This window comes from Phragmites australis, chromosome 8 (assembly GCF_958298935.1).
Source record: "Phragmites australis chromosome 8, lpPhrAust1.1, whole genome shotgun sequence".
Lineage (NCBI taxonomy): Eukaryota > Viridiplantae > Streptophyta > Magnoliopsida > Poales > Poaceae > Phragmites > Phragmites australis.
Window position 1 is genome coordinate 27,695,359 of NC_084928.1, and position 72,089 is coordinate 27,767,447.

The window sequence follows — 72,089 nt, forward strand, 5'->3', positions numbered from 1 at the left end:
TACTTGATTTATGACCATGGCTAGGCACTAGCGGGAGACTATGGGGCTGTGTGCTTTTTGGCAAAAGCTTGCCTCCCCTGGCAATGCAAGGTTTGCCATTTGGTAGCGAGCAAAATCCTCGCTCTGGTGCCTAGCAAGCTCGCTCGCCCGAGCAAGGATTGAGATCTGCTCCCAGATCAAGCCATTCTCTGCCGGATCAGGCTTATCCCAGGGATTAGTCATTCCTGAGAAGAAGAGTTGAAAAGAGAAGTTGAGAGAACAAACGAATGAAACAGAAGGTCACTCGCTTTGCCAAGCGAGGCCAGGCAAGCCGAGCGAAAGTTTCAAACATGTCCTATATATGTACCCTGATCTCCTATTTAATTTGGATGGGTACTTGCTCTAGAACTCTTAGGATTTTGTTTATGAGATCTTTTATAACATTTACAAGATGCTTGAGGTACCTACCCTTAAAACGACGACCTTATCAGTTGATTAACAAAACGGCAGCTAAGGATAGAAAATATTGTCAACCAGGGTAATATTGTGATTTTATAACAGTACTCACTGCTACAGAAACCTCAATTTGTGACCAGCTATCAGTGTCATTTTGACTTAGAACCCGCAAAGATATCACTGTTGGTTCATAACCTTTAACTGCCAAAAATTAATGAGGCTATTGGACCCGCCAGTGCTACCCTTTATCAGTGCCGGTTTATTCCATGAACCAACAGTGATACCCAAGCTTTGAGTTCATAATAAGACACTATACTTTGAGGTCTTCTCTAGAGAAGACGTGTGTTGCCCAAGCTTGAAAGTGCATAATAAGACACTATGCTTGGAAGTACATAATTTAAATTAAGAAGGTGATTACAAAATAAGTTCCTAGTTACACTAAGAAAGATCATGATTACACTAAATAAGGTCCTAATTACAAAATAATTAAGGTTCTGATTACAAAAGAAACTCTGGATTAAAAAAACCCATCTGGATTGCAAAAGATCAACACTAAGCCTATGCTATCTAGTCTACACCTATGCTAGCATACGCCTCTTCGATAGGCGGGCCACATCTAGTGTGCGATCGTGGCTGATGATGAAGGTTCCGTTGGCACCGCTGTCATCATCATCATCATCCAATGACAATGACTCATTTGTCTCTTCATGAGATTCTCCCTGTCAATGCTGTCGCCATCATCATAATCATCGCTATCGATGATGATGAGGTCATCAGAACCTCCTCCTATAGTGGTTTCTCCTTCATCCTCCTCCTCCTCCTTTTCCTCCGCATCAGTCGAGCCCTTAAGGTTGATCTAGTCATCCTCCTTCTCCTCCTCCTCATCCTCTGAGGAAGAGGGGTCCTTGATGCCGGCATCCTCCTCCACTTACTCCTCGGAGGACGCATCCTCCTCCACCTCATCATCCAAGCTTGTCGGCGGAGTGCCTGCTTGGAAGTGCTTACAGTCATAATCGCATGAGGAGAGGTCATCAAAGATTGCAACATTGGAGGAGGCCATCATTGCCTCCTCCTCCGATGACGATGGTGGTGACAGAGGAGAGGTCGGAGCGACGGGTGGTAGCAGTGAAAGAGGAGCGATGATGGTGGCAGTGGAGGAGGAGAGGCTATGATGGGTGGTGTGGAGGCGGAGCGATGGGTGGATGGAGTGCAGAGGCGGACCTATATAACTTTCCTTCTCTGCCCTTCTTTAATGCATAGCCGCTCTTAAGCCACCACACCGATGTCTCAACTCCCGCCTCGCACCACGCCCTCCCTGGCCTCCTTCACACCGACGCCATTGTGCCCTCCTTGGCCTCCTCCACACTGACACCATCGTGCCCTCCCTAGCCTCCTCCACCGCTACGCCACCACCCCGGCACCGACCTCCACCACCACAAACCATCATAGCCTCCTCCATCGTGCAACCTCCTCTGCCACTAGCCATCGTGGCCTCCTCCATCACATGATCTATTCCACACCTCGGAGCCAATGCCACCTCCTTATCCACCCCCAACATCGGGTTCCTCCACACTCACACAACCTCACCCTCCCCAACCTCCTCCACTTCAATGTTGTTGCCCTGGCCCAAACCGCCTCCACACCTCAGAGCCAATGCCACCTCTTCATCAACCCAGACGTCGGCCACCATAACGATGCCAGTCTCCTCCTCCATCCTGATGCCTGAGGTATGAATGGATGGATGATGGCAATGTTAGGAGATGCATAGATGAATGAATCATTGCTAGATAATTTTAGGTGAATTTTAGATGATTTTAGGTCAATTATAGATTAGTTTTAGGTGATTTTTCAAATTTAGAGGTTACTTTTTTATAGAAATTTAGTTGAATTTCAGCTATGTTTATCTTGTCAATGATGAAATAAGCTAAAGATATGAAGCCATATATTGGAAAATGATAGTGTTGGATAGCTAGAGAGTTTTTCAGATATTGCCAATGATGATACCTTGTCTAATCAAGTTTGGATGTGATATTTTGTGGTATCAGGGTTTAGGTCGGGCAAATTACGTAAACCCTTCTACCCATTGAAGCATGTAGGCCCCTAGTTGGGTGTTAGTAAATAATGACAACACATAATTATGGACTAACGTGTTTAATTGAGTAATGTGAAAGGTTAGTCCTAGGGATGATGAAAGAGCTAGAAGATGGCTAGCTCAAGGCAAAGATATAAAATAGGATATTTCCATTTGCCGATCAAATGGTGATTAAAGAAGAGAATGATTGGATTGTTAAGAATAAATGACATACTATTAAAAGGGGTCAATATTCATTTAGGTAGTGTTTGGTTGCCTGTATGAAGCAATACATGCACCAGTCGGTGCTAGATCGAAGCATGTCTAGGTGTTTGGTTTGTTGGGTTGTAATAGTCTATCCATGATAAGGTTGTCCAGAATCTTGGAATATGCTGAGAAGATGTTGTACCAAGCTATTTGGCAAAATCGGCCGAACCACATGGTACAGGATCAAACCCTCCCCCCCACCTGAGCGGTTTTTGTCACCAGCTCTCACACCTGCACGTCACTCTCACCCTTGCGCCACCGCCCTCACCCCTTCACCACCACCTCATCGTTGTGCCACCGTCTACCTCGCACGGCAGGCTGTGCCACCACCCCCGTGAGGAGGAAGTCGCTGGTACCCGGAAGGACACCGTTGACACCCCAATAGACTCTGATGCTGAAGCACTTATCTGGAGTGAGGTGAGGAGTCCTGGGATCTTTGCCCCCCTCCTCCTCCCCCCATTCGTGAGCTATGCTGCACAAATAGGTAGATCCGTGACATATGTGTCAATTTGTTGCACAAATTGGTACTCCATGAGATATATATTTATTTGCAAAACCAGATTGGTAGTTCAATATTGGTTTTTCATTAGATGTGCCTGATTCAATGGTTAGGCTACATAAAAATGTGATATTGATATGTGAGTATATTGTAATCAAGTTGTTCTAGTCATTTGCACATAGATAATACCGTGGGCGTACTAATAATATGCTGACAAGTTGGATTTCAATTTTCATTGAAATTGTTTGAGTGAAAACGAATACGTGAGGCAGTTCAACTTGCTGAATGAATGAATTTGCAGTTGAACATGCTGAATACACATGTGATTAATTAAAAAACTTGTTGAATGCACTAGCTAATAGCTTTCTCTAGACCTTGATTAATGAGTAATACATAAGTGATCAATGAATAAACGTTATGAATGCAATAGCTATCAGCATATGAGAATACAATAATACTAAACTCTTCTAAGATCTAATCAAACAAATATGAAGTCTGGAGTTCTTTTCCACACATTTTATTCTGATTTTCCATAAAGAAACACTAGAAGACAATTTTCTGATGCATGTGAATTATGCAGAATGTTCTCATGTGTTAGATTTGTGTATTTAATACAAAACTCGTCTGTGTTTGCATTCCCGTGCATAAGGTAGATGTACCAGAGGAGGGTTAGAAGGAGAAAAACCAAGTTACTACCAGTTCGTGCTATGGATGGTTATTTCAGAATTAATGTTGAGAATTGATGCTTAGAACTACTAGTTCCTTCCTGAGTTTGTTTGTTAGACTGATATATTTGAGATATGAAATCACTTCATCTGAAATATCAGTCCGACAACAGAAATAGATGATGTATATATTTGGTTGTTTAGACTGGTCTGGAAAGCACTTGATTGTTTAGACTAATACATTTCTGCCTGGTGAGTTCCTGCTTGTATATGTTTGTATGCTTAAATCTTGTGATTCATGCTATGTTTGCATGTATATGTTTGTATGCTTATAACTTGTGACTCATGCTACCAGTACGACAACAGAAACTCCTCAACAGACTTCATGAAGTGCAGTCTCCTATATATGTGGTTGCATAGATGGCATTAGGATCAGCTATCTGAGCATCATGTAATGCCTATTAAGGACAATGTAGTAAAATATCAATCCTTGGCAAACACTTGTGTTCGTAGTTTTTGCTAGGTCCAACTACATTGGTGCGTACCTGATTTATGGGTGCATTTTAGCGTGATGATGTGTTACATATTTCTCTTGCTGCCTAACCTAGAAGCAGCAAAGTGCTTGTATAGAGGAGGTAAACTCACCCTAAGTAGTAGAGATGAGGTTATCTTATCTCCATAAATTTAGGAAACCAAACATAAGATTGTACGAGGTCGTCTCATTCTATACAACCAACCAAACAAAAACATGTATATCCTATATAGACAACCAAACAGAAACATGTATATCCTATATAGACAACCAAACATTGTACATATACCAGCCCATCCAGTATCAACCCATCTAGCTAAACCATCCCATATTGGACCATCTTCATGCGAGCAACCAAACACTACCTTACTTGAGGTATCCATAGTTGCCACCTTACTCATACTAGACTAAAAAAGAAGTTTGAGAAAGTGTGTAAATTGTTGCCCTAGAAAGTCTTAGTGTCTAGTGCTTGGCACTCTGATAATCACCTACACAGAGAGGGCAAAGTCACTGAAAGATTTCATGGAGTAACCGCCGGAGTGGTAGTCTGACTTCCTGGTACTTGAAAGAATCTGGTGGTCTAAGCACCAAAAGGTTTGTCTAACTGTTAGAGCAAACAGAGAGCTAGAACTCTCTGGAACGGCTCGCAGTCTGACCATGGGGGTTCATGGTCTGATCACCAGAGCATCTGAAAGTCAAAATTAGAAATTGGCTTGACAATGGTCTAACCGGCAGATGAACAATGGTCTGACCGCAAGGAATCAGAAGTCAAGAATTCCTATATAATGATTACAATTTGAATTGTAGCCTATAAATAGTCCTCAAACAAGTGTGAGGAAAGAACTCTTGACATCTCCATTGCATACTTAAACACCTTGAGTCCTTCTCTCCCTAACATTGCTTAGTTATTCATCCTTTGTAAAAGTGAGAGCATTCTAGTGCATAGTTTCATGTGTTTAAGCTTTGTGGCACTAGATATCCTTTAAGTAAGTCTCATCGATGGGTTACCTTTAGAGGTTGTCGACTCCTAGATGGATTAGAGTTGGTGAAATCGATGAGCCCTTCAAGAAGGTTGTGAAGGAGCTCTGGTGGTGATTGTGAGAGGTCTTATTCACACCTCACCGAAGTGGTCAAGTGCAACTCTAGTGAAATTGAGGTTGTGAGTAGTTCATTGGACTAATCTAGCTCAACATCAAGTCTATCTCTTGGTGAGAATCGGTGACTTGATAGAGGAGCGGTTGGAGACTTGAACTCACATCAACATTAATTAGGGGTGACCGGCAAGTCATCCATATCACAAGATAAAATCCATTGTCTCCTTGTACGGTATCTCTTAAAGCACAATTTATATTTATACAAGTTTACATTCTTGTTATTTACATTTCTAGAGATTAAATTTTTGTATGTCACCATGGGATTGAAAAACTACACCCATAATATCATATTCAAATTTTAGGAAACACAATTGAGGGACAAATGAAAAATAAATTGTTGCCATTCCTTGACACAATTTTAGTTAGTTAAGAATAAATGGATTAGAGTTGATGTGCATTCTAAATGATTTAGGTGAATTTTAGGATTTTAGTGGATTAGTTTTCTGTTATAGAAATTTTAGTTGAATTTTAGTTCTCATGGGCATGTGACAACTATGCACTTATATGGTTGAGGGTAGTAGCATGACTGTCATAGTTACGTATCTTCTTATTCAATCTCTCATACTCTATGAGGTGTGGAACAAGAAGGTGTGTAATTGTGATAATCCATGTGTTACTGCTTTTATGACATGTGCTATTGAGCCGAAGCCCTTTTTAAGTTTATGAGACTAATGATATTTTGAAGTTTGATTTGTCGGCCACCATTGAGAGATCATATCATGGTAGATTTCAAGTAGTTAGGGGTGAGGAAGGTTCATTATGTTTTATAGGGTGCTCATTGTAGGACTATTGGAGTCACCTTAATTTTGCATCGATAAAATTTCCTTTGCAATACATAAATATAATTAGCCGTCAAACTTTGAGAGATTATATGTGAGAATCATCCAAATCATATTTGAATTAATCAAATCGGCTGATCATCCAATAAGATGAGAGCTAGCACATGCCCATCTCTTGAAGTGCCATGTGCTAACCCACATCTCAAAGCGACCATCGCAGCCACTAATTGATAAAAATGAATCATATCCCGGTAGTTCCGGTATGTGTTTTCATGCCCAAGATTAGAACAAACATATTTACAAAAAGCTCATCATATCAAGACATAATAAAGAGCGAGTAAATTAAATAGATTACAAGTCTTTAAAGTCATTACAAATTTAACAATTTAAAGTATTACATGCAGAAATTTAAAGGATGAGCCAATTAAACAAGTTTGGGCTCTCAACATTACATCGATTAAGTGCTAGAATTAACAAAATACAACAAGTTCATATCCTAGCCAAATGATCATCACTACACAGTAGAAATATCTAAAACAACAAAAGAGGTGGTGCCATTTGCCCTAAGGCACCACCGAAGTCATCTCTAGTAGCACACCACTACTCTTGCCCATCGTCGACATCGGAAGAACGAAGTAGCCATAAACTAAGTTATCCTCACCTACAAAAACTCAATGATAGAATCATGAGTATAAAGGTACTCGCAACACTTACTCCTAGGGTATATATATTCCTAACTCGAAAGATGATGCATTTGGAACAATAGCAAGGAATAAGCCACAAGGTTAAATTGAATTTATTGGCAAAAACAATTTAATGACACAAGAGTGTGAGCATCTAACATAACTCAAATACCATTGTTATTCTATCATGAACATAAACATAGACATAGCCAACATATGAAGCTCGCGGGTAGGATGTACATCTATCCGGGCGTCTAGAAGTCCTTGGGTCACCTAGTCAAGATTTTAGACACATCCAGATAGCTATGCGAGCCTCTGAGTAGGTACCTAATCTAAGTAGGGATTCTAGGTCAATGGAGAAATGTCATCCCAACTTTTTGGGATCCCAAAAAGGATGGAGAGAAGTGACTCCTTGCTTGACGGTTTTTTGAAATTTGAACCATCGATGATAATTTTGCATACTAGCGAAGAGAATCTTTTCTGGCAAAAGATCACGATGATGTTTAGAAACTAAGTGCATTTGCTGGTGTCGTGTGCTAGCTCTCTTGGGATTTCGTACCAACAACCCCCGAATGCGCCAGAAGAGATCCCGAACATAAAATACGATAGGACCCTGGCACAAAAGATCATAGCTCCAAGTAGTACTGGGAACCGCCGTGGTGGCTAGTGCTACTCGCTTCCTCCTCCGGCTAGGGTAGGATGATTTTGTTACTAATCGAGGAGCTTAATCGGATTAGCCTTAGGTCCAACGTGAGTGGGATGCATCGTAGCCCTCAAGGACACGATAAGGAACCTTTGTCACATCCCGTGAGTTCGTAACTTAGAACATCATCTCAACACGAAAGAAGTTGTTTTGTCATATGTACAATATGTTGTCGTTAGCTCTTGGTATATTGTACTCATCCAATCCCGACTAGTTATCTAGGAAGAAAACTCAGATAGGTAATCAAAGATAATAAGATAAAAAACTATTATCCGACCATTATGAATCAGACGACTGGGGTAAGAGAAGAGAAATAAATGATCATACTTCCCCTCTTGTCATAGAAACTCTTGTTTCCTAAGGTCAATTCCCGTGTGACCTTATCCGGGCTTATCCAGGTGCACACAATTGGTAAAAGTACCCAGATTGCAACTTACTGCCGATGTACCCATCTTACGGGTGCCAGACATTTAGTTTTATAGAAGGCAAAAAAGAACGCAAAGAGATCAAAGCGACCATACAGGAAATATGAACCTTTACTAATGTAAACCTACTCTTAGTACTTATATATAACACTTTTAGAGTTGGTAGATATTCCAAAAATTATTGAAGACTCGTCCATCCTCCATTGTTAAGAGACCCAGGGTGAGTAGACTTAATCACTGTGTAGAGACCCTCCCACTTAGGGATAGCTTGTCGATGTTATGTTGGATCTGAACATGTCGTGGAACCAGGTTCCCAGCTTGGAGAGTTCATTATCGGACGTCTTGGTTGTAGTAGCTTCGGAGGGATTTGATATTTGTTTGATCATATCAACACTTGAGTCCTTTCTCAGTAGAGATATTGGAGGAGACAAAAAGGAACTTGAAGCCGACCCCCAGATGTTACCGGGAAGGGACCTAAAATATCCAGCCCCCAAGTAATGAATGGTCACGATAAGGGGATCATCTATAAGGCTTGGGCGGGTTGGTTCACATGCCCACTATGGAATTGGCAGCTTGTGCAAGTTCTAACCATCTCGCTCGCATCATGGAGAGCCATAGGCCAATAGAAACCTTATATGAATGCATTTTTTACTAGAGTTCAGAAGGAAGTATGAGCTTCACACACTCCTCCATGGATTTCCTCGAGTAATTCTCTACCTTGCTTCTGAAAGATGCACTTCATGAATACTCTACGGGAACCTCCGCTATAGAGGACACCATACACCAAGGTATATATCATGGATCTACGAGAAATCTGCTCAGATAGTGCATCGTCTTCGGGATAACTCGATCTTGAAGAAAGTTGCGGATTGGATCCATCCATGCATCCTCGTACTCGAGGGAGCTACGAGTTCCCTTGTGACTCCTTTTAGAGTGTTGATTGTTGATGAGCCTTGGAGTTGGTTATAGGTATTGTAGACCACCACTACATCAGCTATGTCATCTGCAGATTTCACGAATAGCTTCTGTTAGCTTGTTGCTTGTTTGATGGACTTGTCCTCCGTAAGGTCCCCTGCCTCCATATATATATGAGGGTTACCATGTTGCATCTGGACTCCTTTCCGAGTAGGGTTCGACCATCCTTAAACTTAGGGATAAGCTTCCTCGTTTAAAGGATATTCTGGAACTTGCAGGTAGTTTCCATACGTCCAGAAATTCATTTCCTGGATAAAATCGTATGCTTCGAGAATCTAGGAAACACTAGAGGATTCGTATAGGACGGTTGTATATGGTAATTTTATATCACTCGTCATCATACATATTAATGGTTACTTTTTTATTTTTGTATAAATGAATGATAAAACAATATATGAATGATGAACTATATGTGATATGTGAATGATGAATTTGTCAATATGTGAATGATGAGCTATTTTTGGTGTGAAATTATCACTACCCGTTTTAGCCAAGAACTAGCAGTGACAGCCCATTATCACTGCTGGTTAATATCATAAATCTGCAAGGATAACACCTGTCAGATTGAGCCACAAACCGGCAATGATAAGAGGTATCACTGCCAATTGTGCAGTGCCGGTTCAAAAGCTGGCATTGATTCTAGTTTATGTAGTAGTGAGTCCATCTCATCATCTTGTGTTCACAAACATGTTCCCAAACACCGTTAAACCTATCTTTGTTGAATATATGAAACTTGTATCAACTCCCTCTAGTTAGGCTCTACTAAAATAATTAAGCTACTGTAAGTTCACAGGGAACAGACAACTTTCTATTCCAGAAATTAATGCTTGGTCAGTGTTCGTTCAATGTCAGCAACTCAGCTGTCAAACTACAGTAAGGGGTGGATACAACAGGGGGCAGGGGAACGGTCGCCTCCTACCCTAGTGGCGCACTTTGTGTACCCTCGAGCCCCGCCTCCATTAGTGTATAATTGAAGGTCTCATGGTTTGAGGTAGAAGAAACAAGTGAGAATGGGCAGCTCAATTCCTCTAATTCTTCTTTGTTTCCATGTTAGGAATCTCTGAATGGAAGGAATATATCAAAGATGAGGTACTTCTCGTGATGATGTGCTCAATTTCTGAATTGTTATCAGTATAGAGTTCAGTCAATTGGTCTGTAGGATTAAACTTTGTGTTTCCCTGTCCTTAATTTCATTTTACAGTACACAAGTTGTCAATGTAGGTTTAAGTTTACTATAAATAAACTAGACATTTATGCTGTAAAAAGTGACAAAATCTAATTGCTCTATTATTAGTTTTTTTATCATTAGTTGTCCCTGTATTTTTATCCATACTGGAGCGAATTACCAGACATGGAACTTTCTTTTACACTGTGAAACATATTTTTCCACGCTTGTTATCCGTGTTACATTGAAGCCTATAGATAATTCTCAAGTTGTATTCCTTCCATCACTGCTGTTGACTTAGCTCCTATGTTCAATTTCTGGCTCTGCGTCTTGACTACTGTTATAAACACTATGTGAAAAACGAATAAAGAAGACACAATTTAGTGATGGATCATTACACGACCCGTCACTTATGTCTTCTCGGGTCGCTACAGGGTATAGACCCATCATAGATATCAGCTAAAAGGTGATGCGTCATAATATTACCCGTTACCTATAACATGAGTGACGGGTAATGATTACACTCGTCACTTATAACATAATCATAATTGATGGTTCTAACTGTACCAGTCATAAATGATAGGTTGTGTTATGACCCATCATTTATGATTTGGTATAGGTGACGGGTTTTCTTGGGCCAGTCATAAATGACGGGTGATATTATCACTCGTCACTTATTACATGGATCTATTTTAAGAGCTCGTCATCCACTGTGAGGGCGAACAGTTACTCAACAGTGCTGCCCACATAGTGCTTGCGATTTTTACCGGCTCCGCTAGAGATTTTCTAATATCTTGTTGATTTGAAGTTTGAATTGGTGCAAGGTCTTTGAAGGTTTGCATCTCCCTCTTTCCTCCTCGTCTAATCTCTATTTGGTAGATTTGTTATGCTTTGAGTTGCAATTGGCTATTTTGCATCTTTATCCAAAATCTTAGTACAAGTTAGTTGTATTTATGTTAGATTTCATATTAGGTTTGCCCGATATACCGCAAGATACCACAGATCTAGTGTATTTGTATGAAATTTTTAATCACATGCTTAACCAAAAAACTAATATAATTATTAATGAAGAATGAATGTTTTTACATTAATTGTAGATAACGGACAGAAGTTGGATGTACCTTGAGACCAAGACTTGTTCAAAATACCTGAGCGGAGTGAAGCATTTCATGAGTGCTATCTTGGGGATCTGAAAGATCGTGGTAAAACAGCAATGTATTATCCATATCACAAATATAAGAATGATAAGAAGTCCTCGAAATTAGATAATATCCATGCACTCTTGGTCATATGTGGATTTAAAGAGAATTATACATGTTGGAACAAACATGGCGAGAAAGGCCTTAACGAGGGAGAGATGGATCAGGCCCTCCATGCTGACATGTTGATCTAGGACTTACACCCAGTGAAATGGATCATGATCTCAGAGATGAGGACATATTAAGTTTCAATGATAATGATCTCGAGGATTTTGCGGAGAATGTGGACCAAATGGTGCAGGATGTCGAGCAGCACGACGAGTATAACAATGGTGAGTTTGCGTAATTCCAGGAATTTGTGCGGGATTGCAAGACACCCCTTTATCCCAACTGTAAGGAGAAGTACACGCAGATATTTGGGAACCTAAAGCTTCTACAACTGAAGGCAACCTATGGTTGGACTGACAAGAGTTTGAAGCATTGCTAAATCTGCTAACGGATATACTACTAGAGGGGAACTTGGTGCATGAAGGCGTCTACAACACGAAGAAGATAATTTATCCTTTAGGACTGGAATAGAAAAAAATACATGTATGTAAGTAGGATTGTATCTTGTTTCGTGAAGAGTATGCAGAGCTAGATCAATGCCCCGTTTGTGGAACCTATCGATATAAGCGTAGAAATGGCAGTGATGACGGGGATGGAGGCAAGAAAAGTAAAGGGCCTCCTAGGAAGGTGGTGTGGTATTTTCCTATAATTTTCCTTCTAAAGCATTTGTTTGCCAACAGAAATGAGGTCCAATTGGTGCGTTGGTATAAGGAGGGTCGTAAGAATGATGCAATGATATGGCACCCGACGGATTCTGCTCAATGGCGAATCATTGATTGCACATTTGGTTGGTTCGCTGAAGAATTGAGAAATATTAGGTTTGCTATGAGCACAGATGACATGAATCCAGTCGGTAGCATGAGTACCTCACATAGCACCTGGCCTATTGTATTGTCGATCTACAACCTTCCACTCTGGCTTTGTAACAAGCGGAAATACATTATGTTGTCTATCTTGATATCAGGACCTAAACAACCTAGTAACGATATCGATATGTACCTCAGGCCTTTAGTCAATGATCTTAAGAAACTATGGTCAAAATGAGGTTTGGGATTAGTACAAGCAAAAGTACTTTACATTGCATGCCATGTTGATCATCACCATCAATGATCTGCCAGCACTTCGTAACTTGTCAGGTCAAAGCAAGAGAAAAGGTGAAGCTTACCCCCATTGCTTAGATGACACATGCAGTTTGAGGTTGAACAACTCAAAAAAAATAGTGTACATGCAGCATCGACATTCCTTCCCAGGAAGCACCCGTACTGAAACATGGACAAGCACTTCGATGGCACAAGGGAGAAAACGTTACCTCCAAAGCATTTGAGTGGGAAAGATGTCCATAATCAGGTTAAGAATATTAATGTTTCCCTTGACAAGTGAAAACAATCCTCCAAAGATGATGAACAGTTAGGAATGTGGAACAAGAAATCAATATTGTTCGAGCTAGAGTATTGGAAAAAAATTAGATGTTCAACACTCTATCGACAACATGCATGTAAAGAAGAATATATGCGAGAGTCTGATCGGTATATTGCTCCAAATTAAGGGAAAAGGAAAGGATCATGACAACACATGAGCTGACCTTGAAGAAATGGGCTTAAGGCCAGAGCTCCATGCACGTGATACGGACAAAGGAAAACACTTACCCCTAGCAGCTATCACTCTCTCCAAGGAGAAAACAAATTCTGTGAGTTCTTGCACAGTGTGAAAGTTCTCTCCGGTTACTCATCCAACATCGCAAGACTTGTTTCGGTGAAAAAGCTGTTAATAAATTTCGCCTTAATGAAGTCCCATGATTGTCATGTGATGATGACGTCACTGCTTGCGGTAGCTATTAGGAACATCCTCCCAATTAAGGTTCGCGAGGCTATCCTGAGCTTGTGCTTTTTCTACAATACAATTGAACAAAAGGTGCTCAATCCAAACTCGCTGGAGGAGCTAGAAAAAAGACACTTTGATAATCTATGTATTCTTAAGGTATATTTCCCACCATCCTTTTTCGATATAATGGTACATCTCACTGCTCACCTTGTGAAGGATATACACTACCTTGGCCCCATATTCCTGCATCACATATTTCCATGAGAGAGATATATGGGAGTTCTCAAGTCGTACGTAAGGAATCAAGCCTTTCTTAAGAGATGCATCGTGCAGGGTTACACGACGGAGGAGGCATTGGAGTAGTCGGTTAATTACATTGACCCAAATAACCCAATTGGCATGCCCAAGTCTCTCTATAAGGGGAAGCTCGCAGGTGTAGGGGTCCTGGGGAAGATGGCAATAACTCCTAATCAGAAGGCATATGGCCAAGCTCATTTCCTCATGCTGCAACAAATGAGCAAAGTGTGCCCATATGTTAATGAGCGCAAGCAGATGCTACTTGAAGAGAATTTAGGGCAGACCAAAGCTTGGGTTGCGAGGTAACATATGTGAAGGTTCACGATTTGGTTTCGAGATCGAATCAGCCAATCAAGTACTCCTACAAGTGCTCTGATAAAAAAATTGGTATCGAGCCCTATATACACAATTATGACATATCAAGGGTACGATATAAACGGATAAATAGTTTACATGGTATCCCAAGATGAGAAGAGCATATACAAGAACAGTGGTATCTGTCGGTGACATGGGATCCGGGGGTTCCCGAGTCCTGAGGCCAGGACAGTGCGGTGCCGCATGGCGCCTTCCCTCGGGGACCACCTCCTCGAGGGCCCGAGGGAAGCATGGTCCGGGAGTAGGTGCTCGGGGTCAAAAATAGGTGTCCCCGAGCACCCAGAGAGCCCCGAGGACCCGAGGGAAGCAAGGTCCGGGAGTGGGTGCTCGGGGCCAATAACAGGTGGCCCCCGAGTACCCAGAGAGCCCCGAGGATCCGAGGGAAGCAAGGTCCAGGAGTAGGCGCTTGGGGCCAAGAACAGTTGGTCCCCGAGCACCTAGAGAGCTTCGAGCACCAGGCAAGCCCCATGCCAGTGGACCCCGCAGGGACTTCACGATGAGGTGTCGGTCGGTGGGAAGCCCGATGCCGCATTTAATGGGGAGCGTGGACGGTCACATCCAACCACTCTCCCCCATGCCTGCCGTACTGAATACGCCAGTCCCTACCGCCGCCTAGCAGGAAGGCGTGGGCACAATTAATACGGCGGGCCCCATCGCATGTCCCCTCGCGGGGCCCATGAAGAAAAATGATTTGAAGATATCTTCGATGGGCACGAGGCTTATCGCCCAGTCACATCGGACCAATTCAGACCTACTCTGCCCAAACGGGCATGAGAGAGTACTCAGAGGCTGGCCGGTGGGCGCCGCTGCGCCTGCTAAAGCTGGAACACGAAGACCAATGGAACCATCCAAGGGATATTTTTTTAACCCTCTGTAACATCAACTGTAGACCAATGATGGTCATTTTCCATTTATTGTTTACGGGAACTTGTGCCCTCGTTCTGGGCACTCCTTCAAGGGCCTCCCCCCGTAGATAAAGGGGGGGGCACCTTGGAAGAGGGGATCTAGAGAAAGATAGGAAAGGAAATGAGCATTGATAACATACTGGACACACAGGAGTAGGGTATTACGCCTCCATGCGGTCTGAACCTGTCTAAATTCTTGGTGCATTCATTCCTACTGGATGACGACGATCCATCCTGCCTAAGTCCCACACGCATTAACCCCATGTACGAGGTAGTTCCAGGACCAGCCCCCCGGCCGAATATCAAAGGGGATCCCTCAGGATCCTTGCTTGCGGTGTTCATCCACCGGCAGCAGACGGCTGCCCGAGCGGCGGATTCCTTCACCTCAACCACGCCCTGCCGGTCTGGCTCCAGCGGGAAGGCGGGGTCTCGGCTGCGATAGTAGGCGAGAACGTGCTCGGACACACCATGGGCCAGCGCACGCCCCTCCTGGGTCGCCAGTTCCTGGATCATGCGGGGAGAACCTCGAGGCATTGGGCGATCTCCAAGAACCCAAGGTCGAGATGACCTAGCGTGTCCAGCCCTTGGGAACCCACCGTCATGGACCCGAGCCCGGCCGCGTCCACAGAGCCCCGTGCCTACCGGAGGACGTCCTGCATCACCGCCTTAACATGCGTCCACTCTTCGCTGATGGCATTAAGATCCTCCTTAGCTTTCTTTAGCCGAGCTTCAAGACCTTTGTTGCTGGCGGTGCTGGCGGGGACGTCCTTCGCGGCCCGTGCCTCCTCGAGTTGGGTAGCCACCTCGGTGCGGGCCCGCTCTAGTTGCTCGGCCCGGGCCTTGATGGCCTGCTCTCGGGCAGTTACGCGTGCCTCCTGGTTGGCGGGCCTCTCCTCCTGGGCGGCGAGCGCTGACGACGCCAGGTCGGTGTCCATCTTGCGCAGCACAACCTGCTCCTCCCGGCGGAGAACGTTGGTGCGGCCGCGTTCGAGATCTTGGGCTTGGCGGCGGAGGTCCGTCTCGGTGGATAGCGAGGTTTCCTCCCTCTTGCCGACCGCCTCCTCCCGTGAGGCAACCTCCTGCTTGCGCAAGGCAAGCTGCTCCTCACGAGTGGCCAGCTCACCGGCACGCTCCTTCGACGCCTGGTCGGCAGCACCGCGAGCTCCCCCAAGCGTTAGGCCTCCTTCTGTGCGGCGACGGCCTCCTCGCGCACCTCCTCCAAGGCCTCCCGCTTCATGGCCAGCTCCTGCAGCGTCCTCTCATAGGCCGTGCGGGCCATGGCCACACGGGTCTCCAGGAGCTTGCGGGCCTCCTCTACCTGGCCCCTTTCGTCAACAAGGGCGGCACGCTCCGGCCCTCTCCGCCGCGATGGCTACCTCAAGCCGCCCGATTACCTCCCGGGCACTCCCTAGCACCTCGGGGAGGGGTTTCGGGGCTTGGTCAAGGGATGGCCAAGAGCTGGATCCCCTCCATGCCTTTTCAGCAGGGGCGCTCGAAAACCCCAACGGCGGCCGCACCAGCGCCACCCTTGTCGCATCGGCCTCCCCTGAAGACGGTGGCTCCTCCCCAGTCGGAGTGCTCGGGGCAGAGCCAGCCTGGGCTCCCAACTTAGGGCCAGGGGGAGGCCTCGGTTGCTTGGGAGACGCTCAGCTTCCTGAAGAGCCCTTGAGCGGCCTGGAATGGAAAGAGATCAACCCCTAGCTAAAACACAGGCAAAATGAGCTCGAAGAAAAAAAGGGGCTTACATGGTTTTTGGCCCGCGGTACCGCCATCGGGACTACGGGATTTGGAATTCGGGGGCCTTCGGCCTGGGCTCCGGCCTTCTCCTCTTCAGGGGTGGGCTCTGGCACCCGAGCCGTTCTGAACTGGTCCCAGCATCCACCTTGGGACCTGCTCCCGAGGGCTGGCCAGTTCGGCCGCCGGCTGTCGCGCTGCCAGTTGTCGGCCGAGGGTCTCGATGCAGGGATGGCGAAGGTGATGGCAACGGAGAGGACAAGGACGGTAGGGCGATGGGCGACCGGGGACGCTTCCCCTTATCGCCCTGGCTTGGCGATCTGCCATCGTCTGCGGCAGCGCCCCGCCCTCCATTGTCGTCTGCCCCTGGAATGTGCAATGTCCCAGGGTCTCGGCACCCCGTGCGGTCTGTCGGTCCCTGGGCATCAAAGACCGGAATCGACTCCTGCAGAGCCGTCCAGCCCGGGTCTGAACAAAGCGACAGGTCTTCGTGTGGCATGACCGCCCCAGCGAGGTCTTCGACGTCGGTTATCGCCTTGAGCAATGCCGCCAGGGCCCCCTCATCGAGGTTCCCACCATCACTTATACACGTCCTCGTCACATCACGAGACCCGGTGTACATCCAAGCGGGACGGACGCGTTCCCTCAGGGGGGCCAGCCGACGGCGCAGGAAGTCGGCGACCACCATTAGCAAGGTGAGCCCCGCCAGGCGAAGATCTTCGATGCGGTTCAGCACTGGACGCAGGCGGGCATCCTTTGTGGGAGCGGACTCCCAGACCCGTTTGTTGGGCTCCGCCAGCGATCAGGGTAGCAAAAGGCGGTCATGGGGGCTGACGTCGATGTAGACCCAGTCCCGGTGTCAGTCGTCCCACTTTCCACGCAGCACCTGCTGGATGCAGGCGTCGCCGACACCCTCCCGCAGGCGAAAGTTGCAGCAGCCCACGACCTCCACATCGTCCGACCCTTTCTTCTTCCCGACCGCTCGGAGGATGAAGAAGTGTCGAAACAGCGCCACAGACGGTGGCACCTCTACGAACATCTCGCAAAGATGGGCGAAGACCGCCAGGATCACCACTGAATTCGGGCTCAGGTGGGCCAACTGGACGCCGTAAGTGTCCAGCACCTGCATGAAGAATGCTAAAAACGGCGGCACTAGACCGGCGGCCACGAAGGAGGCAAAGATGACGATCTGCCCGGGCCCATGCGGGGCAGGCGGATGGGTGGTTGGCATCACCACCAATGCTCCCCACTGGCCAGCGGGGACCATAAGCTTCCGCGCCCTCCTTGTTCAGAAGGCGGGATTTCGGTAGAATGGCGCTGACGTTCGACGCTTCCCGACGGCCGCCTCCTGCCCTTGGTATTTTCAGGTGTGGGAAATACGCTGGAAGTGGCTGGAGTCAAGGTGCACTGAAGACTGAAGAGAGGCTCCCAGTGCTCAAGAATGGCAAAGACAAGAATGGTGATTAACGAAGGCAACGGTCCGTTGCCTCTCCCCTTTTTTATAGCTGGGAGTTCAAACGCCTTATTCCTTGGCACAATAAGTGAGGCACATTTTCCTCGGTCCGCGTGGAAGCCTGGGCGTCTCCCACCTCATCATCGCCTTCCTCGAAAGTCGAAAGGGCACGCGCCCTTTCGGCTCTTCCTTTGGTTATACCAAGAGCTTGGGCCTAAAAATTGCAAGGCCCGCAAAGATTTCGGCACCGGGCGACAGAATGCCATGTGGCACCAATGCTGTGATTGGCCTCGAAGAAATAGGGCCCCACCCTCAGTCTCTAGTCCATCGCCTGCCGATGGGCCTGGGTGCCGCTATCGGTGATATGGGATCCGGGGGTTCCTGAGTCCTGAGGCCAAGACAGCGTGGTGCCGCATGGCGCCTTCCCTCAGGGACCACCTCCCCGAGGGCCCAAGGGAAGCATGGTCCGGGAGTAGGCACTCAGGGTCAAGAATAGGTGTCCCTGAGCACCCAGAGAGCCCCGAGGATCCGAGGGAAGCAAGGTCCGGGAGTGGGCGCTCGGGGCCAATAACTGGTGGCCCCCGAGTACCCAGAGAGCCCCGAGGACCCGAGGGAAGAAAGATTCAGGAGTGGGCGCTTGGGGCCAAGAACAGTTGGTCCCCGAGCTCCGAGAGAGCCCCGAGCACCCGGCAAGCCCCATACTGGTGGACCCCGCAGGGACTCCACGATGAGGTGTCGGTCGGTGGGAAGCTCGATGCCGCATTTAATGGGGAGCGTGGACAGTCACATCCAACCACCCTCCCCTACACCTGCCGTACAAAATATGATTGTCCCTGCCGCCGCCTGGCAAGAAGGTGTGGGCACAATTAATACGGTGGGTCCCATCGCGGGGCCCATGAAGAAAGACGGTTTCAAGATATCTTTGATGGGCACGAGGCTTATCGCCGTGTCACATCAGACCTACTCTGCCCAAACGGGCATGAGAGAGTACTTAGAGGCTGGCCGGTGGGCGCCCCTGCGCCTGTTAAAGCTGGAACGCGAAGACCAATGGAACCATCCAAGGGATATTTTTTCAACCCTCTGTAACATCAACTGTAGACCAATGATGGTCACTTTCATTTATTGTTTACGGGAACTTGTGCCCTCGTTCTGGGCACTCCCTGAAGGGCCTCCCCCCGGTAGATAAAAGGGGGGGAGCACCTTGGAAGAGGGGATCCAGAGAAATATAGGAAAGGAAAGGAGCATTGATAACATACTTGACACACAGGAGTAGGGTATTACGCCTCCATGCGGCCTGAACCTGTCTAAATCCTTGGTGCATTCATTCCTACTAGCTGATGACGATCCATCCTCCCTAAGTCCCACACGCATTAACCCCACGTACGAGGTAGTTCCAGGACCAGCCCCTCGGTCTAATCTCAAAGGGGATCCCTCAGGATCCCTACTCGTGGTGTTCATCCACCGATAGTATTTGTATAGATGCTTATGACAACGATATGCAGAGGGGCACATACTACAGTCAAATAGAGGAGATCTAGGAGCTGAACTACATGGGATTCATGGTACCATTGTTTCGATGCCATTGGGTAAATGGGGCAAAGGGCGTCACTAATGACAAGTATGGTGTAACACCCTACTTACAACTAAACATATTTTATTCGAATATGAAAAATTTTGGCAGTATTTCCTCTATAATTACGGTATAACTGACCACAGAAATCGCAGGTAGACAATATATGATATAAACAACGTAACCACAACATATACCTAACTACACCATATACAAGATTACTTCTTCAAGTACAATACTTATTATAGCACGAACGACATATTGCCAAAAAAACATGGTTTTCAAACACAAGTTTAGATTATCGATATTGTGATGAGGTGGTGCGTGCAACTACCAAGTTCCATTCCCCAAAATGCACGTCGACAACTTAAGCGTACCTGTAAAAGATTTAACAGGGGTGAGACAAGCTCAGCATGTAACGGCTATGAATAAATATATATCCTACCTGGTTAAGAGTATTTTAGAAACAACCATTTTCCTCACAATGGAAAGCCAAAACACATGAGTTTTAAGAGAATATCTTTCCACTTGACGACGTATTTGTCAAGAGAACAACAACGACAATCTCCCACACAGTGTCTCACAAAATCATAGCATTTAACTCCCAGGATTCTGCATTCTTCAAATATCATATAAATGTAAGAATGCTATGATGCAACTCCATTTGAGAGTTTTGCGCTGGATGATGCCAACCTCTCATGCAACTCCATGTACCGGTACGAGTCACGCACGATGGCAGTGACCGGCCTTTATCACCATATGAAATGCATAAATGCATATGTATGCATGTGAATTGACGTCAATTCTTATATTCTTCATTTGATAACTCATGTTGAATAACATTGCAAATGATTCAGGTCACCACAACATATTCAAAATCGGTATAAAAGACTGAATTTAAGTTCGACGAAATGTAATATCATCCATGCTCGGAATATATTAGAGAATATTGAATACTTCAATTTTACTTGCGAAGAAGTAAGACATGAATATAAACATAGCACTGAAGTTACCCCCATGTTACTTGCCTTTTACCGAAGGCGATGAAGGAATTTCGCGTAGGTACGCCCGGAAGCACTACCACCTGCACAGGTACATTTTAATGCTAAAGCACATCTGAAATACATATAACGAGAAGCGTCAATCCTACGCCTGAAAACATCGCATACACGTCAACACTTCGGGACATGTCGAATGGAAACTCCTAAAGCATAAATTGATGTGAAATCTCTACTTTAGAGTTGAATCAGTTTTCTCTTATTAATCAAACCTCCTTAATTAAAAGGATTAGATATTCAATCCGAATGTCACATCTTCGCTTCAACAACAATTATTGAAAGCAAAACAGATCGATGATCACATGACCGATGGAAATTGACTGATTCAATTCAACCACAAATGCCTAGGGATTACTAAGGAATCACCTTCAAAGGATTAACGATGAATCCGACAAAATCAGAAAATTTCCAACTTTCTCCTCTTTTCCCTTTTTCCCTTTTTTTCTTGTTTCTTTTCTTTTCTTTTCTCCTTTTCTTTTCTCTTTCTTTTCTTTTCTTTCCTTCTTTCTCTTTTCCTTTCTTCCTTCCTGGCTTCTTCTTCCTTGATTCTTCTATCTTTTCTTCTTTCTTGCTTCTTCTTTCTCACGGCGGCCAGCACAGAGCAGGCGGTGACGGCGCGCACGGCGGCATGACGGCGGCGGCGCGGCACACGCGGCAGCGGCGCGCAGGCGCGTCGGTGAGCAGCACACAACGGCGCGTAGCTCTGGCGGGCGACGGCGGTGCGTAGCGCACGACCGAGGTTGGTGCGCGGTCGGCGGCGCACAGTGCAGCATGATGGCCGGTGCGCGGTGGTGAGGCAGTGACGAGGGTAGACGACCGGCGGACGGGGTGCGCAGGAGACGCGCGGCGCAGGGAGAGAGAAAGAGAGACGCGAGAGGGAGCGAGAAGGTCGACCCATCCGGCCTTTATAATATTTTTTTAATAATCAACGGTTTAGATTTATTGGGCTTGTAACGGGTCACAAAGTGCTCGGAACGGATGTGTGAATAGCAAAATGGGTTCGTCTCGACGAGATGAACGCAACCACGGTCTCCGATCGTCCATACGAGCAACGGATCAAAAAGTCAACTATTTAGTCAAATCTTTTTTTCTCTCTCAATTATTCGGTATTACATTCTCCCTCTCTCAATTTATGAATTTGAACTTAAGTAAAAGGTGACGGTGAAGAATGTCACTCGTCACCTATTATAAGTCATAGGTGACGAGCTAAGATTATTGGTGATAGGTGACAATCCTCACTCATCACCTATGACATATAATAGGTGACGGGTTATGGTTATAGTTGATGGGTGACATTCATCACCCGTCACCTATGACTTGTATTTACATAGCCCTAGCTAGTCTCCGCGTACGCGCACTCTCATTTTGCGTAAGTCTTTTTGCCTCCTTCACCCGCTCGCACTAGGGTTCATCGCCCAGAGCCTCTGCGCCGTACGACCTCCTCCTCCTTGGTCTCCTCCTCCCCAACACACACGCCCAGCCTGCGAGCTACCTGAGGCGCCGCCCGGCCTCCTCCTCCCCAATGCGCACGCCCAACCTCTGAGCTACCAGAGGAGCCGCCCAGCCTCCTCCACTCCGGTCTCCTCATACCCATGCCTCCCCAGTCTTCTCCTCCTCGGATCATCATCCCTAATGCGTCGCCCAACCTCCTCCTCCCCGGTCTTCTCCTCCCTGGTCTTCTCCTCCCCGGATCTCACTTCGAGTATTTCGGTTTCACTCGTCTTTGCCCTCTCTCTGTTAATCTAGATGGTTGGTTTGAGAGTTTTTCCTCCTCTTTGATTTGGACAGTAAGGTTGCTTGTGGGTAATTGCTCGGTGATGATGATATGAATTGAAATTGGGCTAGATAGTTGAGTATAATAGATGTGGTCATGTTTGGTTCTCTGATTTTTTATTGGCATAGGCAGTAGCTGATTATTGCACTTTGTTTCTCTCTGATCAGTTCATGTATAATGATTTTGAGAATTTGTGGTTCTCAGTTTACTGCATGTTGCTTAGGTCCCTGGACATGTGCTGCTGTAATGTTTGGTCTAGCTCATTTTGTTTGCTTGGTGTGAGAAAGAGCAGCAAGTCTGATTAGTTCAGTGCTTTAGCGCCTATACAGCAGCTCTGTCCAGGAGGTGTAGCCAATTCAAAGAACTTCTTTTTTCTAGATCCACATCTAGGTGTGATCTCAATATCTTGTCCAGTTTGTGATATGATTAAAGTACAGTTAGGGAGCAGGACATTCTTTATTCGGGGGCCAGTTGTAGAGAACCATCTAACAACAATTTATGATATATCTTCATGGTGCTTAGCTCTTTACATGATGAATGATGTTTATGCTTCACAACATAGTGTGCAATGGATTCACAACTCATGTCTTTTGAAACAAATGTTTTCCAAACTCCTTTATGCAGCTACGCATACTCATAAATATGTGTATATGACCTTGTTTGGTGCTTGTGTGCTAATGCCCAAGGCAAGGCGGAGCCTAGAACACATCCCCCATCTCACAACCGATGCAATATATCATGTCACGACCTTCTGTTTCCTCTAATTTTCTCATATAACTGAAGTGATCTTGTTCAACCGCTAATTAGTTCTTGTTCAAGCTGAGGTCCTACATGTGCCCAATGGTTGCCAATCTTTCTAGTTTTCTTAGAGCAATCCACTTTGGTTAGCTAGTTAATTATATTGTTGGTAGAGTACTCTAGCTAGATATATGGTTTAAATCTAATTACAATATGACATATGTGTATGTGTGCATGTAATTCATAGACGATCAATCAATATGTTTTTGCTCAAATTGTGTAGTCATCACTGCAATGCCTAAGTGTATCATGATCTGATCATAATATCTCTAGTTCTTGATTAGAAAAAGGGGCAACTAGAATTGGTAGAACCTAGTCAAAAACATAACTTAAACACATGTTTTCTTGTTCTTAATTTTGATTCCATTTTTTTCTTCAAAGAAACCATGAGACAGAAGAGGACTGTCACCCCTAAAACTGAAAGCACAGAGGATGCTAGCACTAGAGACCGCCCTGGCACAAAATGGAGCGGATAGGAGCCCAAGCCTGCACCCAATGTCCTCCTCCGGCAGCAGTGAAAGCCAGTATCACAGCTCGAGCCCTGACCCATTATTGATGTGGGCGAGCCGACTCAGGCAAGTGGCAAAGAATACAATCCCACAAAAGAGGTATTGATATGAGTCAATGCATTTTACACTTGTTGAATGGATGAATATTTTTTATTTATTTCAACTCCCCTTGTTTTCCCTCTAGATGGCGGAAGCGCAGTCTCCAAGCCAGACAGCTGGTAGTGGTGCACGAGCCCGAAAAGCAAGGTCACAAGCACAGTGGCCGATGGACAAGGTTGCCATCACGGGAATCGATGCTGATGGGCTGTCTATGGATGAAAAGGCCCTTAATAGATTACAGTGGGTCGCAGTGCTCATTGCTCGGGAGAGGGTGCCGATAATGACTAAGTTTGATGACCTCAGTTACGAATCGAAGAGGGACTTGTTCGATAATATCGTCAAGGAGTATCTGGAGTACCCTAGAAACATGAGCGAGTGTCAAACGATTGTCACGGTCAATGCAGCAATGAAAGCGATTGCAAAACTTCACCGAAGCTTTAGGAGCATGCTTGTGAATTGGTACTTGGCTAAAGGGGTGGCGCCTTTCGAGAGCTACAAGCACTTGAAAGAGGAATATTGGGATGCTTTTGTGCAAATGAAGAACGCATAGTAGTTCAAAAAGGAGAGTGAGGAGAAAAAGCAGCTACGGGCTAGGAACAAGCACAACCATAGGACCATCGCAACCGGGTACACTGGGAAAAGGTGGAAATGGCAAGCAAATGACAAAAAGTTAGCCAAAGAAGGCTACGAGAATCCTTGGTTGCAATTCCCAAGACGATCGTGGTCATATTTGCATGTAAGGGGTGACCTGTCGGAAAGCAGGGCAATCACATTCAGAAACAACGAAACCTAGGCAGTTGCAGAAAAAGTTAAAGAAAAGGCAACCGAAGCCAGCCAAGGTTCTTTCACCGGGGTCAGGGAACATGATGTTCTCTCAGTGGCACTGGGAAACCCGAAGCACCCAGGTCGAGTGCAAGGTGTATCAAGTTCCCAAGGCTAGAAATACAGCTTTCCCAAAGACCTCAGGATGTACAAGAATAGGAAGAGATCTATAGTGGATGTGGATGTATTGACACAGGCATTGACACAGGACATCACCCAGAAAGTTTATGCAAACATCATGGAGCAGCTTGCATCACATGGAATACATATTTCCACGCTAGTGGAAGATAGCCTCGGAGCTGTAGGGAAGAGTATCTGTGCCTTGGAGGTCGAGCAACAAATAGCTACTGCCATGACTGAGCCGGATATGATTGACCTACTAGAAGGGCTTACGCCCTGCAGCCTTGTAATCAAGCATGGCGGGTATCACATCGAGGTTCCAAGGGGCTAGGTGCTTCCAGACATCCGTATCTTACATACGATCCCGATACGTGCAGGCTATGCCGTGGTTACGATGGACATGGTACATAGCAATGCCACCGATCACGTGCTGGAGCTCCCCCCCATACCCCAATGATGAAGTCATAACTCTGGATGAAGCTCTTCATCAAATGATCCAGTGGAAGAGGGGCGACATCATGGTCTCTAGTGCATCCCAGTCTGGACGAGCTCCAAGTGCACCGCCGCCGCACCCCTAACTTCCAGAGAAGGTGTTGCCATCTCCTCCTCCAGAGAAGCTGGCTCTACTACCTTTTCTTTCACATCTGGCAGCCTCACTTCCAGATCCAATTCTGTCTCCCCTAGAGAGTCCAAAGAAGAAGGAAAATGAGGCCAAGAAGAAAGGCTCTAAGAAGCACCTGCCGAAGATGTTGAAGGCCATTGTACTGGCAAAGAAGCCCACGAACATTGGAGTGGCGTGGACTAGTGCTAACACAAAATTCCAATCTGGGAATCTTATGATGACTGTATATGACCTAGCAAGGGTGGGAAAAGCATGTGTCGACCTGCATAATTACTACATACGGGCTTCTAGAGACAATAATGACACATCCATAGTCGTACAGTATAAACGATAACACCTCTTAAGTAATAAAGATAGCTACTTTATTGTGGGTTTCAATGACTTATACGACCTCTTCAAACTTGATGGCCTGGACGTTTCGTTATTATGGATCTTCACATTGTAATTCTCTTGAAACTGAATATTCATGAATTAATACCACTATGTCTTTAATCTAACTATGTTCTTATCTGTAGACACTTGATGAAAGAAACAAAGAAAAACAAGGATTCCATCGCATGTCTTGACCCTGAGGCCATTACAATATCGGTTATCCAACTCACCCTGACTATGCTATGGACCATATGGCCAGGGCAATACAACAATATTCCAAAATTCAGTACGTGATGGGCACCCAAAACACCAGTGGCCATTGGATCTTACTGGTCATTTACCTCAAGTGGGACTTTGTGCTCTACTTCAACTCGTCAAGACCAGTAGGACCAAAAGACAAACTTAGACAGTGTGATTACAACACTATAAAAGGACTCCTCAATGCGTAAGTTCTTCCTAACTTAATTTAGATATTTAAATTTTCTAACATTCAAATGCTCCCTAATCGATCCATCTTTATACAGGACTTTTGACAAGTACCTTCGAGTTCAACCTGACTACAACGAGAAAGACGACCGCAGACTGATACATAAGACTAGCTTTGCGAAAAGTGCTACCAAACAGATTACCAAATAGTCTCTATTGCTATTTTTTTTCTTTTTGATCTAACACTAAATTTTCTTTCCAGCAGTGCCACCAACAACCATTGGGCAACGCCTGCGGATTCTATGTTGCGTGAAACTTGCTCCTCACGCTCCGCATGAAGGATATCAAATCCTCTGATGTAAGTACAATACGAGATTATTTGTAACTAATCTCAGTAATTAGTTTAATTCCACAATAACATGACATTGGTTACGCGTCAAATTATGTAGGATTTTTTAACTTCTTTTTTCAATGATGATGCACTCCCAGAGATTCGACAATGGATCGCCGAGTTCTTGGTTTCTGAAGTCATCAACCCACACAATGAGTTTCACTACAGAACCCATAGGTTGTGAGGTCTTATGTAATATGAGTTGATTAGAACTTTGTAACATTTGTGATTCTGTAATGAATTGATTAGAACTTTGTAACCTTTGTGATTCTGTGATCAATACTATCCTATCTAGTGTTTGTTGATATGGATTTGTGCATTGTTGTTGTTTGTAGAGAGAAGACGGCTGCCAAATCCTAGCTATGCTCTAGGATACAGCCAAGAAACAGATCAAATCCAGCATGATAACCTACACATAACTAACGGGTAACTAGGTTACCCGTCACTTATATATAGACATAAGTGACAAATAATCTAGTTACCCGTCACTTATGTATGCCATCCTAACGCATGGGAGACGCTTATAGGTAACGGGTCACGGTTATAACCCATCACCGATGATCTCAATGGTGATGGATCCTTACCATCATCAATGATTAGTCATCAGTGACGCTTTCGGTATAACGAGTGTGGGACCTATCATCCATATCCCTTATGACCCGTCACCCTTAACGTTTTTTCATGTAGTGAAAACATGTTACATTGTTTAAAACTATGTAACACGTTTTTACATAACTTTTACTTCAAATTACAATGGTACAGCGGTAGTCTTTGAAAATTGAAAAGGTCCAATGCCATTTTACTAAATTTTGGAAATTTTCTCCGGAGAACATTTATTGCATGTTACTAAATTTCAGCTACTAATCCTCATTAGCTCAAATTATTACAATGTTATATTATATTCGTTCCCCTAATTAGACATTTTTTTTAGTAGCGGTGAAGGAGACTAACTGAACAAGATCAGATACTAGCAAGGCAAGTCCACACTCATTTTGAAGGACTTTATTGCACAAAGTTGAATAGTTCGGGTGTTCAAATATAAATAATTAGACTTTGAGGGCTTGATTGCACAATGTGAAATAGTTTAAGGGTTGATATATGTAGTGCAGTTTTTTGCCTTCTTTTTTTTAAAAAAAACACGTTGTTGTCCTTGGTTTACATGTACCACCATAGCTACACACTGTGATGTGTTTTTTCCTATTGAACTTTTTTACCTAAAATTTACAATATAAACCCTTACAACTAATTTTTTAAAGTGAACATTTTTTGCCACCACAGCAGTGGTGTTGCAAGACAATGCTGCCACACCATACTATTATAGAAAGGCTTATATACCGGTTCATCACTGTCGATTTGTTACGAGCTGACAGTGATGAAATAGCAAAAAAAGCCATTCAAAAAGAACCGGTGGTGAAAATCCACTATCACTACCAGCTCTAGCCACGAACCGGCAATTATAGTATTACTGTCAGCTCTAGCCACCAACCAGCAATGGCTCATAGCTAGAGCGGCAGTGATAGTGGATGACAGCTTATTTTTTTAAAAAAAAATTCATAATGTTTTCATACAAAGTCGGATGAGAACAAACTTTATATCAAAACTGTAGCCCTCGACGAGATCTACAACTTTGTACTTGAAAACTTTTTCATTTGATCTCATTTATATATCCAAATAATCGTTTGAAGTTTCAGATAGAAGATGTCAAAAGGATATCACTAGTACTTCTGTGGTGGGATGGTAAGAACGTATCACACGACCTGAGAGGTTCCGAGTTCAAGTGCCATGAACTGCACGCGTGCGTATTTCGTGCAAAAAATCGCGTGACTTGTGACTTGTGACTTGCGACTTACGACGGCGTGGGGGTTCCTCGGGTGCAAAAAATATTTTTTTAATTTTTTCAGTCCCAGAAAAATCGATTCAGCGTCTAACTATCATTGCCGGCTAAAGCCTTCAACCGGTAGTGATACTCGACTATCACTGCCGACTGAAACCGACAGTGATAACCCCTTCACTGTCGGTCACAGTGATAGTCGGAAATTATCACTGCCTGTTGCCCACTATCGGTTCTAAAACCGACAATGAACTCATTTATAGGCAAACAGTGAAGGGTTTTTTTATAGTGCCACTCACTACATGGGGCTCCTGCTTGCCACGCCATGTTGGTTGGCATGGTAATGTTGGCTTTTTTTTTTACGAAGGAAGGCATTTTATTAAATTTGGAGCACATTACATCCCCATTTTACAAAAAGAACAATAGAAAGCAAAGGAATTGCAAAAAAATCACATCCAGGTCCTTTTATCTTGTTCTTCGCCATCGGTAGTATCCACTGTTCATCACACCACCTCAATTGATCGAAGCACCACAGGACACCAAAGCTAGAGACTGATCCTCGTACCGGAACCATCGAGCAACCCCAAACATTAGAAAAGCTGCAAGATCCAACACTCTAGTTCCAAATCTAAGGTGCATAACTTTGAAGGCACATCGGTAGTTGCCAAGCAGGTTGCGGCATAGGAATCTGAGATCTAGCACTTCCAACCTCATATCCACCAAAGTTGGAAGCCCAGCACATAATCTTCCACGGTCACAATGGACGAAGCCAATGATCTAGAACCGTAACCAACAAAGGGGATATAGAAACTAGCCCAATTCTATTTGCAAATAGAAGGAGCAGTACTAAACTCCAAGAGACATGGCCAGATAACGCCCAAACAACGTTGTCATCAACGGAGTCATCGTGGAGAAGAAACCTTCAAAGCACAACATCAACACCATTGATGTCACTGTCAGCACCACCATCATTGACCTTGTCATCGAAGAACAAAAGCCCACGCAATCACCGATCCGACGCCACCGAGAGACGTATCCCTAACTCTACATCTCACCAGAGAAGGATTTCACAATAAGCATTGTCACCAAAGAGGCACTGGAGGGAGCAAAAGAGCCCCATCAGTAGCTACACCAAAGGGGAATGACACCTAACCTATCTAGATCTACTAGACTAGGATGAGTATGTACATCGGCCGCTAGAGGGGCAACGACTAGGACTAAGAGGTTGTCACCTAAATAACTATTGTGAGCCTCTCCCTCCCCCTTCTACAGTTCCAAGTCAGCCTCTTTTCTGCCCTCTTGGAACTGTAGAAAGGGGAGGGACAACCACCCAAGAGTTCTTCTGCATGGCAATGTTTTCTTGCCAATGATGCATACTTTCTATAGCATGGTCATATTATTTTGACACACCACTTACAGTGGAAGAAAGAACCATTTTTAAATTTTACACTATTATAGAAAAACAAATCACTGCCTGTTCAAAATTGACATCACTGCTGATTTTTGAACCCATAATGATAATATATGATTATCACTGTCGTTTCTGGAACTAGTATTAATAGATTTATTATTGTCGGTTTGTGTTATAAATCAGGCAGTAATATTCGGTCCTAGATCCGATGTTTTGGAGACCGATTTTTTTACACTCGATGAATGAACCCCCTAAGCTTTTCTAACTTGTGACGACACCCCGTGGCTTCTTGGGAGTCGAATATGCAAATATAGCAATTTACACGCCCGTGCAGTTTGTAGGAGTCAAACTCGTGACCCACCTCTCACACGAAGCTTCCTTAGCATCTCACCTCACAGTCTTACCTGATGCTTAAATATTTTTTTGACACACGAGTTTACACCTACACCTTTCTTGACCCCCAAAACGGCTCAAAAGACCATCGACAAGATCTATAAAGTTTTTTATCGATAATTGACCTTCTCCAATTTGTTTAAAATTTTTTGGAGATATAGTGCCACATCCAAAAGTCAGTGATGTGCAGACATTTCATCAATTTGAATTACCAAACTCGCGATAAAAATCTTTGAAGTTATCAACTACAAAGTTGTAGATCATTCTTACTAGTATTACACCAGATCCAGCAATTTACTTTATGGTCCAGCGGTTTTCTTTTACAATTTTTAGATGCTTATTTTTGCATCTATATGGGTCCAAATAAAAAAGTTATCAACTACAAAGTTGTAGATATCATCAAGAGCTATAATTTTCATATAAAGTTTATCTCCATCCGACACCGCATAAAAAAATTATGAATCTCCAAAAATGAGCTGTATTTTTGTCATGGTCGGTTAATATAACGAACCGGCAGTGATAATGCATTTGATTATCACTTCCAATTTTTGTCGGATGAGCTTTTACTATTGGTTTCTTTTTTAAGAATCGGTAGCGATATTTTATCACTGCCGATTATTTTCGAACCGTCAGTGAAAAAGAGGCAATAATAATATTTTATATGGTAGTGTTGTATGAGGCTCATCTTTTAAATTCTAGTTTAAAAAGGATTAAAAACTTAAAAAATCCTAGTGGGAGACTATCGCCCTTACCACTGTTTAGACGAGAGAATTGCTCTTAGGGTAGCTTCAATGGTTGAGTTAGCTGTTAGCTTTTATTTTGTAAATATGCAGATGAGAGAAGTGAATGGAGGTAAAAATAAGAGTTAGCTGCTAGCTCTTATTTTGCAGGTGTGAAAGGCTTGGAGAGCTATTTTTTCATCAAGTAGCTCTAAGCACGAAGTAGTTTTACTTTAATACTCTCTCCTCTACGAGACACGAGGAATTAGAAAGATACTCATATAAATGTTAAGAAATATGCTGTTAGAGCTAGTTATAACCATTAGAGTTGGCCTTAAGGCTTGTTCGATCCACAAACTTGTATAAACCCCCTCCAAATAGGCCCTACTGAAATAATCAATCTTCTGCAAGTTCACAAGGAACAGACAAGCTTCTATTCCAGAAATTAACGCCTGGTCAAGTGTTTATTGAATGTCAGCGACTCACCTGTCACCTGCCTACCTGTTCCATCACTTCCAGCAATAACCCATCAGTCATGAAGCTGCTCAGTACTACAGTACGGACACTGCAGAGATCAACGCAGTAAAACCCAGTATCCGAATGCAGTGACGCTTCATGTGCTTCTCAGATCCCTCTTTCGCGCGCGCGGGAAAATTGTACAAACGCATGCACGTCGCAGCATCAGCAGCATAAATTTTAATGTTCGTGCGCAGTAACTGCTCTCTCTCTCTAACCTACTCCGCAAACCTACCAGCATTTAATCATCAGTTCATCACCGTTTTTCTACCATGCATTTCATACCGACAGATGCTACGCCTCTTCAAGCTCTGCTCTCCTCTATGGCTATATGTAGTAGCACAAGAATGCAATGCTTTTTAGCAAGCTGCAGATTAGAGCTACCAAGCTAGCAAGCAAGCAGCTTACCGACAGACACAATAGTACCTTGTCAGTCCATCCATCATCCATGGCGAAGCTCGTCTACCTCTTGACCGTGATGTCCTTCGCCATGCTGCTACTGGCGCTCCACGGCCACTGCAAAGCTTCTGCTGCAGCAGCTGCCTCGAGCTGCCATGGCGGCGCCGGAGCTGCTGCAGCAGCAGGAAGGAGCTGCGGCAAGGCTGGTGGGAAGCAGCAGCAGGTGGAGGGAATGTTCGTGTTCGGGAGCTCGCTGGTGGATAACGGCAACAACAACTTCCTCAACGGCTCCGGCGTGCGCGCCGACTACCTCCCCTACGGCGTTGACTTCCCGCTCGGCCCCTCCGGCCGCTTCTCCAACGGCCGCAACGTCATCGATGCGCTCGGCGAGCTCCTCCGTCTGCCCGGGCTCCTCCCGCCCTTTGCCGACCCGGGCACCAGGGGCCACGCCGAGCTGCACGGCGTCAACTTCGCCTCCGGCGGGTCCGGCATCCTCGACCACACCGGCCAGACCACTGTGAGCAGTGACCCCTACTTATTGCATGCAGCATTGATGAGTTAATTAGAGATCTAGCATTAATTAGAGATGAGCTGAGTGCTTTGAGTGTCTAGATCACGTGCGCTTCCATACTAATTCAGGGTGAGGTGGTGAGCCTGAGGCAGCAGATCACAAACTTCGAGGCGGTGACCCTCCCCGACCTGCGGGCCCAGCTGCGCGGAGCAATGGCGAACAACAACCACATGATGAAGGGCCAGGATTCCTTCCACCAGTGCTACCTGTCCAGGTGCCTCTTCGTCATTGGGGCAGGTGGCAATGACTACCTGCTCAACTACTTCAACCCCAGGAACAATGGTACTGATGGTAGGCCCCCCTTGTCAGAGTTCACAAGGTCTCTCATCACCAAGCTCTCAGGCCATCTCCAGGTACCCCGTGCTGTTCAGTTCATGGCAATATGGCATGCAGTGCATTTCATTGTCTGGTACCAGTTTTGCCCGTGTACCCTGCAGCCACCGATGTAGTGTGCACCTGCTATTAAACCATGGATGGTTGGTTAGTGCTAGTAAAAAATACTCACATCATCTACCTCTTGACCGTGTGTCATGGTTCATGGAATCAAGCTTTATAAATTTTGATCACTGTTATACATAAAATTATTATAAAACTATATATTAATATATGTGGCATAAAAATAATATTGGTAGATTTATTAGAGAAAATATTTTAAAATTATTATATTTTCATAATTTTTGATATCATATGCTTAGAAAAAGCAATAGTTAAATGTATGCATTGGAGACTATGTCGATGTAGAGATTGCACTATGGAGTACTGACTACTCCCTCTGATAAAAAATACATGATATTTTCTGATTTTTTTACAGTATTTAACGTACAACGTTAACCACTATTTTTTATTAGAATATAATTATAATATCTAATAAAAATATAATATTATAAAAGTATTTTTAAAGATAAATTTACACGTGTGATTTTTTAATTTCCAAACTAAATATTTTAGAAACTATTGACGATCAAATTTTAAAAAATTTGACCGGAGATCTTGGTCAAAGCGACAATTATTTATAATCGGAGCCGATCAAGAGGGAGTATATAAAGACGCACAGTTCCTGTACACGTGAAAATAAAGGCTGGGAATAATAAGCAAAAGGGGTCAGCGGCTACTGTGGACCATTGAAGCTCTTTCACTGATATGTGCATGACACACTGGTATCTGCAGTACTCGCTATTAAATCGAAATCCATATACAGATGCTCAGTTAATTGGTGCAGATGAGTAAAGAAGCACAGATCCTAGTACATGTAGAAATAAAGGCATGGAACAGGGAAAAGGATTAAAGGAGAATAAGAAGCTTCTGTGCTGCAATTTCCTCGAAAATAATTTAGTTGCAACGGATATGAAAAATTCTTTGTGTTCCAAGAATGCATGATCCATGAACCATGACACACTTTGTGCTTGATTATTTGTTCTTGCAGAGGCTGTATGCTCTGGGTGCGAGGAAGTTTGTGATCTTCTCGATCCAGCCCATCGGGTGCACCCCCGTGGTGCGGGCGTTCCTCAACATCACCGGCGCCGCCTGCATCGAGCCGGTGAACGACGCGGTGGCACTCTTCAACTCCGAGCTCAGGCTGCTCGTCGGCGGCACAACGTCGCGCATGCCCGGCGCCAGGTTCGCCTACGTCGACTCCTACAGAATCATCAAGGACACACTGGACCATCCCGCGAGACACGGTATAATTAATCATTATCCATCTCACTCTAAGTGCAGTTCGTTATTGTAGTAGTACCAGTAGACACCATGAATTGGTCTCCTTTACTAATTTGCTGCAGAAAATGGGAGGGGAAAGATTGATTTGTTTTGAGTTTTTCAGGCGTCTGGGAGACGGGCAGAGCCTGCTGCGAGATGTCGCGGGGTTCGTCGGGCGTGCTGTGCAAGAAGGAAGGGCCCATCTGCAGAGACCGGACCAAGTACGTGTTCTTCGACGGGCTCCACCCGACGGATGCGGTGAACGCCAGGATCGCGCGCAAGGGGTACGGCTCCAGGTCACCGGAGCACGCCTACCCCATCAACGTCAAGAAGCTGGCCATGCTGTAGTAGTAATATTAATTAGTTGGCGCTAGTCTTTACTAATATAAAGCATGAGTTTCCTTATCCGTTCTCTCCACTTCTCTAATCAGATAATGCAACCTTCGAGTGATCGTTAGTCATAGGCTCTATCAATCTTAGTTTCATGAAAAAAATTATTGAAAATAGGTGGGCATACCGGGTATCAGTGGTGTGGCCTATGTTTGTGACCAATGCTTTCAAGTTCTACTCGAAGCTAGTTCTTAGTAGATGATGCTAGACGGTGTTAATGATGTAATTTTAAGTAACATGCTAATTTGTATATGTTTTCTCGGATGTTTATTTCATTGTATTTCTATATTTGTTTATTTCATTATGACCATCACTCGCAAGTTCAAGAGATCGAGTGTACACATTTCGAGTTTCTGGACAAATGTACCACAACATATGCTTATTCTGACAATGAAATGATAACCTGAGCCACTTGCAGCTATACTTGTATGATAACGATGTAGTTGAGATGAGACATACAAAGTAAGACAAGAACGTCATTAGAAGTTTGGTTGACATCCTCAGAGGTCACCCTTACTCTGAAATATTCAGGATCCTAGGACAAGTTGAAGAAATAGATAAATGGAAAAAATCAATTTTTCTTCCCTCAACTATCGCTACAGTTTAATTTTCGTCCTTCAACTCTAATACTAGAAATCTTTCATCCCCTAGCATTTAAAACTGCCTAGAACTCCCCTCCACCACTTTTAGAGTGTTTTGCACACGTGGTGCTGCTGACTTGCATCCCGTGTGACCTGACTATGTTGACTTAGTCTCTCCCACATTAGAGTCCACATGTCAGCCTCTTTTTCTTCTCCTCTCTCCTTTCCCTCCTATTTCCATTGTTGCTGTCGCCATTCGAAGAGAGCTCTATTGATGTAGATCATGAGCTCGCTTTGGTCGCATCATCTCTGAATTGTGAACATCAGTATGCTTATGACAATGTACTATTATCTGTTGAGATAGTGGATGTGTATTCTTTGTTGATGGTCCAGGAGGGACCGGAAAGACATTCCTATACAAAACTTTACTAGCAAAAGTCCGTAGTGAGGGAAAGATAGCTGTTTCTACTACAACATCTGGTGTTGTTGTGTCCATCATGCCTGGTGGCAGGACTACACACTCAAGATTTAAGATACCACTGAGCATCCAAGACAACGGGATGTGTAACTTCACCAAGCAAAGTAGGACAACTAAGCTTTTTTGAATGACTTCACTTATATTATGGGATGAGGCCTTCATGACAAAAGGCAGGCAATTTAGGCACTTGATAAGAACATAAGAGACATCATGAAAAAGCTATACACTATTTGGAGGAAAGACAACAGCTTTTGGAGATGACTTTAGGCATGTCCTTCCAGTTGTACGAAAGGGGACGAGGGCACAAATAGCAAATGCAAAATAACATAGATCTTACTTATGGGATAACATGTAGAAGCTGAGGCTTGTTTGTAATATGAGGGCTTAATCAGATCCATGGTTTTCTGACTACTTATTGTGTAGTGGGAATGGTGTTGAACAAATCAATAAAGGTGATTATGTAAAATTACCTTTTCCAACTACTTATTGCATAGTGGGAATGGTATTGAACAAACCAGTGAAGGTGATTATGTAAAAAATACCTGATGATATATGTGTGCCTTACACCGATGCAAAATCTGACATTGAAAATCTAATTGATAGGGTCTTTCCAATGTTAACAACAAACTTATCCAATCCAGACTACATCACATTTCAAGCTATTTTATCAAGGAGGAATGAGAACGTCGACGGCATAAACATGAAGCTTATGGAATGCTTTCCTGAATACGAGATGGTCTATCATAGCTATGATTGTGCAGGGGATGATCCTAACAACTACTATTCCCTAGAATTTTTTAATTCTCTCACATCAAATGGACTACCACTGCATATTCTAAGGCTAAAGGTTAATTGCCCTGTAATTTTGCTTAGAAATCTTGATCCAACTAATGGGTTGTGTAATGGGTCAAGGTTGATGGTCCGAGTACACCATCGATGTTCAAATTGTGCTGAGACAACATGCTGGAAAGAGAGTCTTTCTTCCACGTATACATTTATACTCATCTAATGACAAAATATTTCCCTTTAAGTTTATGAGGAAGCAGTTTCCTATTAGACTGAGTTTCGCAATGACCCTTAATAGAGCACAGGGATAAATAATCCCACATGTTGAAATCTACTTCCCTAATCCGGTTTTCTCCCATGGTCAACTTTGCGATGCCATGTCACGAGCAACTGTTATGAGCAATCTCAAAATACTTGCTGCGCCGGGAAATAATGGGAGTGTCAATTCAGGCTACACATTAACCAAGAATATCACCTACAAAGAAGTCCTCGCCTCAGAGATGCGTTCTGTAATAGTATGCTATGTTAACTTTGTTGTTTGTATTCATGTTATATTCAACACAAAATAATTTAATATTTTATTTGTAATCATGTTTATGGCGAAAATAATTGAGAATATCGCTATGGTATATGTTATCTTTGACTAAGGTACTATTTGTAACGGTATCCATGTTTCAAAGCATGTCCTTCCACTGCTACAAAACCTATTTTCCGAGACACCTAGGATTGATTTGTACAGGCGGTTCGTAGGAAAAACCGCTTGAGAAAGTGGCTGCGGCCCCGTGCGACCGAGGACCGCCTGTGAAAAGTAATTTCCACAGGCGGTCCACGCCGCCTGTGGAAATTACTTTTCACAGGCAGTTTATTACGTCGACCGCCTATGAAAATACTCCATAAATACTGCTTCTTCTCGGCCTACTCCATTCAGACAGACTTACTGTTCGAAACAGTAAGCATTTGCTGTGGCGGCCGATTTGGAAAATAGGGGGGGAGGTTTTGTTTTTGATTTCCTTGGAGGAGCCAAATAAGGTATGTATATCTCATCCCTAGCTTGTATTTTTTTTAAGTTTAAATTTAGATTTAAGGCTAAATTAGAGTTTCAATGTGATCTAGAGATGCTCATGGTTCTTGCTATTTTGATCATCAAATTAGCTCAAATTTGCTGCAATATTGATTTAATTGTGTAGATTCACATGATTCTAGTATTATATTTTAAAAATATAGCTAGAATGTGATGTTAAGCCTTAGGAGGTTTCATCATGCATGAATGGGGATATTTTCTCTAGATCTAGATCTAGATCTAGGGGAGAGGGAGAGGGAGAGAGAGAGAGTAATGAATTCACATTATTTTGAGTCATAAATTTACATTAATGTAGATTCAATTGTGTAGACATATTATAATCATAATAATCTTTTTAATTTTGATTTTCAAATAAATTAGTTAATTAATTAATGTATCTAATTTTGTGGTTGAAGTTAAAGATGGACAGAGCATGGATGTATGATGCGTCAAGACATGGAGAAATATACATCAAAGGACTCTCTATTTTTATTGAAGCCACAGAGAAGGACGCTTTAATTAAGAAAACAAAGGAAATGTACTGTCCATGTTCTGACTGCAAGAACCAGAAATTGTGGGACAAATCAAGTGTAATCAAATCGCACTTGATCTTGAGAGATTTTGTTGAGAATTACAAATGTTGGTCCAATCACGGCGAACAACGTACAAGCAAATCAAACCAGGACATCACTGCTGATCAAGTAGATGGTGATGATGAGGGAGCAGTCGGAGCCGACAATGATTTTATGATGGATGATGAACCCGATTTTGATCTGGATGATGATGCTGACTTTGATCTGGAGGAAATGCTGCGCCACGCTGAACCGCATGTTTTAAGGGACACGAGAGGTTTAGATAATTTCAAGGCATTAAAAAAGGCATCAAACGAACTTTTGTATGAGGAATCGAAGGGCTGTGATAAGGAGTTCACGGTGTTGCATTCGGTGCTTGAACTTCTAAGGTTGAAGGCCAGCAATGGATGGTCCGACAAGAGTTTCTCGGATCTGTTGAGTCTCTTGGCAAACATGCTTCCAAAGCCTAACTCCTTGCCCACCACCACTTATCTGGCGAAGAAGCTTATCTGCCCGTTGTCATTGGATGTGCAAAAAATACACGCGTGTCCGAACCATTGTATCCTCTACCGTAAAGAGTACGAAGCCTTGGATAGATGTCCAGTGTGCAATGCGAGTCGGTACAAGAGGAATGATGATTGCAAGGACGAAGTTGCTTCCGCCAACACGAAGAAGAAGAAAAGTAATGCTGGTCATGACAAAGAAGACACTTCTTCCAACGCGGAGAAGAAGAGAAGAAGTCCTGCGATGGTGATGTGGTACCTACCAGTGATACCCCGCTTGCAGCGCCTGTACTCGAACCCTAGGGACTCTGAACTGATGCGTTGGCATTTCGATAAGCGCAAGAAGGATGGAACTAAGCTTCGACACCCCGCAGATGCTAGGCAATGGAGAAAGTTCGATGCCATGTATCCAGAGTTCGCTGAAGAACCAAGGAATGTAAGGTTCGCGTTGAGTACGGACGGAATGAATCCTTTCGGTGACATGAGCACCTCACATAGCACTTGGCCAGTGGTCCTTGCCATCTACAACCTTCCTCCATGGCTATGCATGAAGCGGAAGTACCTTATGCTGTCCACTCTTATCCAAGGACCGAAACAACCAGGCAATGATATAGATGTGTTTTTGGAACCATTGATGGAAGATATGGCGAAACTGTGGAACGAGGGGGTCCGGGTATGGGATGAATTCCGACGACAGTACTTCACGCTGAAAGCAATGATTTTTGTTACCATCAATGATTATCCCGCCCTTTTTAACCTATCGGGACAGGTTAAAGGGAAGCAAGGATGTGCAGTGTGCTTGGATGAAACCGCATCTGTGTACCTTCCGTACTCACAGAAGGTAGTGTACACCCGCCACCGACGGTTCTTACTCAGAACTCACAGATATCGCAATATGAAGAAACATTTTGACAACACGGTTGAGGAAGATACTGGCCCGAAACCTCACAGCGGGGCACGAGTGTTTGAAATGGTCAATAGCATCAAGGTTGTTTTTGGGAAGCCGCCGAAGGGTACAAAGAAGAAGAAAAGTGAGACGTCGACCAGCACGCTGTGGAAGAAGATGCCAATTTTCTTTAAGTATTTGCCCTACTGGAAGGACTTGGATGTCCGTCACAGCATCGATGTGATGCACGTTGAGAAGAATGTGTGTGATAGCATCATTGGCCTCTTACTGGACATACCAGGCAAGACAAAGGATGGAATCAAGTCACGTAAGGACTTGGTGCATTTTGAAATTAGGCCAGAGCTACACCCTAAAGACAGACCAAATGGGAAACATTATCTTCCGCCGGCTAGCTACTCTCTGACACCTGAGGAGAAAAAGGCACTGTGCAAGTGCTTATGTGGGGTGAGAGTCCCGACTGACTACTCATCCAACATTAAGAACCTAGTCTCGATGAAAGATTTGAAGCTAATCGGCATGAAGTCTCACGATTGTCATGTGATGATGACGCAGATGCTCCCTATTGCAATAAGGGGTATCAAGCCGAGATACATAAAGGTGGTCATCACACGGTTGTGTCACTTCTTCAACGCAATTGCTCAGAAGGTGATCGAAGCTGAAAAACTGGGTGCTCTACATAGTTCGTTGGTAGAGACTTTATGCCAACTTGAGATGTGCTTCCCTCCATCCTTTTTCGATATCATGGTACACCTCTTGGTTCACATCGTGAATGAGATAATTGCGCTGGGCCCTGTATTCTTACATCAGATGTATGCGTTTGAGCGGTACATGGGCATTCTGAAGGGCTATGTACGGAATCGTGCTCACCCAGAGGGTTCAATGATCGAGGGCTACAGTACCGAGGAAGTCGTTGAGTGTTGCATCGATTACATAAAAGATTCTAATCCCATTGGTGTACCTGTATCTCGACATGAGGGGAGGTTGTCTGGGAGAGGGACTAAAGGAAAGAAAAGATTCATCGATCATGATTACAAAGCAGTGGAAGAAGCACATTTCACCATATTGCAGCAGATCCAGTTAGTGGCAACCCATTCCGCCTCAGGCACCTTCGCCCCCGCGCCCGGTATCTCCGCCGCAGGCAACTTCGTATCGTGCTTCACCGTCTACAACTCAGGCACCTCCGCCTCCAGCGTCTCTGACTCTGGCGTCTCCGCCTCCTGCACATCCATCACCTGAGCATCGGAGAGTTCCTACAATGATTACCCCGTATGAGAAGATTGAGCTACCTGATCCGATGAAGAGGTGGCTTCTGTCCTCGTCAAAACCAAAGGCATCATCCGCACAGGAATCTCCAGCGAAGGGCAATCTCACGAAAGAGATCGTCAAAGCATTAAGTACGTCACAGATAGATTTCGTGCCTACAGTGGATGTTCCCGAAAAATATGAGCATGGCAAGCCATTTCTGCCATCATTTCAACTCCAGGAAGGTCCGTGGGAGATGAGGAAATTCCACGAATGGTACATGAGGGCATGTCGCGCGGGCCTCTCCATAATCACTGCTTCTGTCCCCGCTAACGTTTATCTAAGCGGAGACAACTACCTCATGTTGGATTTCAAGGACATGCACGTTGTGTTCCGCCTCGACAAACTTGACATCAATCTCATAAGCGTCTGGTGCCTGTAAGTGCCAACAATCTACCTCTACGTTCATAAGTGTACTAATATATGTTATAGAAGCTAATGACTATTAATTTGTTCTGTAGGATGCAATTTAACGATGCAGATAAGTTAAAGAGGCCTATCGGATTCCTTGATCCGCAACGAATTTCCCAGCCAAACATGATCATGAACATAAGGACTGATGACCCTAGGATTAAGGGAAAGAGTAAAAAGGATAAAGCACGGGTCATAAAAGAAGCAACCAAAACAAAAAGGCTCGAAATGTCAACCTACGTAGGAAGGGCTATGCTTAAAATGTAGGACAAGGACTGCATCTTCGCTCCCTACAACTTTAAGTAAGTGTGATACGTTATGAATCTAACATAAGTGTTCAACTTAGTTGATCGATCAAGAATCTAATAGAAGTATTCATGTAGCGATCACTACATTTGTATAATGCTGATGCCGAAGTCGAGCAGACTCGTGGTCCTTGACTCTGCCGATTTCCAACAAAAATCCTACCAAGATTTCATTGATATTATACAGAGGTAAAAGAAGTCTCCCATACTTAAAATTCTTATATATTATTTATGAATTGATAATTACTTGTTGGTATTCGAATAGGGCCTACAAGTGGTACGTAATGAAAGGTGGGATACACGATACGGACAGGCCGGATGCGATGACAGTCCGTACACATTTTCCGGTACTAACACAACTTCTAATTCTTGTATTCCACTATTAATGACGAATAGTTTTATTGAACTAACGAATACGTTGCGTTTTTTTTTAAGTGCCACAAGCAAGGTTTCAATACCGTTCTTTGTGGATACTATGTTTGCGAATTTCTTAGGATAAACGGGAGGTACAAAATTAACCCTGAGGACGTAAGTCATCATTGCGCCTGCACATTCTTATTTGGTTATGTTTCCGTTGTCAGTAGTGTTTTAACTCTTTTAGTGTGTTTTCAAACCAGGCAAGGATGATTCAATGTGCGAACTAAGCTCTCATCGATAAAGAAATCCAAAACGTCTAATGTGACATGTGCCGGTTTATTATGCACGAAGTCATCCACAAGAACGGTAGATTCTTTGATCGCGGAGGCGAATTAGCTAGCCATCCGAGACTTTGTGTGTGGGACAGCGACTCTTAGCTATATAGGCTTGTGATGTTGTAAATATTGTTTTGTAAATATTGCTATACTTGTGTTAAATGTTAAAATATGTGATGTTATTCATATTGTTATTGAAATTGTGTGAAATCTGGATGGAATAAAATATATTCTATTTATTTTTTTTGAAATAAATACATACCACAGGCGGTTCTCCTACGGAACCGCCTGTGCAAATCTTTATATCACAGGCGGTAGCTAATGTGGACCCCGCCTGTGGAAATAGATTTCCACAGGCAGTTGTCTTAACGAACCGCCTGTGAAAATCCGTTTTCACAGGCGGTTGTCTTAACGAACCGCCTGTGAAAATCCATTTCCACAGGCGGTTGACATTAGGAACCGCCTGTGGAAATAGATTTCCACAAGCGGTTCGTTAAGATAACCGCATGTGGAAATCCATTTCCACAGGCGGTCACTTTTGCGCCTGTGAAAATCGTTGATTTCCACAGGTCTTCTGTCACAGGCGGGTGCGCCAAACGCCTGTGAAAAGGCTTTTCCACCTACCTGTACAGTATCATTTTGTAGTAGTGTTCTATTACGATAGCATGAAAGAAGGAAAATATTTTGAATGCATGTCAGAAAAATATGTCGAACGCATGTCCTGATATTACTATAGCATGAAAGAAGGAAAAAGAATGTGGTGTGCAAATGGTCTTTGACTAAGGAAAAAGAGCCAACTTCCTTTTCTCACCAATTGAGAATATCACCAAGTTGTATGTTATCTTTGACTAAGGTACCATTTGCACATCACATTTTTTTTCTTCTCTAATGCTATCGTAATAGCATGGCATAGATTCGAAATATTTTTTCTTCTTTCCTTCTATTGTATTATCATGATATGTGTTTAAAATATGGATATCGTTGTAATGCACGAGAACCTCACTAATAGTTTTTTGATTAGTAGTTTTAAAAATGGCCGATGAGGTAGCCGGCCGGCCATTAGCCAAACAGTGTGATGACAGTTAGCATTGTACGCAGGGGAAGGGCTACAAATGGGTCAAACTTTGCGCTATGGAACGGATCCGTTGTGCCTCTGATTTTCATTTAGCCATTTTTAAGAGAGAATTTCATTTATCTTTCAGGAGGCCCTTGCTTTTTGTGCCCTGGTTTTAGGCCCAGGGGCTGAAGCACTAGCAACCTTGGGCCTAGCTCCTCCCATGTGCGTATTTAACTTTCTGCGATCTTGATTGATTTCAGTGTACAGAATAAATATGATTTGTGTTCCCTTCTGGAGATTCTGCGGAGATAGCGCACAAGTTTCGGCCTCTTCGCGTCAGTGGGCCGGGCGCAAGATGATGATCACTGGAACAGTTTGATTGGTTGTTCAATGATCATGTATTCATGTTGCTCCTGTACTCTGTTTAGTGTACCTGTGTACATGTTTGAATGGATTGCAAATTCATGTATGTAAAGAGGAGGTATAATCATGGGAAAATTTTAGGCGATCTCTGATATCCTATTTAGAACTTGTGGCCAATCAAATTCCAGTTTTGCGAAAAAAAAATTCGTATTGTTTCCTGTCTTGTTGTGAATGCTATTTCCCAGGCAGTTTCAATTTGTGAATTTAATTGTCAAAATTAGAATTTGACCGGCGCGGGAGGAGTCAAAATTGTAAATTTCCATCTACATGTATATTATACATACTATATATTGATAGTATATACTTAATATGAATACCAATATGTACTAATATTGTTGTATGTATTATGATAATTATATTATATGGTATGTATGCTGCTATTGTAGTTAGCTCACACAATATGTGTTAACTAATATGGGTTATATACCATATGTATACCACTATATCAATATGTATATATGTCATATGCAATATGCTATTAATCAATATATGTAATATGCATATAAATATGGTAACATAGTAATGTGGCATATGGTACATATGGATACCGAACCATGTATATATATACAACATATTGAAAATATATTAGGCATACATATGTATTAATCATACATGTAATTATATGTAACATATAGCATATAATATATTGTTACAATATTATATGCATACGTAATATATATGTTGTATTATAATAGATACATATGAACATATTAATATGGTATGTTACATTAACATATATGTACAATGTAATGGCATAATATGTAACTATATAATATGTTATACCATATATAACATATATGTATATGGTATAACATATATGTATCAATATAACATATATTATATAATATGGTATAACATGTTATATATTGTATAATATATATTGTATCAATATATTATATATAGCACATAATATTCTATGTCATATTTTATATATATATATATATATATATATATATATATATATATATATTATTCCATTATATATGGTAATATGTAATATCTATATGTATAATATGTTATATGATATGGATGCAATATATATATATGTTATACCATCATAACAATATGGATATATAATGGTATAACATGTAATATGCAACCATATAATATGTTATACCATATATAATGTATTGTATATGGTATAACATATATGTATCCATACAACATATAATATGTATAATATAATATAGCATATATTATGGTACCATTATCCATATATAACATATGTTTTAATATGTAATATGTTACTAATAAATATATATTATATGTAACAAATTATTTGTATGGGTATAACATATTGTATCCATATAACATGATGGTATAACATATATATATATTGTATACATATCATATATGTTATACCATATACAATATATGTTATACTATATAATTACATATATGGTATATAAGTTATAACATATTATATGGTTGCATATTACATGTTATACCATTATATATCCATAACATGTAATTATATAGTATAACATATAATGTATCCATGTATGTATCTATGTATAATTATATATTATATATGTAATTATATGTTATATACATATATATCCATGTAGTATATACTAACAATATAATATCATGTATCTATATGGTACATATTGTGCGATTATGTATCATGCATACATACATAATTATTATTAATATATAATATTGTAACATATATGTTATGTTGTATATATATTACTGTAACATATATGTTATATATATTACTATTTATATACATACAATTACAATTATATATGGTAATATGTAATATCCATATATATAATATGTTATGTAATATGGATACAATATTAAAATGGTAAAAATGCATATAAAAGGATCATTGCAAAGGAACATACTTTTTCACCAAGTAACCTAGTGTTGAAAATAATTTTATTAATTATTACAGTACATGAGAGAAAGATTAGTGAATTTTCTCGGATTTGTGGGAATTTTTTTGGGCTTAAAAATTGTAAGAAGTTCTAAAAGTAGTCTTTAGAGTTTTTTATTTTGAAACTACACGGGGTATTAAGGTGGATCTTTTAAAATGAATTCATCATGAATTGTAGGACGCATAGAAAGAAGTTTGTGAATGTTGGACCATAGGAGCCTCACTGTCAGGGGAAAGGAGGAGAAGCCCTGGTGGGTACTGTTTATCCAAACAGTGCAACAGTAAATGAAGTTGTCGCGTTCATGTGAGGTGGGAAAAACTATATATAGTATTGATTACTATCCGTCAACTTAGATTAAAATAAAAAAAATCATATAAGAGAAGTATGTTTCATGAATTAGTTCTAAGCTAATCAGATATTTGTTAGTAACACACCTAAGCACTTTCCTCTTAACACTAGTTATGGAATGAGACCTAGTAGTACTTTATTCTAGCGTGACATAACCCACTGCTCTGTTGTATTCGTTAACCCCTTTTCATGAACTCAGTTGATATCATTTCATACTTGCTCTGCATAAAAAAAATGTTTGCAGCATATAGAACTCCTAGCGCATGCTTTATTATTTAAATGTATGTCCTAAGTATTTTGCCTATGAACTCAGGAGTCTCATAATCTTTTGTCGATCCTTTTGGTGAAGTCGGTCACCGAATACTGATCAAGGTATGGATTTTTACGGAGAGAATTGCAGCTTCTTATGAATGGGATGAGGGAGATTCTTATTGAAAAATGTTATCACCTTCTTAATATATAGGATATCTCATATGAGTTCACGCATGTTGTTCTATTCTTTTGGCTGCGTGTTTGGGACATTATCCAGACTATATCTCATAGTTGCGTATGTGACGATTGTAATGATCCCTATCCTGAGTAATATATCTTTCTATTTCCTAAAAGAAAAAAGAGAAATTCAGGAGTCATTGCAATGAACTGCGTAGCAATTTTCCAGCCTTAGAAACACTTGTTCTATTTTATTCATGAATCCTTTTTCTGAAACTCACTTGATGGCATTTCTTTCAAACAATAACCATCTTGGAATTTACCCAACGTTGTCAAGCAAATTGCTAGCACTGGATTAGAAAAGATGGTTTCTGCCTGGACTCTCCTAACATACGCCGTATGTTGTACGATATTTTTGGAGAAAATATATATAAAGAACCAAAAGAGTTCAAATAAACATAAACAAAAGTTATAAGTTGTAATTCTCAGCCGTTGCAAGTGCACATAGGCCCTACTTGCATCGAAGCAATCGAGTTCCTCACATTCCTCCGGGAACTGAACTATTTTCATATAGAATTTTCGTTTTCAAACATACCCGTAAGGTTACAAGCAATCAATACAAACTAAACATAAGTAAAGCAACTTCTTTGATCTCAAAAGATCCACCGCCCTATTTTACCCGTTAGTCCCTTTCCTGAGTTCACTTGATGGCATTGCTTTCCACACAATAACCATAATGTACCAAATATTATTGTCAAACAAGTTGCTTGCATTGCTCTGGATAGAAAATGTTATCACCTTGACTGTCCAAAAAATAAAACAAAAGAAAAACACGCATTCTCCTGTACCTTGTTCAGGGAGCAAAACCATACAACAAAAGAAGTTACAGGAAAATCAACACACGTTCCATATCGAAATTTTGCAATGTTCTCACAATAAACAATTTAATTCGCGTAATAAAATGAAAAATTCCCCTTTTGAGAACGAGGCCTGAGAAAGAACCCTCTGCTGGTATGGAAAAATAAAGAACCCTCTGCTCTATTTATTCGTTAGTGACTCTCCTGAACTCGCTTGATTTCATTTTTTTCAAACGGTCTTAGTCATCTTAGAATTTGCGTAAAAGTGTCAAACAGGTTGCTTGCTCGATAAACAAAAAAGTTTTTATTTAGGGAAAACTGTGGAGGATTTCCCCACAATAGGTACTGCCTCAGATGCCTAATATGTACGATATTCAAGGAGAAGACATTAGGGCATAAACAATGCTAAGTACTTATGGCTAGATGCTTAAGGAAATAGAATGTTAATATTAGGATAAACACATGCCATGAGAATAGTCGATCGATATCGGCTGTTAGAGGAGGGATTAGATCACAGGTTAGTGAGACTTAGAATATTGTGAGAGACTAGATTAATTATTCTTGCTTCATTGAAATAGATTATGTGTCCTTCTATATAGGAGCCGGCCCTAACTAATAAATTTATCTCAAAGACTAATAGATCTTATCTGCAACCAATCTGATCTGATCCCCTGGAACCATTCTAACTTAAGGACTAAGTAAACTATCCAATTAGGCCTTTGGGCTAGCGTGGTATTGTAGCATGCGCCAGCGTGGTATTATAGCATGCGCCAGCGTGGCATTATAGCATGCGCCAGCGTGGCATATCAGATTTGCCAGGGATCCCTTCCCATGGCTTCTACTGCAATCAATCTGCGCTGTCGCTGGTTTCACCGTTGTTATCTCCATGGTCAATGCCACCGAAGACAATTGTGGCACTGCCTACCACACCATCCAACACCATGGCTATCGTTGCTGAGCTACCTTTGGTTCCCAAGGTCAAGGACCCATTCGAGAAGATCTTGGCCACACTTGATGAGATGGAGTGCATGCTAAAGAAGATGATCGTGGCCGAGGAGAAGAAGAAAGCAGCAAAGCATGTTGCAGCATTGCCTCAACTTAGTGTGGTGGTGGCAAAGGCACTCGTGGCACGACGGCATCAATGCTATTGTTGTACCTTTGTCCAGCACGGACAACATTACCTCTTCAAGTGGCGTTGACATGGTAGCTTTGAAGATTGACTTACTGCGACGGCGATGCTGTTGTGTGGAGAAGCAGACACGTCCACTCTACTTGCAATGATCGTGGTGTCGCACTGGGTGGTAACATCCATGAAGGGCTGCAAACAGGTTGGGGTGGTGTGCTCCTCCCTGAACCTTGTTACCGTGGTGTTGTCCCGATCTGCAATGGAGCTACCGGTGTGTGCCATGGCGATGACTAAGGTGGTTGCAGTAGCACCCCACCCTATTCTGGAAATGTCCCTTCCTTAAGCGAGGGCGAAGCACATCTTTGTGTCGGTGGTAGCAGTGCAGGCATCATCCTAACGAACATAACACGAGAGTCATGTCCTTTCATTAACATGGGGCCTTCTTGGACTTCAACCATAGCCACCACCCCAGCACGAGGACGAGCTGTGTCGAAGGAGGGGTGGAGTTGTCATGTGTAAGTCTAGGCTACGCCAGATGCGCTTTTGCTCGATTTTCCAAAAGGTAATATGATAAGTCGATTGGTGGAGCTTCGACATTGATGATCCAAAGGATCCGAACAGAACAGATCAAGAACACTCACAACCAATACACCATTACTCCATGGTTATCAATGGTGCCAACACGCGGTTGACCTCACTAAGAAGGCTTTTCCTGCAAGCAAATCAAGAACACAAGCAAGAAAAGGTAGATGCAATCTGAATATTGCTAATTACCAATGAAGTACTCGAGTTTGGGGTTCAACAAACCGATAAATGGTGGAACTGTCTAAAATAGAATAATCTAAGTTAAATCCGAGTCTAAACTATGACAGCTACTGTATATTTATAGGGGAATATGAGAGGGTCCACCTAGGGTTGTGCAGCCATGGAAAGAGGTGTGCACAACCTGGACTCCGACCTTGACATGATTACAAAATCTGATAGGGTCCAGAACGGTGATACAACACCTTATTCCTTCAACTCTAGCTAAACTATAAGGAATATTTGGTCAAGCATAGATCCATTAGAAAGGGTTTGACATAAGCTTTCCAGCAAGTCCAAGAACGCCTAAAACAGACTTCTTATGAGTGAGTTATGCCTGTTTTACTGACGTGCTGTCTTGAGACTCGACTACGACCACGACTTCGACTAGAACTTAGCCTCGAGTCCGAGTGGACTTTGCCTTCTAGGGGTGACGTTCGAGTAAGGTTGTAGTGCTTCTCCCACATTCCTAAGCAATAAAATATCACAGCAATTCAGTTTAATCCATCCAAGGAAACATGAACAGTGAGAAACGAGTTCACCTGGTGGTCTAATTGTCGTGCACGTGCTCTTGTAATTAGACCTTGTACGATTTGAGGATTATTGGCAGTATTGATTGTATCCGAATGAGCCACAAGCTCATCATCGCCTTTGGTCCAGCATGGTACTGTAGCTTAACCTATTAGATAGTTTAATAGTTCTTAAGTTAGAATGGTTGTTAGGGATCAGATCAGAATGGCTACAGATAAAATCTATTAGTCTTAGAGATAAGATTTGTTAGTTAGGACTGGCTCCTAATTTAAAGGAGGGCACATCATCTATTTCAATGAAGCAAGAAAAATTAATCTAGTCTTCTCTGATATTCTAAGTCTCCCCAATCCATTATCTAATTCCTTTTCTAGTAACAGATGACATCTGGCTATCCTCCCGTTGGGTGTTTATCCTAACAATCAAGCACCTAGATAAAAATTATAATTTTTAATACAAACAAATACTACAAGTGCTCAAAGATAATTAACTATCCTGTTAGTACTAGTATAAATAGCAATGCCTAAGTAAGTGCATTACCCTCCGACTAAGCATCTGTGCCGGTGCAGTTGGAAAAAAAACTCTATTTTTTTATGAGTACCTCCTCTAAGCAATCCATTGTACATGCGCTTAGTAAGAAACAAAAGAAAAGACTTCAAATTAACTTTTTTTCTAAGGGGCCAAACATGTGTGTGCATCATATTCCTACGATAATCAGCTTGCTTCATGTAAAATTCGTGTGTCCCAACATGGGCTTGACCAACAAAGCTACTACCGAACGAAACAAACCTAGACATTTTCTTTGAAGGCAAATTTTGTTGTGGGACATTGCCACTTCGTGGTTTTAGTTGTAGGATACTGAAATTTTTCACAATTGTTGTAGGACACTGAAAATTTTTATATTTGCCATAGGACACTAATGAAAAGTGAAAATTGGGTAGTCAACATCACGCCTATTAAAATACAATATTTTATTGATCAGGAGAGAGAGAAAATGCAAAATGCAACCTATACCCTCCGGACCCACTGAGCCCACGTGACAACCTTATCTATCTCTTGTTTTCCTTTCATTCTTCTTCCTCTTTCTTCTTACTCAATCCAATGGTGGTTCGATCGGCGACCAGGATGCACCACTATCTCAAAATAGATTATTATAGACGAATTTTAAACTCTATCACTGACAGTTATGGATTATGTCTCTACAAAAGTATATGTGGTATCTAGCTTTTTACAGACGGTTACATCCCCGCCTATAATAGAGCTACACATAGATAGGTCTAAATAAGACCAGCGTCTGTAATATAGCTATACATAGACGGATTTTTTGAAAAAAAATGTATGACGATGGGTAGTATAAAACTACCGTATATAGATATCTTATGTGTATTCAGTTCCTCTAAGGTTTCCTGTATTCTCAAAACATACCTCCATGCCTGAGAAATGAATCCTTAGATGTATGTAAACCGCCCGTAGGTACCAGTGTATCTCATAAACAGAGAAGTTTATCTCTAAGTATAACATAATCCTACTCAGAAAGGAGTCCATAAGCTACATGACAACCCTCGTATATATACGGAGCCATGGGATCCTGCGGAAAACACACAACTCAAAAGACACAAGCCCATTGCACAAGCCTACAGAAGCCTCCAGCGCACCACAAGCCCCAAGCCTTCTATACTCACGATCTACATTGACATCCTACCAAGACTACATGTAAGGAGCCCTCAGCTAGATTTAGATCTCATCTAGGCTAGCTAAGACCCCTCCTCCCTAATGTAATCTGTCTCAAAGATCAATACAAGCCACAAGAGATAGGACTATTATCCTTCAGGAGGCTTGAATCTGTATAAATCTCTGTGTTTTGGCGTATAGTTCAGCTACAGTGAGTATCCCCTACTTCATCCACGTATTTGTAAGATCAATGGTTGACAAATCATTGACAGTTGGCGACGTCCATAGGGATTATGACCAGAGACGATGAACCTTCATCACGTGACATGTCACCGAGTCCACCAAAGTCTACACCGAGAACCAACTTTTTGGATGAGGGGTTCTACGACAACTTCACCCTCTTGACGTTAAGGACGCGATGGTCAGCCGGGTGGATCTAGGTGACGACCTTACTGGCGACGATTCCAGCGATGAAGTAAGTCGTTTTATGGATCAATGTGCCAAAGACTACAACATTGAGCTTGACTCCCTCGGTGACCAGATGATCGCGCGAGCGATGTTCGCCACAAGTCAAGATCTTCCCATGCGGCTTCTGACAACATGGATTTTTTAGGAACCTACCCAGAGGTCCCTTCCAATGACAAGTACACAATGCATTTGGACTCCTCCTCTACCAGAGATTACTCCCAAGAAGTCTTTGCCATCAGATACGGGGGAGTGAGTACATCCAATCATGACGATGACCCTGCAAATCTGCGGGACCTCATTAATCTAGCTGCACGGAACATCAATCAATCCCCACTAATGACAACTACTTCGATCCAAAATCTCAACTGGATCCCGGACCTCATGTCTCCCAATCATCAACAAGGAATCCAGCGTTTCAGATCTGTAGTGGCTCAGAGGCTCCTACTTCTATAGGAGGCCCTTCGATAGCCCCCTACTACAAATCTGGCTACCCCTGAAGGCATGGGCTGGCTCAACTTGATGCAAGATATATCTAAGAAGGCTCAGACTCAAGCCAAGAACTCTCATCATGTAGCGTCTACAAATAGCTCTAATCGAGGGAAGTCCCTTACTGAATCTTCATGTGATGATTCGGATCTGGAAAGATGTAATCCCCGAAACAAGACAAGTCGGGAAGCTAACTGAGCTCCTTACCACTGCAAGACCTCGCCAATCAGGAACCACCCCATCAATAATATTCACGAAGTTATTGAGGAGTGAAGACACTCGAGGAACCCCGAGGAATAGTCAACTTCTCCTCAGTAACCAAACTAGAAGTCATCCTAGAGTCATTCGAGTAGAAGTTGTGGCCAGTCTCCAATCTTGGTGGGTAGAGCTCTCGTGGCTACCCAGATCAACCAAGGTGTCATCAATGGGTGCTAGGCTTTCTCTCCCTATCTACGGAGGGTCAACTGACCAGCTCAGCTCTGACCCAAGTCGATCGAGAAGTACAATAGGACCATCAATCCTGTTGAGTTCCTCCAAAATCTACACAACAACCGGGGATGAAAAGTTTATTTCCAACTACCTCCTCACAGTCCTTGAGGGGTCGGGCAGGACCTGACTGGCCAATCTACCTCTAGAGACGATCTACTCATGGGAGCAGCTCTGTGACATTTCGAGCCAACTACCAAGGTACATATGTTCACCCTGACAAGAAGAATGACCTTTTTGTGTTATGCAGACGAAGAAGGAAATATTGCTTGAATTCGTTCGACGCTTTAGCAACAGTTGGAATACCATCCTGAAGATAACCGACTATGACATCATCTAGGCATTTACTCAAAGGGTTAGGAGCCAATAGTGCATTGAAGACATTGCCAAGAAAGATCCCAATACAGTCAAAGAACTCATGAAGATCATCGGCAAGATGGGCAATGTTGAGGAGGCTCTCCTGTTCATCAAGGAAAGTGACTAGGGCATCAAGCGCCCCCAGCCCTGACTAGATGACGACTCAATGAAGAACAAGCACAAGACAAACTCTAAGGGAGGTAAGAGTAAGAAACTAAAACTGATGAAGTTTTGGTATATCTTCCCGACAAGCATCTCGATAAGCTTCCTAGCACATCCTGGGGCAAGGACAATTAGCCAGGCACTAGCAAACTCTCCAACAAGCCATGGCATAACTTCCCCCAGACCAATGGCTACAATCTCTAGCAATGCCGCATCTATCAGAAGTTGATCAAGGCTGAGATCGACTAGGCTAGGGGAAGAAGACCCAGGTCATGACCCAGAGTAGAGACTCCAGCTCGAGCGATGAAACTCGGACATGATGTATTACTAGGATGGGGACAGGACCGTCGACCACATATTCGGTGGCTCAGCGTCCTACGAGTCCAAGAGACAGTACAAGACGGTGGCCCAAGAAGTGCTTGCAGCAGTCCGTAAGAGTCACCAGGCCATCAAGTGGTCTAATGTCAAAATCTCCTTCGGCCAAGATTATTGCCCAGAGAATTTCATTTGGCTAGGACACTTCCCGATAGTGGTCGAGTCGATGATCAATAACTGCAAGGTTACCCAGGTACTAATCGATGGGGAGAGTTCTCTAAGCATATCCTCTTCACGGGTGCACTCGATACGATGTAGATCTCTTGATTTGCCATCAGGTTGGTCACTCAGGCCTTCTATGGCATAGTACTCGAATCTTCGGCCACACCTATCGGCCAGATATTTCTTCTTGTCACCTTTGGGAAGCCCAACAATTTTTGGATGGAGAAAATTCTGTTTGATGTGGTCAATTTTGAGATGGCGTACAACACCATCTTAGGACGACTAACCATAGCCACGGTCATGGTTGTTGCACACTATGCCTACCAATGCCTGAAGATTCCAAGGCCCGAGGGAGTCATCACCATCCAGGGCTGCACCAAGATAGGTCTTCGCTGTGACAAGCAGAGTCTAACATGGCGGCACAGCATAGACCCAACAAGGAGACCAAGAACTTGAGGCCCAAAGTGGTCGAGAAACCTTCATAGTAACCATGACCAAAACGTTCGAAAGCAAACCCGACATTCAGGGGATCTAGTTCCACAACTGGTTTTGAACAAATGTAGTAGCGAAAAGTTATCCCTAAAGAAGGTAGGTTCTTGTATACCAGTTAAATCTAATCATGATGGGTCATATAGGTTACCGATAGAAGATGGTAGGGTCCCCAATACTTCACGGAACATCGATTAGCTCTATAAGTTCTATATGTAAGTATTAAGTGTACATTTATATTAATAATGATCATATTGCCCAAAAGGTTGCATGAATCCCCTTTCCGACCTTATCTATTGTCCCTTGCACCCTAATGCTTGGAAACAGGGTAAGCCGCTATCTAGGTACCTCATGTTAGGGAACGAGTTGGCTACGCTAGCCTAAAAATAAAAAATTTCTACCGCATTCACTCAGAAAACCATGCAAGTAGGAGATCATAGATCGCTACCACTTGATGCGTAGTGCAGTATAAGAAGAATTAGAGTAGACCGATCCAATGTCGTGCACGTCAAACTCCTCGAATAGCTTCTCGATGAGATCCGCGATCAGCCCCACGCAGGTGGTCACGCTCCTCGACCAGCTTTGAGCAAGTGGTCGGCTGTTTGACCAGTCCCTCAAGCAATTCTGAGCAGGTGGTCATGCTGTTCGACCAGTTCCTCGACCAGCCACTGAGCAGATCTATTGCGTCCTCGACCAGCCACTGAGCATACCTATTGCGTCCTCGACCACCTCCACGACCATGTGGAAGAAGCCTCGACCATGGAGAGGAAGTAGTCGATCTCATAGACTACCTCATCAACTAGGTACTCGTACTCCCCAACCACATAACATGATCAGTGTTGTGACCAGAGAGCACGATTAGCACCGTGATCCTCACACCAAGGATATCGGTGTTTTAGTAGCAGCAGCACCTCTATGGTATTCCATCTTGACTCCCAAGCACACATAAAGATCATATCGGCTGAACCTTGATATACACATGCACTAATCCATTTGTCACACGATACGAGTCAAGCTCAAGGCGAGATACGTGTCACCCTTGTGATAGGTCAACCATTCACTCAATCAAGTAGTGGATTCATCATGATTAACTCTTTAATCATATTATCATGGCCATGCACTTTCTCAATCCAACTACCTCGAGGGGCCCAGAGATATCTGTCCTGTTATCTAGGAGGGGCAAATTCTATTTTGATCGCTCACATCCCATGACATATTTCATAACATACCCAAAAGCAACCTTTATAACCACTCAGTTACAAAGTAGCGTTTGGAAGCCCCTAAGTGTGTTACTACACATTCTGGAATCAATGACAATCTTAGGTCAAAGGATTCTATAAGTAAACCATTTGAGATCACAACTGATGGCACTTCATATAACTATCCCAGCAGTGTCTCGAGGTGGATCTGTCCAATATCATGTTCGCTAACATGTGTTCACATTATTGATTTGATATCTCCATATCTATGATCTATGAAACATGATCATCAATCAGTACATGTGCTAGTTTGTGAACCATCATTGTTCCACATGATGATATGAAACCTAGAACCATTTTAGAATGACATCAAATAATGAGTCTCATGAGCAAATCACATACTTGTTGATCAATGTCTATAATGATCATTCAAGAAATAGTGTAACAAATTACTTGAGACAACACAAACCTAGAAGTGATACAATCATCTCCATGATCACCTTTACAGCACATCACCAAAACTTTCCTGCTTGCACTAGAGCCAGTCACATAGTTATCCAATACCTATTGCTCGATAGTGCACCTTCTTTAAGGCTGTAGGATAAGACAAGCTAGCTGTAAGGAACCGTACATATAGTATTATAATTAATCACTAAGTCAATTATTTGCATAATCACAACTATAATGATTAACCAGAATACCACCCCAGTAGTCCCAGCACGTGTTTTGCGCCCAAGATCGAAACACATGTCTCTCCAACATACAGCATCACAAGGCAATTTAATAAAGAGCAAGTAATTGAAGTTATATTACAAGTTCTTAAGAATTTACCAAGTTATTAAAATTTACAGTAAAAGAGAACTAGGAGGAGATAAAAACCGACTCAACTCCTAACCAACAAAAGAAACTATGCAGCAAAAGACTAAAGACTATACAACAAAAGAAGGATGGAGCCATATGCGCTTAAACTCCATCGCAAAAGCACGACCCCCGAGTAGTTGCCTACTCATACCCGCCACCACCCTCGGCGGGCGTGAAGTAGCTAAAGACCAACTCCTCGTCGGTAGCACCTGAAATAGCAGTTTGAGTACGAAAGTACTCGCAAGACTTAATCTATAATTGGTACTTATAAATAACCCGACTCCAAGGATTATGCATTGGGATGTTAGCAAGAATACGACCACATAGTTAAGTAAATTCATATGCGAAAGCAAATTTGACATAAACATGTGTGAGCATCTATATTTGACCAAAGTAACAAACTAGCCCATAAACATCAACTGAACATAATGTAAAAGGATCCAAAGGAATAATATCTGTAAAGCACCATCTCAACCCATCAACCACCTCAATCCACATTCGTAATTCTATGACTGCTGCAAATGGACAGAAGCATACTCATGACCGAGAGCGCAGCATTTCCAAATATTTTTACACCCTGCAGGGGGTACAATTTTACCCAGAAGACTTGAGGACCATACGGCTTGCACAACCACAGGTCCATACAAGGGGTACTCATATCAACCTTTCTTAATAAGCCCCAACCATTTGAATCGTGCATCGCTCGGTGAGGAGCCCACTTTGGTTAACTCCGGAGCAACCACAAGTGTCTCTACAAACCCGCCCACTTACACCATTGATGTTCAAGCCCAAATCACCACAGCTATAGAGTAATTCAGCTTGTCTTATAATTAGATCGACATGTGATAAGTACTGTCGAATATCTAACTATATGGAGTACATCATATACTAACATGGTATATACAATGTATATTCGGCAACTCCAGATATCACGAAACCGAATCAGCGGTACCTGATACACCCGGAATCAAGGAAGTACATACCAAGAAGGTTTAGATTGGTTACCCAACCCAATACGACCTGTATTCAAAACAGATCTATCTACTTGGACGTCAAGAAAGACAACTCCCTATCGACTACGGTTGGATAGGAGTATATACATCACCCCTATATAAGGCGGAAAGGCTGGGGGGGGAGATACAAGACAACAACACGAAAGACACGACGAAACACGTGAGAGAACAAGAGAGAGAGGCAAGCATCAATAGAGGAGTTACTCGACAACTTTAGCCATAGATAGATTAGATCCAATTGACTCCTTGTAATAGTCTTAGACACCTTGCTTGTACTCGAGATCATCAATACACAGCAGCAACACCCCCACAGGATGTAGGGTATTACTCCAATCAGAGGCCCGAACCTATATACGTCGTTTGTCTCACCTTGTGATTAATCCCTATACTCGAAGGTACCCATTCAATTTACAAACATATTGTCAGAAACTAATCTTCGATAGTTGGCGCGCTAGGTAGGGGACATTCTTCTATTTTGCAGGATTAATCATGTCTCAGACTCACTCTTGTGTCGGATTTTCCGACACCGGCTTCTACGACTACTTCGAGTCGACGGCAGACATCTTCGAGTCCCCTTCTGTCGACTCAGAAATCATCTTCGGAACTATAGTTTTCCATTGGGACGATCAAGATGGACTGATCCACACCGGTGTACCCTCAAGTCCAGACCGTTGGATGCATACTGCGAGGTGGGACATCTCGAGTGGGATCCCGTGGAGCCTAATGTTCTCCACTGCATGGACACCGACAGCGATGAGGCTGGCGACTGTGACTCTAACCCTAGCTAGAGCAGCCGAACAGATCGATTCATGTTTTGGCAAGAGGCGACGACCCCCACTGGCTGACCCAATGGCGATAGATCCAAACATCGCGGTCAATAACGACGTGGAAATTCTGGGAGATCCAGCTACAGCAATCGCTACCGATTATACTGGCGTTGAGTTACCACTCGAAACATCCGCATCTGGAGCCGTACGTGCACCCACAGCCCTCCACCGGTGGACCACGGGAAGGCAGATGCCTCCTGTCCTTTCCCGATGACTTCCGGTGGGTGTACCTATACCCGCGACAGCCCACGGCTTAAGGGACAAGCTCCCTCCGAATAGTCATCGTGAGGCTTCATCAGCTCGACCACAACCGAGCCTCAATAGCGACATATTCAATACACCGGATGCTAACGTGCAAGGAGCTCATCTGATTCTCAAATCCCTTCCAGAATTGGATCCGGCGAATCCACTGACTTCTATGGTCAATCAAGACAAGATCCTACTCGATGCGGCTCAGAACCAAGTCGCTCGAGCAAACAATCCCCGCAACTCAAGGTCCCCTAGTTGGAATTGTCCCAGCTCAAGGAGCCACGGGCAAGAATGCTCTCGAGTAGAGGAATCCCAGACGGGAAGCTCAGGTGGTCGAGCCCGAATACAAAACTGTGGGCCAAACTGTAGCTGTCCTATCCATAAGCGTGGGCATCAGGAAGACCTGAGGAATCGTATTCCTCACAACCGGCGTGATCTACGTATGGCAATTGAAAACTGCTGTGAGGAACTCTGTGAAGATGATCGCCGCTACTACAATCGCAGATCTACAGGACGAGATGGTCGATATGATTCCCCTGCTCAAAGAGACAGGTGTGGTAGTCCTCCACCACCTCCTCCTGAAGAGTTTGACAGGGACTGTGAGGCTTTCGTACGCGAACTCTGGTCGATTCGGTAGCCCGAGAAGTTCAAATCGGGCCGATCCAGAAATACAACAGAAAGATCAATCTAAATGAGTAGTTGCAGATCTACACCACTGTAATTTGAGCAGCCAGTGGTGACAATCGAGTAATGGCCAATTACTTGTTAACTGCCCTTGATGTACCCGCAAGGTCCTGGTTGCTAAACTTGCCACCCAACTCGATTTGTTCGTGGGCAAAACTCAAGGCTCAATTCATAGCCAATTTCCAAGGCACATTCGATCACCCAGAAACAGAGAACAGCCTCCACCAGCTGCACCAAGGCAACAATGAATCTCTTCAAGATTTCATCCATAGGTTCAGCGATAAGCGTAACACGATCACAGACATCTCCGATGAATCGGTAATTATCGCCTTCAAATGAGGTGTTCAGGACACGAATTTGCATGGAAAGATGGCTATTTCGAAGATCCGCATGATCAAAGAGCTTTTCGAGTTGGCCAGCAAGTGCGCAAAACTAGTGGAAGCACAGGTGCGCACTAAAAATCTTGAATCTGGCTTGGACAATCCAAAGTCCTCGAAGAGCGAAGGAAAGAAGAACAAATCCGGTGACAAGCACAAGGGTCTAATACGACTATAGTCGCGGTCGACAAGAGCAAATCGCGCAATACTGGGGACAACAAAGGCCTCAGTCGAGGTGGTGGAAAGTGGTGTCCCATCCATCGGAGCAACCAGCACGACTTTGACAAGTGCTTTGTGTTCAAGAAGAAACTCGATTAAAAGATCAAGGCAAATTCTAAGCGTGGTAGTAAGCAGGTTAAGCCTAATGTTGAGGGTGACGAGCCCCAGTTCCATGGGGCTGGCCACAGCTTGGCGCACATCTTCGAAGGATCCACCACGTATGAGTCCAAAAGGCAATACAAGTTAGTCGAGCGAGAAGTCAACCTGGTCCTAACTGGTTGCGTCAAGGTGGTGCCCCTCGACCCATCTGAACCATCCAAGATAGTTAAGGTTGGGGCCAACCTTGACCCTAAATAGGAACTCGAGCTCGTCACCTTCCTCCAGGCAAACCAAGACGTGTTCGCATGGTAACAATCCAATATGCCTGGGGTCCCCAGGGAGGTAATCGAGCATCGACTAGCTTGTTAAACCCGATGCTAAACCTGTGGTGCAGAAGCAGCAAAGATTTGTAGAAGATAGGAAGCGGATCATCCAGGAGGAGGTCGATAAGCTCCTAAAGGTGGGCTTCATTTGAGAAGTGCGTCATCCAATATGGCTCGCAAATCTTGTCCTCGTCAAGAAGGCCAATGGCAGATGGAGTATGTGCGTTGACTTCATCGACCTCAACAAGGCTTGCCCCAAGGATCCTTTTCCTCTCCCGCGTATCGACCAGATTATCGACTCTACAGCAAGCTGCGATTTGTTATGTTTTCTAGATGACTATTCGGGGTATCACCGAATTAGCATGGGATTAGAGGATGAGGAGAAAACGGCTTTTACTACTCCTTTCGGTGTATTTTGTTATGTAAAGATGCCTTTCGGTTTAAAAAATGCTGGTGCTACGTATCAAAGGTGTATTCAAAACTGTCTGCAACCCCAAATCGGGCGCAATGTAGAAGCATATGTCGATGATGTTGTAGTCAAATCAAAAACCAGAAACGCATTGGTTAACGATGTAAAAGAAACGTTTGACAACCTCAAGAAGTATAGCATGATGGTCAACCCCAAAAAGTGCACGTTTGGTGTGCCGTCCGGCAAGCTTCTCGGCTTCCTGGTGTCGAGTTGAGGCATTGAGGTGACCCACACAAAATTGAGGTTCTCGACTAGATAGGGTCATCTCCAACACTAAAAGAGGTCCAGAAACTAACAGGTTGCATTGCTGCTCTTAGTCGATTCATCTCCAAGACGGGGGAGTGAGGGATGCATTTTTTCAAGCTGTTGAAGAAACAAGATCGGTTTGAGTGGACGGAAGAAGTGGAGCACGCCTTCTAGGACTTAAAAAGGTACTTATCATCTCTATTAATCCTTACACCACCTAACGAAAAAGAGGGGCTCTTTTTGTATATTGCTGCTACCCCACAAGTTGTAAGCACGGTACTTGTGGTCGAACGGGAATGTCTCGAGAAAAAGGCCAAGGTCCAGAAACCTGTTTACTACATGAGCGAGGTTCTACACCATGCTAAGCTACGGTACCCGTAAGTATAGAAGCTGACATATGCAGTATTGATGTCTTCCCAGAAATTACGGTACTACTTTCAAGTGCACAGGATCACCGTCATGCCGACGTACTCGCTAAAGGATGTAATACGTAATCGGGAAGCTACTGGATGAATCACACAATGGGTGGTAGAACTAAATGAGTTCGACGTAAGCTAAGCACCACGCATAAGTGTGAAATCCGAAGTGTTAGCGGACTTCATCGCCGAATGGACAAGCGTTGAAAAAACAAGGCCAAACATGGTCGAAGATCACTGAACGCTCTTCTTTGATGGATCGCTCACGTTCCAGGGCGTGGGGGCTGGCATTATACTCAAATCTTCAACGGGATATGTACTCAGATATGTTGTTCAATTAGATTTTAAAGCCTCTAACAATGTTCCAGAATATGAAGGACTGGTAAACAGGCTCCACATAGCTGCATCACTTGGAAGTAAACGACTTCTTGTGAAAGGAGACTCACAACTAGTCGTGAACCAAATTCAAAAGGAGTACTAGTGCTCAGACAACAACTTGGCGGCTTATTTACTCAAGGTACGAAAGCTCGAGTAAAAGTTCGAAGGGCTAGAAGTGACGCACATCAGAAGGAGTGATAACTCTGGTGCAGATGAACTTGCTAGACTCGCTTCTTCTCGAGCACTGGTACCCGTAGGGGTCTTCATTGAGAAACTCCTTGAACCATATGTCCTGACAGTTCGACAAATGGATGCTACCCAACCCGACCAGCAGTCTGGCCAGGTTAGCGCGGCAAAACCCACAAACACGGATGTTGCACTACTCGAACGCTACTCGACTTGGATGACTCCATACAAAGCCTATCTAGAGGGTTGAGACATCCCTGATGATGATGCGTCTTCAGAGAAAATTGTTCGTAAATCCAAGCTCTACATTTTGGTAAACGGCAAGCTCTACCGAAAGTGGAGTAACAGAATCTTGATGAAGTGCATCACTCAGGAAGAGGGCAGTAAAATACTTCTCAATATACATGGAGGCATGTGTGGTAATCATGTGTTTTCTCGCACCACACATCTGTTTTCTCGCACCTTGGTCGGAAATGTTTTCCGCCAAGGATTCTATTGGCCGACCGCCCTCCAGGATACTTCCGAGCTAGTCAAAAAGTGCGAGAGCTGCCAATTTCTCAGAAGGCAGACCACTCGACCAGCCCAAGCTCTCCAAACAATTCCTCTTTCTTGGCCTTTCTCTGTCTGGGGCTTGGATATCCTAGGATCGTTCCCAAGGGCCCAAGGCAGTTACAAGTTCCTATTTGTGGTAATCGACACGTTCACCAAGTGGATAGAGGCTAAATCCGTAGGAAAAATAACCGCATAAGCAGCCAAGAAGTTCATGAGGAGCATAATTACTCAATTTGGCATTCTGCATACGATAAGTACAGATAATGGTAGCCAATTCAGAAGCGAGACCTTTATTGCGTTCTGCGAAGAATTCGGTATGAAAACTTGTTTCACCTCAGTAGCTCACCTGCAGAGTAACGGTTAAGTTGAGCGTGCTAATGGAATAGTCTTACACGGCATAAAAACTCAGGTTTTCGACAGGCTAAAAGCCTACTTGAAACGCTGAGTAAAAGAACTTCCCTTAGTATTATGGGTCATTTGTACTTCGATCAATAGAGCCACTGGTGAAACTCCATTCTTCTTAGTTTATGGAGCGGAAGCGATGCTTCCGATTGAGTTGCAGTTTAGATCACCTCGAGTGGAAAGTTACTTCGAAGAAGGGAAGGAGCAATTACGAGCGTACCACATAAATTTACTCAAGGAGTACTGAGATCGAGCATCTATTCGAGCGGCTAACTATCAGCAGGTGTTGCGTAGAAATCAAAGCCAGAGAATTCAGCCCAGAAAACTCGCTGCTGGGGACTTCATCCTCTGAAAGGTGCAAAAACAGGCTCGGTGCCACAAATTATCGCCTAAGTGGGAGGGACCTTACATAGTAGTCGAAGTCACTTGACCTAGATCGGTACTTCTATCTACTCCAAACGGCGAGATACACGAGCACTTGTGGAACATCGACCAACTCCAAAAGTTTTACTCATAGAAAAGGTCGGCTACAAGTAAGTCGATTACATTCGATTCGGTTAGCTACTTGATTACATAATCTTTCCACTTTCCTCTAATCCGTGTGGCTAGTGCAAAATTAGCAGAAAGGATCCACCTAGCTCTGGCAAAATAGTGAAGATCCACCACCTCCAAAAGTTTGGAAGCGTATGGACCCTCATTCACCCTTGAACGAGTTGATGAACCTTTTATACTCCTCCCTCGGGCGGCAGTTGATCACTCTAGGAATCGGCCGTCGACCAGCATAAGGGCCAGGAAAAGTGGCTGAGGCAAAGGCCCTGTTGGAGCTGCTGACCGGCGCTGGTGATGTCGAGTGGCCTTCTTCCTGTCACAAAGGTGATCTGACAGTTGTCGACGGAGAAGGCAACCATGCCTCCTTCGCCGGTGATGACTCGAGAGCTCCATCACCGAAGACCTCAATGGCGGCTTGGTTGATGATCCGGTGGAGGTCACCACCATCCTCATTCCTCTTCGGTGCAGAGCATTGCATTGAAGCATAGGTCTTGATGTAACGGCGAACGCACTGAGTGAGGGGATGGAGATGATCTGCGGTGGATGCTTCTTCCCTCTGCTTCTGAGGCCCACTACTCGAGTTCTCATCATCGGAGGACGTGATGATGATGACATCAGGAAGTACCATGGCGAGAGACCTAGGGGAGAGGACTTCTTGGATTGGCTCAAGAGACGGAGATGGAGTGGAGGCTATGGCTTCAAGCTCTAAGAGGCCTAGGAGGCAATGAGTAAAGGAAACAAAAGAGACGACGGACAAACGGCTTCGAGTCCCCTCTATTTATAGCAGGGGAAACAGGTCATACTGTGTAAACGTAGCCGTCAAAATTCGAAACAATGGCATCACCTTGGGCGCGTAGCACATTTGGTGGAAGTCATGATGACGTTATGACTTGTCTCGTCTCTGCAAAGAGGGATGGGCGGCCATTATGATGCGTCAGATCAATATTGCGGTGAAAATAAGTACAGATGGGAGTGGGATCTATTAATGCCCACCTACCCGGCGGTTTGAGTTCACTCGATAATCATATTGTAGTTAAAACCATAACGCTCAGGGGCTTGCATTATCGATTATTCAATCAAGAACGAGCTTTACTCTTCGACCGACTCCGTTACCGAGTACACGGTCAAGAACGAGCTTTACTCTTTGACCAACTCTGTTATCGAGTACATAGTTGAGAGTTATAACACTGCTCTCTGATCAATGGTATAGGTATGTCCTTTTCTACTCTCCGATCGAGTAATTTCTTACTCGATCATAGAGTCAGGGGCTACGTCGTAATACCATATTTCTTTTATATGTTTTTTGCAAAATTTTATCTGGCTCTGCGTTGATCACGTTAAATAAAACCAACAGAGGCATGTGTTGGGTCGATGACGGACAACTATACCTCAGCAGGCATAACGGCACAGAGATTGTTAGATATCTCACGCTTAACGGCCAAAAGGGTTCTGAAGTCCTAGTCTGCCTTGCATGTGCTCTCTATCGAGTTCATGTTTGTATGCTAATCAAATGCACAAATTGATAAAAGTTCGCAAAAAATCCGATATGCTTTTTCTTTTTCTAGCTCTGTATTAGTCTTTTCCTCACTATTTCGGTCTTCTCGAGTACTTGAGGGCCACACATCTAAAGCCTTATTTAGTTAAGATTTCAAGTGTTGATAGATGCGTAAATGTATGATCTTAAGAATGATGGCAACATACCAGTTATTGCATCTACTTATGCTAATCCTATTTCATCGATAAGGAAATAGATGACTAAAGCATAATAGACTGGCAAAGTGTAGCCTTGCTGCGTGCATTCTCAGATCATAAAATGTGTTTTACAAGTGCCAAAATAGGATGAACCATCAGTTCGAGGGACTCCCCTCACTATCATCACTAGGCAAACTAAGCCTCAATGACTCGACAAAAGCTGGAACTACCGGCTGGATGCTTTCTACAAGTTTTGCGGCCTCCTCGCTAGTGCAATTAAACCCGACTGTAACCAATGAGGTATCGAGCGTGGGGTAATTGCTCTTGAGAATACCTAGCAATGTGGCAGCGCTTGCAGAGGCTGCTTGGGACATAAGGTCGTGGGTCTGCTCCTTCAGCTCTTGAAGAGCCAGGACAACAGCATCCCTCTAAGCGATGGCAACATCCCTTTCAGACATCATTGCCTTCTTTTCAGCTCGAGCAGTGTCCACTTCATTCCTGAGTCTCTCCCGATACTTGACATCATTATCAACTTTCTTCATTGCATCAGCATGAAGTTTTTCTTTGTTGCTACAGGAGGACTCAAGGCTGAAAAGGCAAACCAAATAGTAATTCTTTGTTAGTCACCTAATAATCGAATCATGCACTTGTGATCAGGGGAAAACTTACGTTCAATTTTCTCCCTCTTGGCTTCGAGCTTCTTGTGGTGGTTGGCCTCAGCGGTAGCTACCTGAGCGCTTGTAATCTGGAGAAGAGTTTTTATCGCCACCCACGGATCATTAGTCGGGATTGATATTGAAGTTTCGTTTCCCCTGAGCTGCGGGTCTTCTTCGGGCACGCTCAAGGTAGGATCTCTAATTGGAGCCGAGGCCGAGTCAACTGGGGAATTTAGCTTCGGATGACTGGTCGAGACGCTGGCAGCCTTGGTTTGTGCCTCAGTCAATAGTCTGCAATCAACAGAATAAGAGAAGAGGAAAAGAAAGGACCGCCAATCGACCAGTCGAGATCAAGATCCAGGAGAAACCTCTTTGAAATCAAAAAGTGTGAAATGATTCTTGGCTTTAGCCTTTTTGTGGTCACCTTCTTTATTCTTGGTCCGACAGGTGGAGCTGGTGGCGGAGTTACACATGGACCAGGCAAAGCCAAGGCATCAATAGCATGCAAAGAACCAAATAATAAGAATTCATTATAGAGTGAAACTATGACCAACTAAAGAGCGATAATTTGACTGAAATTACCTCTCTAATCGAGTCATTAGTCATGACGGTCCCTCGAGTTGGCGATTGCAAGGATGCGCTAGATGTCCCCTAAAAAAGCCACCCACTCAAACTCGTCATTAGTAGAATGACCGAAATAAAATCGATAACTCGAGAAGATTTACCTTTTCGGCCTGGTCATTGAGAGTGGCGGTTGCTCGAGGAGGCGATTGGACTAGTACGCTCGTCATCCCCTAACGAAAGGCCACTCATCCAAACCGAATGCATTCAAGTATCCATTTGATAACTTGAAAGAAAAGAAGAAGATAATAAGAACTTCAATCAGCATACCTGAGTGCTCCTTCGCTTGCGCTTGAGAGGGCTCTGATCTGGCAGCAGGTGAGAAGACGGGGATGATCTCTTCGATCAAAGAGACCCCTCGGCCTCCTCATTGGTCGATCCTTTCCCCTTATCGATGGCGTCGACGGAAGAAGCGCCGTCGAAATCAAAGACCTCGCTCGAAAGGATATGTTTTTTGACGGGAGACTGGAGCCTGCAGTCACACAGACAAGTCAGATCGAATAAACATTAACCGGTCTTACTATTCCATTAAGAAAATCCTTACGTCTGGTCAAGGATTCACTAAGGAGTAAGGCAGAATGCCACACTCAAGTGTGCCAAAAGAAAAAAAGCTTGTTCAACCGGGCGGTAACATCCTGTGCAGGCAAGGCTGAAAAAGAGAAGAAAGGTTTACTCGACGAAGCTTGAAGATCATAGCCAAACGAAAAGGGCAAAGTGCTAACTAAGTCTTACATCTGGCCGCATCCCTAGAAGCATCCTCATCCTCACTGTACTCCCGAGCCAGGCGCGTTTGTGCCTTCAAGGGACTCAATCTCTTACTAATAAAGTTTCTGGCCACATGCCACCGAGTAAGGCCAAATTGCCTCAGCATGCAAATCCTGTTGGCGAAGTAGGTGGTGTGGTAGGACTCTCGGTGCTCTTGTGTCCAAGAAAGATTTTGGACGGGAAAAAGACCTCCATACACTAAAGGAAAACCGATCGGGCTGGGATTGGAGACGTAAAACCAAAGTTTCTTCCAATCCTTCGACCAAGACGAAGTTAGGGGAACCAAGAGATAAGAGTTTTTCATCCCACTCCTCAACTGGAAACCACATCCCTCGACACATTTATTTTTGGTAGTCCTCTTCAGTTTATAAAAATACTGAAAGAGATTCAAACTTGTCTCAATGCCAAGGAAAGTCTCACAAAAATGAACAAAAACACTCAACATGGTGACCGCATTGGGGTTCAGGTGGTGGAGTTCAATCTGGTATCAATCGAGCACATTGAGAAGAAACTTGGAAGGAGGGATGTTAAAACCACAACAGAAGAAAGACTCAAAAACAACGAACTCATGCTCGATCTTGCAGGAAGGGAATCTCTCATCGGATGACATCCTCCATTCGACCAGGTTGCGGGGCAGCACCACTCCTTCTACTTCGAGTTCCGCCAGCCAAGATTCTTGCATAGTTGAGGGTGTCCAGGTCTCAATCATGAACCTTGCCTCATCATACTGATCTAAAAAGGCACTAATGGCTGTTGCGTCCAACCGCTTCTCCGACGAGGAGGAAGTCAGAATCATCGAGGAAGAGCTGGGATCCATGGATCTAAACTTCTTTCTGGCGGTGGTGCGTGCTGGGGTGGAGAAAGCTAAGAGGCTTGTGCAGGAAGACTGGTTGGCAATGATGAGGAATGGCCGCTGCAAGTCTGAGTCTTACAGGTAAATGACCAAAAAGTTACCGCCTCTTCAACCACTCCCACCTTTAAAATGCTTTGACCAGAGCGAAAAGAGGAACGATGACGACGTGCGAATCTTTGCACGCCCTTCTGCCTACATTAAATGCGACTATACCCGCTATTTCAAATTTTGAAAGGTTTTTAACTGTACTTGGAATCGGGTGTCGATCAGTTGAGTTCTTTAAATCTTTTTCTTCAAGTCTCGAGTGCGGTTAGCCACAGGGCGCTTGACTCGACTAAGCTTCCACTCGATACTCGAGAAAGGATCTGTTCATACTCAATTCTTTCGACTATGAACCTGATCCACTTTACTCGACCAAGCTTAAACTCGGCAGTACTCGAGTGGGTGCTTATGGAAACCTCTCCTCCGGAGTAGAGTTAGGGGGCTACTGTCGAATATCTAACTATAGGGTATATGTGCATAAGAAGTACATCATATACTGACAGGGTATATACGACGCATATTCAGCAACTCCAGATATCACAGAACTGAATCAGCGGTACCTGATACACCCAGAATCAAGAAAGTACATACCAAGAAGGTTTATATTGGTTACCCAACCTGATACGACCTGTATTCAAAATAGATCTATCTACTTGGACATCAAGGAAGACAACTTCCTATCGACTACAGCTAGATAGGAGTCAGTTCCTCACCCCTATATAAGGCGGAAAGGCTCGGGGGGAAGATACAAGACAGCAACACGAAAGACACGACGAAACATGCGAGAGTACAAGAGAGAGAGGCAAGCATCAACAGAGGAGTTACTCGATAACTTTAGCCACATGATAGATTAGATCCAATCGACTCCTTGTAATAGTCTTAGCCACCTTGCTTGTACTCGAGATCATCAATACACGGCAGCAACACCTCCACAGCAAGTAGGGTATTACTCCAATCGGAGGCCCGAACCTGTATACATCGTTTGTCCTGTCATGTGATTAATCTCTACACTCGAAGGTACCTAGTCAAGTTACGAATATATTGTCAAGAACTAATTTTTGACAAGTACAGTAAATGCTAGAGCCAACTGCGATAACGATGGATATTTAAGCGACGCAAGCGGTCTACAGTGTCCGGGTTCCTCTCCCGACCTTCCCAGGGGAACTCTACATTCGGGCAGGAGAAACATCCCTAACACCGTCCACATCTCGTCTCGTCCCCACCATTCATCCAACCAACACCATCAACCCATCATTGTGATCATTGTATAAGTAATTAAAGCCTATGCTCACGAACGATGAAATATTTCACCGCTCGACTTCTACCGAGGATATGAGCACTTGCTAAGCATCAAGAATAACATTTTAAGTTAGACAAACATCATATTAAACCTAGGCTATAGGGATATGGATCAACAACTATTCATGACAAGAGAATTAGTGCATAACATAGGTTCTACCCATCATAAACCCGACATCGACTCGAACGCATGCATATTGTACATAAAACATATTTATCACATTAGACACAAATGATCCAAAAATGGAAGAAGTATGCTTAGATGCTTGTCTTGCTGCTCTAGGGTTTGCCTTATGCTACCCGCGCAACACTCACAAAACTCAGGTAGATTTGGGTCACCTTCAATCACACGCTCCAGTTCTTCGTTCACTAAAGAAGAACATGTGCAATGATGAGCATGAATGAAGTGCACAATAAATGCTACAATATGCATAACAATAAGCTAAAGGTGTAAGACATATGGAAGAATAATGAAACTTGTGATCTAAACAAAACCGAAAAAGTAACAGGAGGCCGAAGACTCCGGTTTGAACTCGAAGTATCCGGGTTCCGAAACCTCTAGGTGAGGGCTCTTGGTTAGCCATTTTTGAAATAACTCGGAACCTCCGAGTTGAGTCCGAATACTCTGGATTGGGCCGAACACTCCGGATGAGGCTCCAAGTGGACTCTCGGCTAAATCTAAATTGAATTTATCCGGACCCTCCGGGTTAATCCGGACTATCCGGGTACTGGCCGAGTTGAGTTCTAAAGTGTTTTCCCCGGCCATTCAACTCACGTGCTAAATCTATGCTACATCAACATGTATATGCCCTATCCAAAGGGTTCCAGACTTAAATTGCATCCTAAACCCTAACGATTCTAATGATAATTCAATGGGATTTCTCCAGGTTTACCCGGATTATCCGGGTCAATCCGGATTATCTCGGTTGTCCAGAGAGGCTGCTTTGAGGGGGAAATCTCAGCTGATTTGATTTGCGAGCCTCTCCAATCCAAAAAGGGGAACATATTTGAGATAGTTTATAGAGTCTAGAACTCACTCACCAACCTAGCAACATGATTCCTGACTCAAATCTCACTCAAATCCTCATTTTAGCTCCAAAGCTCAAGAACTCTGATCCAACTCAAAATCGACCAACCAAATCATGCATTCAAGCCGGGGGAAGCCTAAGGGACTTACCCAAGGTGTTTGTGGAGGTGGGTGACCGTCGGGAGATAGAGGAAACGCTCGGGAAGAGGAAGAATGCCGGTGCTCCTTGTTCTTCAACCAAGAACACCAAAACGAGTCAAAACTGGCTCGAATCTTCTGGGAAAACAAAAATGAATTGGATGGATGGGAACCTCATGAGCTGGTGATCATGTGAGTACCTGTGGGGAACCATCCAAACAGTATTCTAATTAATCACTAAGTCGATCACTGACTCGATCATAACTTCAGCGATTAAACAGAATTCCGCTCCGGTAGTCCCGGCACGTGTTTTGTGCCCAAGGATCGGAACACATTCCTTCCAACATGTACATCACAACATAGATTAATAAAAAGCGAGTAATAAACAATTATATTACAAGTATTAAGCATGCAACTGATTTCAACAATTTACAACAAAAGCAAGCTAGGAGGAGACAAAACCCCTCAACTCCTAACCACAAAAGAACTACGCAGCAGAAAGTTAAACTTATAAACCAAAATAGAACGGCGCCACATTCTGTTAGGCACCATCTCAACACGCCACCTTCAGAGTAGGATGCACTACTCTTGCCCGCCACCAAGATCGACAGGAACGAAGTAGCCAAAAACAACCTCTTCCCCAGCAGCAGGAGTACCTGAAAGTGCAGGCATGAGTACGAAGGTACTCACAAGACTTGAACCATATAGAGCACAAATACATAGCTCAACTCCAAGGATTATGCATTGATCATTAGCAAGGATGACCCACGGGTTAGGTAAAACATATGCACTAAGCATCTGAGCGACTGAAACTTAACCAAAACATATGAAAACTACCCTGCAACTAACAACTGAACAAATGTAACTGTAACCAACATGTATATCAATAACTAACATGTACCAACATCACCATCTCCCACATACGGAACCACAAACCATACTCGAAACTCTACGACCGATGCAGATGGACAGAAGCATGCTCATAACCGAGAGCACGGCAGTTCGAACTATTTATACACCCTGCAGGGGGATACTCCTGGACCCACACGACACGAGGACCATTCGGCTTGTGTCACCAGCCAAAGTGCACACAAGGGGGTACTCGTGACAACCTTTCCCAACCAGCCCAAACCGTTTGGATCATGCATCGCTCAGCGCGGCAGTACTAGAACTACTCCTAGAGCAAACTAGTACCACTACAAGCCCGCTCGCTCACACCGTCGATGTCCAAGCCCAAAAAGTCACAGTTGCGAAGGTATTCGGCTCGCCTTACCATTAGATCAGCATGTGGTGAGTAAGGTAGGTGCTAAAGCCAACAACACCGACGATTGGTGCTTCACCGGCGCAAAGCGGTCTACGGTGTCTGATTTCCTCTACCGACCTACCCAAGGGAACTCCACATCCGAGTAGGACAAAACACCTCCTAGCATCGCCCACATCTCATCTCATACTCACCACTCATACAACCATCTCAAACTCAACAAGTGTATGTAATCATAAGAAGGTCC

General features: G+C 43.6%; 1 protein-coding gene and 1 long non-coding RNA gene across 2 annotated transcripts; one reads left to right on the plus strand and one right to left on the minus strand.

The window, feature by feature from the left end:
- Positions 1 to 19,987: 19,987 nt before the first annotated feature.
- LOC133925928 (uncharacterized) lies at positions 19,988 to 21,437 on the minus strand. The gene is made up of 2 exons (XR_009911036.1): positions 21,240 to 21,437; positions 19,988 to 20,899 (listed from the first exon to the last, which is right to left on the minus strand). It is a non-coding gene; the product is annotated as an uncharacterized LOC133925928 (long non-coding RNA).
- A 10,531-nt stretch (positions 21,438 to 31,968) lies between these two features.
- LOC133925929 (GDSL esterase/lipase At1g29670-like) lies at positions 31,969 to 35,052 on the plus strand. The gene is made up of 4 exons (XM_062371669.1): positions 31,969 to 32,592; positions 32,715 to 32,999; positions 34,070 to 34,325; positions 34,466 to 35,052. Exons 1-4 carry the CDS (start codon positions 32,029 to 32,031, stop codon positions 34,687 to 34,689), a joined length of 1,329 nt encoding a protein of 442 aa, XP_062227653.1. The 5' UTR covers positions 31,969 to 32,028; the 3' UTR covers positions 34,690 to 35,052.
- Positions 35,053 to 72,089: the final 37,037 nt, after the last annotated feature.

Bases quoted from the DNA above. Each gene is read 5' to 3' on its own strand.
- LOC133925929 (XM_062371669.1), top strand. From the start codon at position 32,029: ATGCTTTTTAGCAAGCTGCAGATTAGAGCTACCAAGCTAGCAAGCAAG. The intron at 32,593-32,714 runs GTGAGCAGTGAC...ATACTAATTCAG, and splicing joins ACCACACCGGCCAGACCACT to GGTGAGGTGGTGAGCCTGAG. The intron at 33,000-34,069 runs GTACCCCGTGCT...TTGTTCTTGCAG, and splicing joins AGCTCTCAGGCCATCTCCAG to AGGCTGTATGCTCTGGGTGC.